The sequence below is a fragment of the Brienomyrus brachyistius genome, chromosome 5 (genome assembly GCF_023856365.1).
Source record: "Brienomyrus brachyistius isolate T26 chromosome 5, BBRACH_0.4, whole genome shotgun sequence".
Lineage (NCBI taxonomy): Eukaryota > Metazoa > Chordata > Actinopteri > Osteoglossiformes > Mormyridae > Brienomyrus > Brienomyrus brachyistius.
Window position 1 is genome coordinate 17,818,260 of NC_064537.1, and position 72,089 is coordinate 17,890,348.

The 72,089-nt window shown below is 39.6% G+C and overlaps 1 protein-coding gene across 1 annotated transcript; it reads left to right on the forward strand.

Moving 5' to 3' along the window:
* Positions 1–31,978: 31,978 nt before the first annotated feature.
* Positions 31,979–48,183, forward strand: LOC125743121 (C1q-related factor-like). Its single transcript, XM_049015798.1, has 2 exons — positions 31,979–32,997; positions 46,542–48,183. Exons 1-2 carry the CDS (start codon positions 32,401–32,403, stop codon positions 46,719–46,721), a joined length of 777 nt encoding a protein of 258 aa, XP_048871755.1. The 5' UTR covers positions 31,979–32,400; the 3' UTR covers positions 46,722–48,183.
* Positions 48,184–72,089: the final 23,906 nt, after the last annotated feature.

Below are 72,089 nucleotides of genomic sequence, written 5' to 3' on the forward strand. Positions count from 1 at the left end.
CCATTGCTTCCGGTATAGGCTCCGGACCCCCCGCGACCCAGTAGGATAAGTGGTTTGGAAAATGGATGGATGGATCAAAGCCTCAACATTTCCCTTCTTTTTATTACTTGATCAGATGTCAGCCTTGCAAAACTAACTGATAAGAATGATTTTTCTGCATGGAGGGTATGATACCCATGTCCCTTTGTCCACAAATTGTCACTTAACTGTCAGTCAGCTGCTGATGTATAATTTCATCTTCACGACCACAACCTGGCAAGTCACTAATTAGAAATATCCCTGAAATTGTATATTAAACTCCAGTGAATGCAAAAAATTCTTATATCAGTTTCATACATTACAAAAAGCAGGCCAATAACTAAATCATTTGAGAAATAGACTTAATACAAATTAATCCACTGAAAATGGAATGGGTGCAAAGAAATGTACTGTTAACTAAAATCAGGATAATTGATCATTTCAGTAAATGATGAGTTTTTGTCTGCCAGCATAATGTAGCAGCACATCTGTCTAAACGAAAGTGAATGAATGTCTGTAGGAACTTTGTATTTTAGTTTTCTGTCACGACTCCGATAGAGGATACTGGTTAAAAACATTAGCCTTCAGAAACAAGGTTTGTGACAGAACCTTAACCCATCAAGGAAGATTTTTTTCCCTGAGACCAACAGTCTCAACACTACTGGAAACAGGGAAGCAAGGGCACTTGGGCCACTCACTGGATGGACGGACTCCAAGATAAGATAAATAGGAAGGCAGACTAAAAGGGACAAGACCACAAAATCCCAAGACACTCAAAAAAAGCCATGCACAGCACACCAGCAGCACAGCACACAATCAGTGAAACGCTGGCTACTTGGGATCACGAATCCCTAACACAGAAATCGGCTAACCTGAAGGCCAAAGCAAAATGCTGGTCAACAAGGACCATGAGCCACAAGCCACCCAATCCATCAAGCCAGTACCTGCTGGCTACTGACAGACAGAGAGCAATCAGAACTACACATGCAGGAAATTCAGAAGACAGGACACCACCAAATTCCATAAACTAAACCTCAAGACAAGGAAGCAGCTGAACCCTATGATCAGAGAGAAATAATGATGATCTAGCAGTGAGAAGGTTGGGCTCTAATTGAACCCAGCCAATATCTGATTGATAAACCGGGGACAGATGTGACAAATGTGCAATTCCGTGATTGATAAATCAGGGGCAGGTGTCACAGTTTTCTAGTCTTATGCTGTAAATTCCTTCATACAACCCTAATAATAATTTAGTTTTTCTTTCTTGATATTTTGGTTTGTGATTCTGCAAATTAGGGGCGGCATGGTGGTGCAGTGTTTAGCACTGTTGCCTCACACCTCTGGGACCCGGGTTCGAGTCTCCGCCTCAAGTGTGGAATTTGCATTTTCTCCCCATGTCGTCATGGGGTTTCCTCTGGGTACTCCGGTTTCCCCCCACAGTCCAAAAACATGCTGAGGCTAATTGGAGTTGCTAAATTGCCCGTAGGTGTGCATGTGTGAGTGAATGGTGTGTGAGTGTGCCCTGTAATGGGCTGGCCCCCCATCCTGGGTTCTTCCCTGCCTTGTGCCCATTGCTTCCGGGATAGGCTCCGGACCCCCCGCGACCCAGTAGGATAAGCGGTTTGGAAAATGGATGGATGTCCTTGTAGCTGCTAAACTTTTACCTAGTTTAACCACAATATCCATAATATATAAATGAATGTTTTAATGTGTTTTTCTTTAACCCTTCGTGTTATGTCAACGAAGCGAGCCAGTTTGTACTGGATTCACAAAGATGGATGGACTGGCTTCTTTGTTGTGGACACACTATAAACCACAATAATACTTTGCATTGGCTTTTTTATAAAAATCTGTGCAGTTCTCAAAATGTTAATTACAATGTTAAGACAAAGTGTCATACAGCTGTCTCAGACAAAACCGGCAACTGGGAGAGAAGCAGCTGGAGTGGATTTAATGCATGGGGGGGCTTCCTCAGCCTGCAGAGCCATACAGCCCCCGACCAGCTCAGCTCCCAACTGCCGCTCTCTAGCAGTTTTTTTCATTGACTTTAATTTAGGTTCACAAATGACTTCCCACGTCTTCATTCATGCACATTTTGCTACATCCCATTAGTAGACAGCCCCATCCAATGAAAACACAAATCCATCTCCTTGGTGATGATTAATTCTCCTGCACTGAAATTACAGAACACTTATTAATTGCTCATGAAGAATTCAATAGGGAGCCATTTATAACAGCCAATGAGATTTTAAACATAGCTTTAATAAAAACAAACTTTCCTTCCGGCAGAGTGACTGAAAATATTCCGAATGACACAGTATTAATGTGTTTAACTAGCCTTTAAACTAGGACTTGACAGTGCTATCAGAAACCATTTCCGATACAAGCTTCACAGTCCTCTTCAGTACCTTATAATTAATTACAATCTTAATAGACTAATAGATTGAGATATCAAACTAAATGTAACTGTTGCTTACCTTGCTCTTAATAAGAATCCTTTCCACTCAGTATAATTTGTATTTTAACTCAATATTCAGTGCATCGGTTCCATGAACTAATACTATTTAACATGTCTGAATACCATATAATTTAGAGATGTCAGTAAGCATAACTGCAAGACTCTGGAGGAAGTATAAGAGAACTACTTCAACACAGGAAAGACATGCAGACTCCACATAAAGAGTGAAATTCAAAGTAGCACCCAACTGTATTTCTCCTAATGGTGAGCAAAATATGTAGAAAAAGATGGTTATTTGCCTACTGATATACAGGTGCATATGATGTAGTATGACATTGTATTCAAATTAATTCATTTTCAATACCTGTTTATCTAATAAAATTAAGTAATATGTATTAAAACAATAAAAATAACAGATAGAAAAAGCACTTCAGAAAATAGAATTGAAAGTGAAGAAAATTTTTTACAATGTAACTAATGCAGAAACATAAATTGTTACTTTTGCATTAACTGCCGGAGTGCAAAAACATTATTCTTGCGTAACTGTATCTTCCATCGAAGAATTCTTCTGTAGTCATTCCATTTAATAAATTGTACATTACTGGCGCCTAAAGTCCAAACCTACCCATTAAAAGTGCTTTTAAAATGTTCTGGGTGGCATCTCCATTTGGACACTGTTCTCTGAGTCCTTGAAGCCGGTCCTGTTCAGTGACCTCACGTAAGTGACCTCTTCAGCTATCACTGAGCTGTCCAGCATTTGCTCCTGACCAGATGTTGAGTTGGTCACCACCTGTCATTTTTAACTTTATCCTCCCAAACATACAACCTTTTCTACTCAGTGTCCATCCAAATCATCTTTGTTTTGAAAGTGAAAATGTAAAATGATGTTCAGTTCATACTTGTATAGTTTACCGTTATTCATTTTATTATAAATTCTTCATTGCTGAACTGCAAGTAATATTTAATTTTCTTCTTGTAAATGTCAAGCCCCTTATCAAGCCAAGTCAAATCAAGTGATCTTTATTGTCATACCATCCATATACAGGTACTGTATGTAGTGACATGAAATAATGTTTATACGCAATATGCAATGTGTATGTAACAATAAATAGGGTAGCATAACGGGGTGTAATAATTATGGTGGAGCTGAATAAGATAAATAAATAATAGAAATGACCAGTGCCAGTCCGGGGGGTGGGGGCAGGGGGTGATGGTGGTGAGTAACCACGGAAACGGGTAGGGGGTAAGGTGGGCAGCAGTGTCCTGATGACCTCTGGGAAGTAGCTGTTGCTGAGCCTGGCGGAACTGGCTTTGGAGGCTTCTGTACCTTTTGCCAGACTGGAGCAGGACAAAAAGTCCATGGGTAGAGTGGGAGGGGGCTTCGATGATGGCAGAGGCTGTGTGGATTCAGTGTTTGTGTGAAATGTCCTCGATGCACAGGAAAAGGGGTCCTGATGATTTTTTGACTCGTCCAGCTCTAGTGCGAAGTGAAATTAAGCAGGTCCAGCATACCTGTGCCCTACTCACCCGCTGAGTTATGGCCATGACTTCTCTAAATCATTTAGTGTGAACAGTAAAAACTTCATAACTAATATTGCAGTACATGGTGGGATTCTGTGAGACTTTCTGATAGTAAATCATTGTGGTGGGCAGGGGGGTTGGAAATAGGGGGGTGGTGTCCCCTCCAATATCGCCCGCCCTTCACTAAAATAAATAAATAACTGAGAGTGTCTTGCTTATCATTTATGTTATTCAGGCCAATTCGCCATGAATGCAGAGTGTGAGGAGGAGACCTGCACCTAACAGACTGTAGGCCTGTTTCACACAAATTTATTTTATCAGAAGTATCTCTTTATGTTTTTTTTCATGAAACTGTATCCTTAGAGTTGGTCAGTGTTAATCTTATTTTAAATTATGAAATCTTTATTACTCTAGAATTATTTAAGAATCTTTCTCACATTCCATTCTTTCTCAAGCCATCTTCTTGAGTGGCACTATACACCAATTAGAAGATCAAGTACCAAACTAGAAGTAAGCATCCTTCCAAAGTCTGCTTGTCTCGGATGTTCTCTTGAAAAGCAAAGGTAAGGCCATTAGATCTGGGTGCCAGTTAAGCTGCACCCATAAATATGTATTGTGCTTTCTAAGCTGCCTTCTGGTAGAAGGTAGAATATAAGATAGAGGAGATACCTGTTGGCTTGTATAGTTTTTTTGTTACAATTCTACAATCATTTGATGATGTAATGATAGATAGTCAACATGAATGGAGTTCTGTGTAAGGGGCATGAATTGGCATTGGTTCTCTGTAGACTTCTCTTCCTACTTGTTTTTTCCGATTGTATTTAATGTTCTTATGCGATAGTCTAAATATTACAGCAGTGAAATATAATCTCCACAGAGACATAAATAAAGTGGTGTCTGGAAAATGAAATATCCTTGCAAGAGACTGAGTGATGGTCGTGGTTAATTGGTCTTCCAGGCCTTTTTGGGATTTACCCATTGATATTGCTGATTTATGAATGCCTTGTACCAAGATGGATATGCCTTTGAACTTCAACATTGTTATCACCGTAAAGCTGAAATTACATCCTTTTAAAAGATTGTGGATTTGAATAAAGTTTTCAACAGCTAATGTCGTGACAGCACTCTATACAGAGCAAGAACCTGCAATTCTGCTCCATTCAGTAGCAACATCACTAGTCCATTATCTTGGGAGTTTATGCAGATGTGTCCTCAGATCAATAGAGGCAGTCCCAAACAGGTGGCTGGGTGATGCGCAAGGTGTTGCCATATTTGAATAGCCACAGGAGTGAGATAGCTACTCTGCCTCCTGCCGTAACTCATACACATACAGCGAAAGTGATGTCAACTTGTTTTGAAAGACTGAGTGCTGTTAGGGAAGGCAAAAGACTCAATTTGTGCTAGTTTATGCTTGGAACTAAAAGTTGTGGTAGTGTTGCCATGCTAACGGACAGCCCATACCGATAGCCATGACATCATGACATTAGGTGCACAAGCAGAACAAAAAATTCTAAAGACACCAGAAAACCAGGGAAGCATGATTCACAGCCACATGCTCAACACATTCAACCATGTAGCAGCCCAGAGAATAAGGGAAAACAATAAGGACAGAAAAAAGCAGGAACACATTTTGATGGCTGCAACCCCAGCTGGCCAAACAGGGAAATGACGGGAGGCTGGGACATGTAGTACACCATCCTAACTCATTGGTCTCCACCTTTTCAATCTTAATGATATAATTTGGACCCTTTGATCCCTAATCAAAATACAAGAATGGACAGGGTAATATTTTAATCCACTGTCATCTGCTATTACCACACTACAAAGAGAAAAACACTTCTTGTCATTTCTTAGCATGTTCAATGTAATGTGTTTCTTAGCTTCAGTAAAAAAATTATCGCTAAATATGGACTTCTAACTTGCAGTTTTGTGACATTTACATTTACAGTATTTGGCAGACGCCCTTAGCCAGAGCGACTTACATAAGTGCTTTGAGACTGCGATGAATTTCCGATGCTAGCTCAATAAGGACCCAAGCGCTAATAAAACACTCCCTCTAATTTTACCCAATCAACTGCATATCTAAGTGTTACACTTTTATTACTTTTATGACTTCACACTTTTATTGTCTTTTGTATTTAACGACTCAAATCTTGACCTTATTATACCTTATTTTTTGCTACTACACAGCAAAACTGCTTATGGTGAGAAAAGAGGTTGCTTTGCAGAAACAGGCAGGTATTTAAAGTGATGATATTAAATGTGCCATTTCCCATGCATTAAACCCCAAACTTAAATGGAAATGACAGTATATATTTAAAACCATCAATGGTATATATGCAGTATACTTCTTGTCCCCTTAACCAAAGAGATTAGATTTATTCTGGTGGAGTATTGTAAATCTATAGCTATCTTGAAAAAGAATTGAGCCAATTAATTCAATAAATTCGGCCCTGCGATGGGCTGACCCCCCATCCTGGGTTGTTCCCTGCCTCGTGCCCATAGCTTCCGGGATAGGCTCCGGACTCCCCCGCAATGCAGAAGGATAAACGGTTTGGAAATTGGATGGATGGAATTCAGTAAATTCATTGAGTAATTTACATTCCAAGTATAACAGGCTACACCTAAATTGAAGACGACACCTACAGTAACAATTCAGCAACAGCACCTCACCATTGTGAGTATCAAGAACATCAGAATCATCATGCTCTGTCAAAGTACATGATAATACTTGCGTTTCCAAAAATACTTAATAAAAAGATGGGGCTGGTGATGTCCCAGCCATTGAAGAATGCCTAGCACTGTAAAGTGTACCATTAAGCAACGAAGAGTAGCACTGAAGAGTACACCCATTAAGCACTGAAGAGTAGCGTTGAAGAGTACACCCATTAAGCACTGAAGAGTAGCGTTGAAGAGTACACCCATTAAGCACTGAAGAGTAGCGTTGAAGAGTACACCCATTAAGCACTGAAGAGTAGCGTTGAAGAGTACATCCATTAAGCAACGAAGAGTAGCATTGAAGAGTACACCCATTAAGCACTGAAGAGTAACGTTGAAGAGTACACCCATTAAGAAACGAAGAGTAGCATTGAAGAGTACACCCATTAAGCACTGAAGAGTAGCGTTGAAGAGTACTCCCATTAAGCACTGAAGAGTAGCGTTGAAGAGTACACCCATTAAGCAACGAAGAGTAGCATTGAAGAGTACACCCATTAAGCAACGAAGAATAGCATTGAAGAGTACACCCATTAAGCACTGAAGAGTAGCATGGAAGAGTACACCCATTAAGTACTGAAGAGTATGATTGACAATTATACCAATTAAGCACTAAATAGTAGTAAACATATTAAGTGCACACATTTTCCGATAACTGACCCAAGGACTGAATTGATCCCGGAGCCTAACCCGGGGAGCACAAGGCACCATACATAAAGAATGATACACACTCACTACAGATAACAAGCCAAGCCATTGGACTGCAGTATACACACACAGACAAGAAATTAAAGCAGAATTAGGAGGTGTGATTCCACAACACTACCCACTGAACCAGCTTAAGCCACTGGTATTGTCAGGTAAATAAATTCACATATACAGTATAAGCATATAGTACTTTGTGATGAAGGTGTCCAAGTCATGTCAACAGGCCTGCATCTGAACTTGTCCATGAAGTAAAACATGTGGAGTTCAAACAGTTGTTAATCGTATATGATAATATGATAAACAAGAAGCTTCTCCTGCCTACAGATTCTTGCAGGTTAACAAGTAGACTGGAGTAAGTGGGGTCCGTAGAAATACACCAAAATCATTACTAATGCCTCTGGGTCTAACATAGGTTCTTGTTCTTCTTTGTCCGTATGTACGGTATGTAAGCTGCCTTGAAGGCACAGCATATTCTGTGTATATTACATTTTTACCTAATAAAGATACATAGCACATAGCTTCCTTGTTGCAGTCTGTGTTTGCCACAGTGGAATTGATTTATAGCCTGAGTTACCTCACAATATAAATGAACTGCCAGGAAACAGCATTTGAACTTGGTCCTATCTGTGTAGTAGTTCTCGATAATTTGAATTTCTCACTCAGGACAAATTAAGGAGCTCCAGGTGAGTGCTTCATCAAGCCATACATTCTAATAGCTCTTTCCAAAGGTTGTGGTATTTGTTTTCATTAGTATGAACAATAAAATGCATTCAGAGATATTTTAAGAAGCAAACACCATGAAAACTGTATGAATCAATATTACTGTGGAAGATGCAGCATAATGTAATGTGCTCACAGCCCAGTTAGGAGGAACTGCTACGGGAATTTGAGAATTCCCACCACGACAGATACATGCACATAGATATTTTTTTGTTTTTTAACTCTAATACATATATTATATAATATTTCGTAATTGGTAATTTAGGTCATAAAGTTTAAATGGATAATGAATAATTGGGGCAAGTCATGTGGAAGTCCAGGTGTGGAGAAATTCATATCAATTTATTCATAAAACCAAAAACTAAATTCAGTTCTGATATATGTAGAATAGCCCAGTCAATCTTGGCAAAATGACAGTATATATTTAAAACCATCAATGGTATATATGCAGTATTCTTGTCCCCTTAACCAAAAAGACTAGTTTTATTCTGGTGAAGTATTTGCAAACCATCCGACTGTGCCGAATCATGCTGCAGTCCAGGTGCAGAGCGATTCACATAATATTATTCACAAAATCAAACACTAAATCCAGTACTCATATATGTAGAATAGCCAAATCAAATGGCCTTAACAGGGCAGAACAATACCAAATATCACAATCCATAAATATAGTCAGAGAATCAGGCAAAGTGTTAATAACCATGGGATTTTCAGGCAGGAGAACAAGAAGGAAAATGCTCAGTATGGAGAAAAGAGTTTAGTGAGGCTCCTGGGTTAAAGGTGAGATCCCATGAAGCAGACAGGGGAAGGGTAACTGGTTGTACCTCTGATCTGTGCTGGATTCCGGAACTGGGGGCGGGTTGATTAGTGATAATGACAGTGATTTTCCAAAAATAACAACATTAGTTAAGCAATATAGCAACACTAATACCTGAATGAGCCCACATCTTTTCTTTTTGTCATATTTATATCAGTCCGATGAGCAACAGGCAGTGCCATGTCCGTCAGCCCCTCTAAGTACATGCATCACTGTGTAGCTCGTTAAGCTAACGATGCTCCAGGGAAATGAAATACAGGGACGTTTATAAAATCTCCAGAGTGAAAGCTAGCTTTTTGTGAGAACACTTTTGTAGCAACACAGTTTTATTACATTATTTTGAAATCATCACGAGACCAAGACGACGCCTAACAATTCAGCAACAGCACCTTACCATTGTGAGGCTTCAAACTGGATGTTCTCAGATGGAAGTGGCCACTGAGCTTAGAGTGTCACAGAGTGTCATCGGCAGGTTGTAACAGACATCCAGAGAGTCTGGAAGAGTCACAGAAAGGCATAGAAGTGGACGTCCTTTGGCCACATCCCACACTGATGACCGCTTCATTGTGCACAGTGCCCTGCGGAACAGGATGATGAATGGCACTCAACTCCAGGCACATTTAAGGGAGGTGAGAGGCACCCAAGTGTCACGTCAGACCATTTGAAACCGTTTACATCAGCGTGGTCTGCGTGCTAGATGACCTGCAAGGGTACCTGACCACACCACCAGACACTGGCGTCATCGTCTTGCATGGGCCAGGGAGCATTTAAGCTGCATGAGGGACCAGTGAGCCACAGTGCTGTTCTCTGATGAAGGTCAGTTTACGTTGAGCAGAAATGATAGCTGCCAGTGATGTTGGAGACGTCAAGGAGAGCACTATGCATCAGCCAGTGTTGTCTCCAGACGAGCCTTTGGTGGAGGTAGTGTTACAGTGTGGGCACGTGTGTCTAGCCAATACAGAACTGCCCTACACTTTGTGAATGGTACAGTGACAAGCCCATACTACCTGAATAACATCATTAATCCAATCATTGTGCTCCTCCATGAACAATACAGGCCTAATTTCATCTTCATAGATGACAATGCTCCAGCTCATCGAGGTTGCATCATTAGGGAACGGCTGCTGGAGACTGGGGTACCTCGAATGGAGAGGCCTGCACTTTCTCCAGACCTGAATCCCATAGAAACCTGTGTAGAGGCTCGTAACTCTGCACCCCAGAACCTCAATGACCTGAGGGCCGCCCTTGAAGAGGAGTGGGATGCCTTGCCTCAGAAGACAATAAGCCGACTTGTGAACATTGTCGTTGTCAAGCTGTAATTGATGCTCAAGGACACATGACACGTTATTGAGACATTGACATGTTTTGTTGTGGTATACTCACCACTGATGCTGGCTTTTGTTTCAGTAAATAGTTTGAGATGAGGAAATCACCATTGAATGCTTCTACTTAAATGCCCTACTTTCATAAAGTGTGAACATTCTAGTGTGAACTTTTTACGTTTTCCATAAATTTCACCCGAAATTTCATGTGTGTGTCTGTGTATATGTATGTATGTGTGTATCAGACAAAAGTGTGACTATGTGTTTATGAAAATGCAAAGTGCACATTCAGTGCTTGGAGGGTAGGGGGGTGGGACCTTCCCCAGGCAACATAGGTCACCAACCATGGGACACCAAGCGATGGACCATCACTGGACATGTGTCTGTGTGCACATTAAGACACTATGGGCAGTTCAGAGTTGGCATTTTGCCTTTTCTGCCAAACTCAAACTCCAATGTCTCACAGAATTATTCTCATCCAACAGTCCCTGAGTGCACTGTATAGAACGCCACACCCAATAAAACAGCCCAGTCAACGTGGACATAAAGCTAATGACTGGAGTCCTATGGGCGGAACAGTGGGACTGAGTGTTGTAGTCTCAGGTGATTCTTGGTATATATAGAAGCTAGGAGCAGCTGCGGTGCCTCTGGAGTACAGAAGATGGTGACATGGTGTTAAAATAACCCTAGACAACATGGGTAGAACATTCAAACTCCCACTTCAAGTTTAACTGTATTCCTTTCATCTTTTTATGTAACATTTTCCCCATTACTACCCATGTATATATTTCTGGACAGGTTATAAAACTAGCACGTTTAAACTGAGATTGAGGCATCAAGGCACAGTCCTCTGGCTTACTTAGCTCAGCGTCCTCATTAGAAACAGGCTGTTTCTGTTGCATTCTCAAAGGAGTTAATTATCATTTTTACTGAAGGAGGTTCATAAGTGTGGCAGCTGACTATTTAACCTCTCTATGTAAATATACCTACTGTATGCAAATATAAAGTATATTTAATCTGAACTCCTAAATTACCCATTATGTTTTTGACGGGCAGTATCACCATTTTTCCAAGAATTGCAAGAGAAGATACAAGTGTTGTGTAGAAGACTGACTGATAAACTAAATCAGCATTCCACTCCCCAGCATCCTAATTTAAATAACAGTCAACACATATAAATAGAGGAGTAAAGCAGCACATAAAGCTTTGCAAGCCCTTGGGGGCTTAAGCGTTATCGCTGGTGCTTAAGCGGTACAGGCCCCCAGTGCCTTCTCAGCCGCACGTCAGGCACGTTTGACGTTTTACGACAACTTGTACCTTCCTCATCTTACATGACATGGAGTTCTTGGGGGCATTACAAAGGATGGGAGGGCAGGAGTAGCAACTGATTTGCCCTCAAAGCTGTAGCAGATGCCGGATGGGTAACTGTTGGGCGTCTTGTTGCTTGGGTGCTGTTTGGGGGCAATGCCACATTATCCGCATTTTTTAGTTCAGATATTTTCCCTCTCTGCCAAACAGCACATGTGTTACGTTTGCTTGTTTGTCTTTGTTAACTGTGACGTGCTTGAGTATTTTTCCCGAAAAATACAAGTATTATTCATGCATGCAGAGGTAAGTTGTATCAATAGTACCATACATTATTGAACAGTGGTATTTGGTGTGGCCTTATGGGTAATTGTTTTTCATCCACACTCCTGAGGTTCTAATCCTGTTCTCTGCCCCACTGCATATTTGCCCCATGTCGCATGAGTTCTGCTGCAGCTTTCTTCTGCATTCCAAAGACATGTAGGTGCCATGTGATGCACTGTCATCCTCTCCAGGGTGTGTCCCAGATCGTACCTTATGCTATCTGGGATGAGCTCCAGACCTCCAAGTTTTATGGATGGATGGATGGATGGATGGATGGGAATTACGTAGAATATAAAACTGGATAAATATTTAATGCATCATTATGCTCTTTTTTATACTACAGAAATAAAGTGTCATTCACCATCACTTACAAGCATTTAGTATGTTTGTGAGCCAGAGCACAACTAACTAATATGCCCAGCTAACTAACATGCCCAGCTAACTAACATGCCCAGCTAACTAATATGCCCAGCTAACTAACATGCCCAGCTAACTAACATGCACAGGTAACTAATATGCCCAGCTAACTAACATGCACAGCTAACTAACATGCCCAGCTAACTAACTTGGACGGTCTATCCATGCGTCTGATCCAAGGCATACATATAACATGGGCTGGGATGGACATAAGAAAGATGAAAGCACTTGCATTATTATGCACTAAGCTAAGTTACAGTCTGATGAAATAAGTATCATGAAACATGAGGAACTGGGCATTAAAACAGCCTACATGTGGAGAGAGTCTTTAGGGCTGAGTTCCCTGGTCCACAGCATGGTTTGTAGATTACCATGCTCCAACACCTACTACACCTGCAAATTAGTTGATTAAGATGTGTTTGAACGGGGAAATCTGCAAGCTGTGTTACAGACTGACCTTCCAAGACTAGAATGGAGGAACCAGCTTTACAGGACAGGGCTTGATAGCAAGCTTAAGGTACCAGATCTAGACTCATGTCCCTGGGGACCCAGGACCCAGAAAATGGCCCCCAGCTGCAGGCAGGTCGAGGCACATGGCAGATGGGCACCTTGTGAAAGTTTGCTGAGGAATGTGGTTGACAGCCGCCGTGACCTTTCATTTGTGACCTGCTCCTGAGAATTTCATCCAGAAGTTTCTTTTAGTTGATTACTTTCTATCACTCAGCAACTTTAGAATCTTACATTACAGAAAACATTCCATTGATTTTATTTAGCCAATTTTCCTCAAGAGGTATATTGATATTTTAATATCTCTGAAGGGTTTACAGGAAATAGATGTTGCTAAAGAAGTGATGAAATGCATGTCTTTAATAAGCATGACGAATTTCAGGTGAAACCTTTTACTTAGGAAATCAGAGGTGTTAATTATGTAACTGTGTGTCAATCATTAACACATCAAAAGTGTAAAACTATTAATAGAATCAGTATGGGGAATTTTAGGCTGTGCTGAGGGTTAGGGGCAATTATTATGTTTCTGATAGGACTTTTCAGGTAGATTGGCTCTATCACTTTAAGTTCCCACCAACGAAAAGTTAAAATAGACTATGGAAGTTCAATTCTAAGCAGATAATGGATAGCATACACGTTTAGTCAAGTAAAGAGTGCAGCACTAACTTGCAAGTCGGTCCTAGTAAATACCTTGTTTGTGGGTCTTCGCAACGTGAATACCTACATGAGTGCTTTTCAGTCTGTTCTTCTGCACCCCCTCCCACCCCAATAGAATGTTTTCCTTCCAACCCTACTTTAATGAGGCTTATATGGCCCTTAATAGGCTAACAATGAATGTGGAAGATTGACAGCAGTGTAGGCTGCAATGAAAACAGGGCTGAGACCTACTGTACTACTCTACATTTAGATTAGCTAATGTTTTTTTACGTTATAACATTAAGCAAGAAGTCCATAAATTTTCTGTAAACTGCTTATCCTATTCAGGGTCATTGGAGGTCCAGTGCCTATGGGCAGAAGGCAGGGAACGACCCAGGATGGGGCCATTGCTGGGTACACTCACACAAGGACACCAAGGGGGTAATATGCTAACTCCAATTAAGCTCAGCAAGTTGTTCAACTATGGCACAAAACCCAAATACCCAGGAGAAACCTCACAACATGCAGACTCCACATGCATGGAGTCAAGGTAGAGACTTGAACGCTGGTCCCAGAGGTGTGAGGCAACAGTGTTAAGCACTGTGCTGCCCCATAGAAATTCTCCATCATTATATCATATCATCATTATTGTTATTAGTCACTGGAGAATTTCAGCCAAAGGTGTTTGTTTTTCAGGGTTTTTTTGTTTCTGACTCCGCTTCCTGTACATCACTTCTGCTCAATAAATACATATGCATTTAAATGTTGTCACACTTAAGGGGACCACATTTTAACAATAACACTGCACATTTGTCCATTGAAAGAGTACAGTGGGTGTACTTTCTCCCATTAGGATACTGTATGAATAAATTTTTGATGTCAATTTGGACCTTGTACCAATAACCATCAATCACAAATACTAACTGGCTGATACATGTAAACAAGTAAATACATAATACTTTTTATATACAAATGAGAAGCCTATGTTGTATATGTAAAAAAGCAAAACCATAATACATCACACTTTTGCTGGCTAATGACTAAATGTATTAAAAATTTACAGTGTTTATTAATATTGCATTGTACTTGTTATGTCAGTAAAGTCATTCTATTCTATTCTATTCTATTCTATTCTATTCTGTTCTATTCTGTTCTATTCTATTGTTCTAAATAACCACATCCAGTTAAATGAATTTAAAGAATTAAAGAAAAAGTAAATAATTGTTTGAATAAACCTGCAATTAATTTGATTAGCTGTTAGCTAAAACAGGTTACATTTATGAAATCCTGAATAACATTGCTGAGAATAAATGTATCTACTTGATAGATACTAAGCACTAAATTCGAGACAGCATATACCTGCTTAATTGTCCTGTTTTCAAGCCTTCTGAGGGAGTCTCAAATAACCTTGCTGGTTGCTATGCTACTGACGTAACAGCTGGCTATGGCTAATGAATTAATCATGAACATTCTCATTCCATTTTGCAAAATGATTGCTTGTTTAAAAAGTCCTGAAGCACATGCTCTTGCATGCGAATGTCTGTGATATCTACATTTGCTGGATAATTTCTTGTGTTTATTTTACACCTTATAAGAAAATCCACACTGAACCAAAAGGAAACCTGGGCAGTGATCTCACCGCACGGCCCCTTTTGACGTAAATGTTTGTCCCCAAGTTGTGACTTATAATGTATTACCGGGAAATCAGTTTCAATTGACCCTGACTACCCAGATGGTATTGGACTAATTTTGTGGGTCCATTGCTGTTGAATATAATTTTCAATTAGGAGGTAATGAGAGAGTAAAGTAGAACACCCTTGGGTGGAATGATACTGATAACCAGCAAAATGCTTTAATAATCACAAAGGGACCTGTTATGAGAATTATCTTCTCCTTCCTTAGCACCAGAGCTGAAATATAGCTGGAGGCAGTTGGATTCATTATGGCTCATGATGGGCAGTCAGCATGTCACAGGCAGGTTGAGTAAGCCACACAGTCTCAGCACACAGCAGTCAAGGCTTGATAACTGTGGTGGTTATGCCATGGGTATGCGGGGTTTTTCTACCTAAAATATGAATTCTGTAAATATATATTAATAAATAATATATATAAATGTTTAAATTAGGGGTGGCACGGTGGTGCAGTGGTTAGTCATCTCATACCTCTGGGACCTGGGTTCAGGTTTTTGCCAGGGTTTTGCGTGTGGAGTTTGCATGTTCTCCCCATGTCATGGTGGAGTTTCCTCCCGGTATTTTGGCTTCCCCCCCACAGTCCAAAAACATGTTGAAGCTAATTGGAATTGCCAAATTGTCTGTAGCTGTGCGTGGATGACTGACTAGTGTGTGTGTGTGTGTGTGTGTGTGTGTGTGTGTGTGTGAGTGAGAGAGTGATTGTGCCCTGTAATGGGTTTGTACCTCATACTGGGATGTTCCCTGCCTTGCACCCATAGGCTCTGGACCCTCAGTGACCCTGAACAGAATAATGGTTTCATAAGTGGATGTTTAAATGAAATGTTTTTAGTTTAATCAAATTTGTATTTGATTAGTTATTTTGGTCATTTAAAAATAAAACTCAAGTGAAGCCCTCATGTTTATTAAACTATGGCCAACATCAGCTCCACACAGACAGGATTACGAAAGACACAGAGCAATTTTCAGTCTAATGTTCAGGGGAAAAAAATGGATAAGTACTACATAGCTGGGTGTATATTATCAGACTATTATCAGAGGTTTTTTAGCCATTCATACATACTTATGCATACTTCATAGACAGAAGTACTGTGTAATTTTAGGCATCATCACAATATTGAAACAAAGGGGAACGTTTCCTTTTTTTAATGAGTGAAAAATTAGTTTTACTCTGGGTGTCAAAAAATATTTTTATATTGTAGGATTGCAAATTGCATATATATTACATATATAATATGTCCATAATGATTCCAGAGGAAATATGAAACAGAACCATAACACATTAAAAATCTTGCTTCATAGCACTCTTTCATCAGCTTTGGAATTAGGCAATACAAGTAAAAAATTTATAAAATTAGTGAAGAGACACAAATTATCCGCTGCTTATTCTCTTTAAAGTTGATTAATAATGATTGAATAATAATGATGAAAAATAATTATTTAATTTTTTGGGAAGCTAGGATACCATCCGCATCAATGCAAGCATATGGTTTTCCTCTCGTCTGTAGGACTAGATTCAGAAGCTTGCACACGAGCGCACGCACACACACACGCACACACACATACACGCACGCACGCACACACACACATACACACGCATGCTTGCACGCATGCACACACACACTCTTTCACTCAGTGGTCACTTTATTAGGTACATCTGTTTACGCCTGTGCAGCATGTTTCTACAATCAGAGAATCATGTGGCTGTGATTCAATATATAAAGCAGACAGCACTGGAGTTAACAAACCATTAATTCCCATATATTCCCATTAATTCCCCTAGAAAGTTTCCAACTTGGAATATTTCCAGAATTCCCAAGCTTAACTTTCCATGGAATGGAAAGTTTCTGGAAATTTTCCGCTCCTTTGCAGTCCTGCAGATAGGATCAGGAGGTTCCATTTTTGTTTGAGGAAGCTTTAGAATGAATAAAAACAGGGTCTAAGAGATTTTGAATGTTTTTTAATCAATGGTGCCAAACGTGATACTTTCGGCGTCTCAGCAACAGCTACCATTGGGTCTGAACTTTACAGAGTATGGTGCAGTATCAAAGATCCACTGAGTGGCAGCTCTGAGGGGGAAAACACCTTTAATGAGCAGTTAGAATGTGATGGCCAGATAGACAGACATACCTTATAACATGAATATACAGTACAAACTCTACTTACGAACTTTCAACTTACGAACTTCAAGACATACGAACGACGAGGACTGTAAGTTCAAATTGTGTTCGCTGGGCTCCCGTTTCCCGTCCGCAACATCAAAAAAATTTTCTGCGCCAATTCCAGGTAGTATGACTTCTGGCTGCTACTCCCCCCGTGCAGAGGTAGCGTGCGTACTCCCAGCATCCTAGCTCTTAGTACTTGCGTATACCCTTAAAATGATGTTGAATAACGACTTACGAACATTTAAAGTTACAAATGGCCATTCAGAACGTATCGCATTCATAAATAGAGGAGTGTCTGTATATTGTACATGTGTGTTAAATTCACTGCTATGGCATTATAATCTAAAATAATAACACTGAGGGGCGGCATGGTGGTGCAGTGGTTAGCACTGTTGCCTCACACCTCTTGGACCCGGGTTCGAGTCTCCGCCTGGGTCACGTGTGTGGAGTTTGCATGTTCTCCCCATGTCGTCGTGGGGTTTCCTCCGGGTACTCCGGTTTCCCCCCACAATCCAAAAACATGCTGAGGCTAATTGGAGTTACTAAATTGCCCATAGGTGTGCATGTGTGAGTGAACGGTGTGTGAGTGTGCCCTGTGATGGGCTGGCCCCCCATCCTGGATTGTTTCCTGCCTCGTGCCCATTGCTTCCGGGATAGGCTCCGGACCCCCCGCGACCCAGTAGGATAAGCAGTTTGGAAAATGGATGGATGGATAATAACAGTGAATAATTTTTAAAAATTGAAACACGGTTATATAAAGAAATATTCCTTGGTGGAAACATTGGATTTTCACATTCTGCATTCATTCTGTATTTCATACAATCAAAGAGCTCATCTAATGAAACCAGATAGTACATTATCATAAAAATAATATAATTTTGCCTTTTGAATCCATTATGGACTGCTGAAGACAGTCATAAAAGAAGAGGATTGCCAGAAACCAGGTTACAGTGACTGAGGGTAAATCATAATTACGTCACAGGGTAACATTTGTACTGATGTGATTACAGCAATTCAATAACTTTCCTCTATGCTGCTATCACTAAGTATCCAAGACGTCTTATCCAGGGTGACAGTGACTCTGGAGCCTATCCTAGGAAGATCAGGGCAGAGGACATCTATTGCAGGGCACACACAGACCTACAAACACACTCAGAGAGCATGAGCAATTTCAGGTGCCCGTTTAATTAACCGCATATTTTTTATTAATCACAGGGACAGCATTCAAATTCCACATGCAAAGAGCCAGAACTGGGAATCAAACCCAATCCCACCTCTCCACCCCCCTCTGCAGAATGCAATGGGGAGGTCGCCAACCCGAGTTACCCTTTATTAGACACTGTGAAGAAATTTCCTTCTGAAAGCGACAAGCTCGGTCTGACATTTGGGTTGAGAGTATAGCTCTGATCTTGCCCTGGGGGAAGCTCGTGACCTACACAGATGACTCCATTAATTGGGTCAGTTAGGCGACTGAAATATCCCCATTTCACATGAGCAGAGACTCACATGTGCTTAACCTTATTCTGACCACATCACGTAATGAAAATAGGGCTACTTCTAATAGCAGGAAGAAAGCAGCAACGTTACCAAACCAAACAGGGCGGAAGTATTTCGGATGCAGGGAAACAATTAAGATTGACCCCCAGTTTCTGCATACCAGCATAATTATAGATTAGTCAGAGAACAATGTGTATTACATTGGTACACATTTTATCAAGGGAGCAGCCGGGGCAGAAAATCCATATAAATGTATCTATGGCGTGTCCTCAAAAACCAAGTAGTTTCTTCTGTGCTACTGCTGACTCAAACTCCCACCTCTCTGCTTTGGCTTGACTTTTCGGCGCCATCTCAGCAAAATAAGTGAACAGCATTCACAGGACACTGTCCAACATGGTCATTAATTACCCGGGTGGTTAGGGATAGCGCCTCGTGTGGATAAACCGGAACACGCGAGCCATTAACAGCTGGGTTTGCGCCTCTCTTTGCTGAAGGTTGGTATGCGTGGACGACGCAAAGGGGATGCTTAGCTGTGTGTATTGGGAACCCAAATGGACCTCTCACGCCACTTGTCCCCCCTTAGGGTAAGCCACAGCTTTGCATGCTGGGATGGCACCTTGCTGTTCTATCTGGACATACTGTATGTCAGAGCAAAGTACCAGGAACTAGGCTGGGGATACAGAGTGCTGGAAGTGTACACAGAACTCCTTCCAAGATTAATAGGGTCAGGGGAACTGTTTCGTGTTTTGTCAGTGTCACTCTTTTAATCCCCCTGATTTTCACTAATTCAAAATTATCCTTGTATTTTCCCTCCATAACCCACATCTCTCTTGGTCACCCTTGTAAATAACAAACCACGAACTGAAACTGCTGAATGCAGCAATATGGCATGACATATCTAATGCAGGGATGTGCGGCATGGCCTTTCAAAAACATGCACAAATAAAAGACTCGGAACATCACCCTAGAGCCTCACTTCCACTCTGCGTGCTTGCAGATCCAAGGCAGATTTAGGCCCTGGAGACTATGCACAGCATAACGCGGGAGGCTGAAGATGAATTAGCATTGTTGTTAATATAATCTGGTCTTCGTTACATGGATGTAATAGCTTCTTCTTCAGCCCCTGTAGGAATGAAACCTGCATTTGTTCACAATCACCTCGCATCTCTCGTACCCCCAAGTTTACTTTCCTTTTGAGCCTGAATGAAATAAAGTTCTCTGGTTGGCCTTTACTTTATAGTGAGTTCTATTACATGTCAACGTGGACAGTCGGCACATTTCTCACTCTACTTATAACTCAAATAAACAAAGCCTCTGTGCCTGTCATCAGAAGGTTGCTGGTTTGAGTCCCGCCTCGGCAGAATTACCACATGTCCCTTGGACAAGCCCCATGGGCACCACTGCAGGTGGCGGCCCTTCACTGCAAAGCTTGTGCTCACTTACATATGTGTCTGTGTGCCGTGGATGGCAGGATGGGGCGGGTGAAAAGAGAAAAGGAAAAAATAAAGGTCTCATTGTCACTATTACTAGAGTATAGATACTAAGCATCTTTGGACATTGGACATTTGGACATTCACTCCCATAGCAACATTGTTAGACATTTGATTTTAGAGAAGTATAGAGAGTAAAGCACCAATGAGAGGCTAAAGCATTTGAAAGAGAAACATGATTTGTCAAGTTGAGGGCGCAGCTCCCTGTGCTAGAGGTACCAGGAGGACAGAAGATCCAAATCTGTTCCAAGAGCAGCACTAAAGCCAACCTCCTTCAGCTGCTAGGAAACTTTCAACCTGAAAGTCATTGGATTGATAAAAAAAAAAAAATCTTTCACTTCTCATGCAGGATCATTTTAAACAATACAAAATATATAATATATAAAATATTAGTTCATTTAGATGATGTGGGTATTTATCACATTATGAATAAACGTTAATGTTAATTTGTTGTATTATAACATACAGAACGGTGTGCCATGTGATCACGGTGTGGACTCGTGTCTGGGGAGTCCCCTGCTTTGCACCCTCTGCTTTCTGGAATAGCATCCAGGAAAAACACCACAGTCCTGTACCGGATAAGCGGTTATGCATTATGGGTGGGTAGGATGCAGAACAGACTTTCAGCACCCATCTCAACTTGTCAGGTCAATGAGTGAGTTTGAGTCTGGGAGAAGTGAAAATTATTCTGTACCGTAAAAAAATATTTCCTCATGCCAATTAAAATTTTTAAGTAACTAATTACAATGACTAATTGTAATAATTACATCTAAATTAGAATGAAATGCTGAACTTTTGGACTGACAAAATCAGACTGGCCTGTTGGAGTTACTTGATGTATACCAACTGCCTCTTTGCCTTTAGCGTTGCTTACAGGAGTTATTCCAAAGGAATTCTGAAGAATTACTTTCTTCTTGGTAGTTCAAATCAGGGTTGGGATGAACTGGTATTTTTGAGGGATAGAGGACTATAAGCTGGGAGTGATAACGCCTAGTGCTGGGAAAAGCAAATAAATCTTGCTTTTCCATGCAAAGGCACCTCCCCACTGGTGAACTGAATAGTCCACTGTGAGAACCCCACACCAGACCCCCTTAGGAAGGTGAAAGACTCTTAACCAGCACACCAGAGCGGAGCCCACCAAGATTAAATGCTGTGGCAGTAGGCAGCAGTCACAGTAGGTAGCAGTCACAGTAGGCAGCATTCACAGTGGGCAGCATTCACAGTGGGCAGCAGTCAATGCAGTTTAACATTATGGGGCTTTATAACATAAACACCCTGCAGTGTTAATTTAATTTGTGCCTTTGCTGTGCAAAAATACATTTACATTGTATTGACATTATTTATTTATGTTATAAGAGAGCTGAATCCTGTTTTTCTGTGACTCTACCCCTCAGCATGTCTTTGGACTGTGGGGGGAAACCGGAGTACCCGGAGGAAACCCCACGATGACATGGGGAGAACATGCAAACTCCACACACATGTGACACAGGCGGAGACTCGAACTCGGGTCCCAGAGGTGTGAGGCAACAGTGCAAACCACTGCACCACCATGCCACCCCTTACAGTGCTAACCACTGCACCACCATGCCTCCCCTGTTAGCAATATATTTAAAACTATTAATGAAAGGTAACGAAAGATGATATTTTAAGGAAATAACCATGTTTCAAGGAAATAAAAGTTTTCTTTCAGCATGAGTACTGATTATACTAATTCTTTTCAGTTTACCCAAAATAAACAGGCTAATTGGCTGAATAAGAAGGTTATCATTTACTCAGTTTTTGTCTGTTTCATATAGTCTATAAATGACAGTTACACATGGTGTTGACTGAACTGTGTAATTAATTTTACATCCATTAAATGTTGTTGGATGTATTAGTTGAATTAAGTTGGGCTGATGTGAATTTATTTATCAGTCCCAAAGTAAAGCATTTCCCTATAATTTACATGTGATACTACAATTAGTCATTAAAATGTTGCGCAAACTGAAAAAAGTGCAATTCTAATCAGTTACTTAAGAATTTTTAATTGGTAGGAGGAAATATTTTTTACAGTGTGGGTGCTTGTGCATCCCACCCCCTCACCCATACACAAAACTTAAAGAAAGCTTTGGTACATTTCAGCATCAATCCCCAGAATTAGATAGCCCCACCATTAACAGGGGTATTTATTTTGGACCAATGTCCTCCAATTAACAATTTGCAAAACCTGTCCCACAAAATCTGTAATCACACTTCTGGGACATGTGGGGTTCTGTTTGAAACCATTGGTACTTTTTCTTCTCCATGATCTTCAGAGACCTTATTTTTATTTGGCCCTATCCCAGAAGAAAGATTACTGGTAATTCTGGGAGTTTTAATGAATAACCCACTGTACACAATCCAGACGTGGTAATGGGTCATGAACAGAAGAGTATTGTGATGCTTTGCACATCCAGATTTGCCTCTCATCTCACACACAGTGATACACACACACAGTTAAGTGAGCAAGTTTGGGGATCACAGTGCACAGTCAGTCAGCTTCCAGGACCATTGGAAAAATCGGGATGAAGGTCCTTGCCTAAGCGCCCAATGCTAGCATTACTCTGCTGGCCACAGGATTTGAATCAACAATCTTCCAATCATGAGTCCTACAGCCCTAGCAGCAAATACAAGGCAGCCCTGTTTTTGACAGAATGACAACCAGGACATTATTACAAGATTTCCCCTGAAGAACTGGAGTTTCTTGGGTGTTCACTGTTGAATCAGTCTCCCATCTCTTGGTATTCAAATTCAGGAAGGGTTCATCATCCTATTCTTTCTACTGTTTTTTTCCTACCGCTTGCTGAATATTATTTGCTATGTTGTTAGAGTTATTTAGGTTTTGAAGAAGTACGGTATATGCCCTGTATGCTTTGGCAATCACATGTGTAGTAATATGAAAATGTGCCTATAGCCTTCTTTTGGGAGCCCATTTAAAAAAACCAATTCATTTTAACATAGAAAAGACTCGCACCGTCACTTACGAACTGCGGATAGAAAACATTTTCAAATCATTGTGCGGGTTCACAGTAGAACTTGATTCAGAGCTCTTGACAGAGGTGGAAATTTCAGGCCCAGGAAGTAAAAATCCAGACTAAGATTTTGTTTCAACCAACCAGCTGAGTATAAAGAGTTTCATTCACATTACGTGGAACCTAAATTTTCTGCCACATTTTGAGGCAGTAGCTATAAATACTACAGTTTAGAACAGTCATATAGGTATGAGTTTGCTTGCCTGAGTAGTGGGGCTAATTCTGCAGCACTCCACCAAATGACATCAAATGCACACTATTTTTCTAATAATTGTGTCAGTGAAAGTACGTGGTTTTAATCTGTAATATATGTCGTTATTGAGCTGCATATACTTTCGCAATCAAAAAAAAAACGTTAGTTATATGATCAAGCTAAATGTAAACTTATGAAAATATTAAAAAGACAGCTTTTTAAAAGCATTGCTAAGCATATTTTATTGATGTAAATGCTTACTGCTGCTGTAAGGGTGAACTGGAAAAACAAAATACTGTGATATTCCGTGAAATTACCAAAATCTTATAAAATACCATGATACAAATTTTCGGTCATATCGCCCAGCACTGTCATATACTTTTGAAAACCAGGTTCAGTGAGGGGCTTCATTGATTTACTTAAAAGGCAAAGGATCATTTCACACGCTGCATTAAATTATAATGCCTTGGAAGATATTCAAATTTTCATTCAGTCAGTTTCATTATTTACAGCAAAATTATTAAGCTAACGGGATTTTATCACCTCAGACACCGGACAACATTCAAAGACACAGAATGAAATGAATGACTGAATACAACATTGAAATGGACTCGACTTATATTAATAGTGGCACTTAGTGGAAATGGTCATTAACTTGTTAATATATGCAATGTCCTTCTTTTGTCGCTTTTTGATATTGCTAGTTTTTAAATAATTTAGAGTTTAATCATTGGAGATGATAATAAATCATTAGTATCATGATTTAGGGATGAATATGCCTCTGACAGATATGATAAAGGAAGATCTCAAGAGAACAACTGATCACAGATACATAGATGTTCACCATACAAGGTATGTATAAATATTGTCAGTACAATTTTATCTTAGATGTACTATATGTGTATAGCCTGGGACTTAAGACCAGAAATTCCAAGGTCAGAATGGTTGTGTCAACCTGAAGTTATGTTATCATGAGTTTTATATGTACAGGTCTTACTTGTAAGAATGACTACTGGCATGCAGATAAGATTTCCAGGCTCCGCCAATCACTCGTTCCAGTTTCCTGTATCCTGCGGCATGTTTCCTGTGATTGTCAGTGCTCTGGACTCAGGGACTCTTGGGCTGAGGTATGGATAGGATGACCCAGCTTGAGGTGCTGTCTCTTTGGATCTAGAATTTGTAATAAGGAATCCAGTTTGCACAGGTCTGTGTCATGACAGAATGATGTCACGCTCACGGTTCTCCAGGGTGATTGGCTGTGGAAAGCCCTTCCGTCACACTACCACTCACAAATCAGGGTGCTGATTTTCTTTTCTACATAGCATCTAGATATGCTTCTCAAAAAATAAAATAAAATAAAATGCCTTATAATAAGTGAGCCACAACTGCAAACAAATGGAGATGGGACAATCCAACAGTTGATTAAGAATAAATTAATTTATGCTTTAGTTTCATTAAGGAAAATGCATCACATCTTTTTATTGATGAAGGCAATGCAATATGATTCAGTTTAAAAACTATTGAAATGATGCAACCAAAGAATTAATCATTGTAATTAGCAGTTATTACATTATTAAAGCTGTGTATCAGACTAAAAAGAATATGAATTTAAATAGTTGAAGCCCACATATGGCTCATGTTATGCCCACACTGCCTGAGACTGGAAGTCCCAGTCTCAGTACAAGCTGAGCAGCGCCGTTTGACTATCCTGTGTGTTTCTTTAATTAAATTTAATTAAAACTGGAGGTCCCACCTACTGATCAGTGAGCTTTGCTTGGGGCTTAGAATTCTCACTCCCGGAGAACAAGGCTTTGCAATCGTGTCTTGTTTGTCTTGCGGTTTTGGTTTTGTAACGTACTGTGTTAGTTTCATTCGTGTCTCTTAGTTCTGCATCTTGCTTTTCATTGCCCCCCCCCACCCCCCCCCCCGGCTCCACCAACCCCCCCACATTTCTCCAGCACAACGCATTCTCTAATTCCCCCTACAATGGATGGCAGGTGCCTATTTCCTGTGGTTTTCTATCCGACAGACAAAAAGCCAAACACTGTGGGTGGGATGGTCCTGTCTGGGGTGTTTTGCATCTATTTTTAGCAAACTTGTTGAGCCCGGTTCTGTATGTTTTTGGAAAGATGATCGAGTAAAAGTTCCTGAAAAGCAATATCGACCTGCAAATAACAGATCGCAAACACTTTGTTAAGAGCGTATGAGAGTTCAGTCACGGATGAATTACTGGCGCCCCAAGATCGTCTGCTAGCCTTTATCTATCAACACGAAAACAGTGACAGGACAAACAAATTAGAGGTGTGTAGGACTTTTCTGTGTTTTGATCAGTTTCCTAAAGTTGGTACAGAAAATGGATATGGTTTTGATAGCTGTATTTGAGCGAAAAAAAATTAAAAATAGATGAGGTTTGTGTCACCCTGGGCTGGACACGCTATTGGGAAAGTGAGGAGACTGAGGAAATTCTGCTGTTAAACTAATCACTATCCTGAGATGTCCAGCAAGAAAAGATACTTAATATGTATATAGGAACCAAAAAGCGGAATAAACAAAATATATGCCTTCATTACAGAAAGAAGACAAAATGGAGGCAGACGCTGAGAGCCCACAATACCACAGAGGAAAAAAACAAGAAACTAAAAAGCAAAACCCACAATTTAGCATGTTCCGGAAACGGCAGAATCAGTGAGGGACATGAAAGGACCCCAAATGTAGGTGGGAGAGGAGGGTCCAGAGCTAAGCCACAATGGAGAGGGGAAGGGCAGAGGAGAGGAATCACGGTGCCAGTCCTGGGGGGGGGGGGGGGGGGGTGCAGATGGGAAGTAAGCCAGAGGCCTGTTAGGGGCAGCAGTAGAAATCTGCTTTAGGGCACCTGCCCTGTGCTCACCTGTCATTCAGAGGGATGAAGGAAAATGCACCTCAACAGACGGTGTACAAAAAAAAAAAACATTAAATCAACCCACATTGGGCAGAAAAGGACAGACTATAATTTAGAAGCACGGCGACTGAGGCCTGAGAATCAGACGAAGTTCAAAGAGGTGACTGGGGCCTGCCGACTGCCTACCAGAAAGCCAGAGTGTGCAGTGCATGTATTGTAGGAGCACAATACACATGTCACAACAGTAATTTGTGTATAGTAGTGCCCCCAAATCTGTAGGTGACACATGCCAAGACCTACCGTGGATAGCTGATAGCTGAAATCATGGAAAATAGCGAACCATCTGCAGACTCCATGTATAATGCGATTTTCATGTGCCTATATATGGTGATTGATAAATTAGGCACAGTAAAACATCACATTGTACATTATTATACAGTACTGCACTCTCTCAAAAAACGAAAGAGTTTATGTTTATAATAATAATAATTAGGGATGGGCTGATCCACATTCATTCAGTTCTGATCCGATTCCAATACACACCTGCCGATATCGAAACTGATTCCGATACAGGACTCTTTTTACTTTAATATTTTAATATAGCAGATTAATTTAATAAATTCACAATATAATTGCCAAACAAATGGGAAATTTAATATAATAAATTTATAAACTTTATATTTTTAAATCCAGTACATACAATTTTAAACATCCATGCCAAAAAAAAGCTTTAATTAGACTACTGGTAACATACATAACGTACTGTTCCACCTCATTTGTACATCTTGTTTTAAGCGCTTGAGGAATTTTGCAGTTCAATTTGAATATCTTCCAAGAGAGTATACACAAGTGGCGAATGCTTACAGATAAAATGCTCCACAATTTTTCTCCTAGTAGCACAGCATCACTTACATTTTGGTGCGATAGGAGCCCCACGTGTATCACAAGCTGTAGCGAGTGCACGAAACAGCCCAAGCCAGGGATTCCCAAATCATCCATTACTTTTTTAGTATTACTCGTTTTTTACAAAGATTGGAAATCGATGCGCTACTAGTAGTTGTTCAAAGCATAAAATACTCCCAGATCATTACCCTCTTATCTGATGATCTTACTGCTACCGTACTACGTTCCTCGAACTGCAAAGCGTATGCGCATGACGTCACAGCAAGCGGAAGTCACTGCGCTCACGCCCACTGAGTCACGAGTGGCAAATAGAATGAGCGGCATCGTTAGTTTTCAGTTTTAAAGCCGCAAAAGTACGTCTAAAATGGGGAGGAGCTGTTGTGCGGTTGATTGACAAAATCGATTTAACAAGAAATAGGAGCTATCTTTTTACAGATTGCGGAAAACTAAATAAGTAAGTATCAGATATGGATCGGTGACAAAATATTATGCATCCAATCACAGAGGCAAAGCCTAAATTTGGATGGGTATCCCAAGACCCAGAGGTCAAGCAGACCCTAACATAATGCAATTCACGTTGAATTGCAACGTGGGAAAAGCCATAGTAACCAAATTATATGTAACAGGAAGCAATAATGTTATATTGCTATTAATGGACCTTTAGTAGCAACTTTCTGTCAAATGTAAGCAATGTAGTGCAGCCATACAGTGTAGATCAAGTGTTACTTGTAATGTTACATGCAAATAAGAATTTCAGGGCATAGCAAGGTGGTAAAAAATGGTGAACTGGTAAAGAATCCTAATAAAATATTTTCACTTGGTCATTAAGGGGTATGTGGTGTGTCAGTTGATGGTGAAAGGAAATTAGATCCATTCTGAAATAAATCAACATAGAAACTAGGGATGGAAAATGTGGAGGAGTCTGAATACTTTATGAAGGTTGGTTTGTATACATGGTTGTCTGGATAAACAAATTAGTTTAATTCCACAAATGACAAAGTCTGGTCTATTTTTGAGTTGATTTGAATGAGGAATGAATTTATTTTCTGTTCATTATGCCTCTTTCATGTTGTTTTTTCAGTTAAAAATGTCAGATTCAGAAAGTGTGGAAATATCAGAGTTCAGCTGATGGACTGAAACCTCCAGTATCCTATCGAGCAAACGTAACTGAGACATGGTTTTCTTAATCTATTGAGGTCTGGATACAAAAATGTCATGAATTGACACCTATAATGTGACATTACCTTCATAGGTTCAAAAGTTATGCTATAAAAGAAATGGGATATGTGACCTTTAATTCAGAAGAGCAAAAATTTTGTAAAAAATTTGACATAAACAGGAGAGGGAAGGATGACAAAATAAGCTATCACTGTGTAAAACGTTATCACTTCAATCGAAATGTAAAAACAAAGAACACAGTGTCGCAGCTGGTTTGTGAAAAGTGATATATGTAGTGGAATACTGTTCATAGCTGCATGACCCTGCAAATGAGCAGATAATTGGGAGAGAAGTGGCCAGAGGAGAATTGGTCACCAATACCAAAGAAGTGATTTTACTGCAGTGGAAAAAGTTAATGTTCTATAACTGAAATAACTGCAGTTCTGTGTAAAAAAAATGTAGCTAAAGGGCAGATAAAAATACACACCGCATTTTAATGTGTGTCGCACACATGCATGTTTATTAGGTTTGTCTCCTTGCCGAAAAGCTCTGGATTCTCGCCAACTTCTTCAAGCAGATTGGTGAATATTTACTTCTCTGCCCCTCCTCTGTAATTCATATTGAATGTGGATCCTTCTGCTGTTTTTGTTCTTGCAAAACAAGTTTGTCTTTGGATGGGAGACAACATAATCACCCAAATCTCCCGCAATTCCAAATTTCTTTTTATTTAATTCATTTCTGTATTATTTTTCCCATCTGGATCTTACATGAGACTTGAATCCGAAACTTTGAGGTTATCATATGTCCTAAACCAGCAAGACACCTGCTGGCTCATGCATGTAACTGGTTTGAGAACCTTTACGTGGATTTGCATTCTGAGATGGTGACGTCATTTGTAGCACGTTGATGTTGCGGCTTGAGAGGACTCACCCGTAGTTACACAAGCAGGTGGAGCAGGTCCAGCTGATAAATTGGCACGCTCCTGTAGTTATACCTTCTACAGATACGTTTCAACATTCTTTGGTATAAAGCAAATTCCTCAGCATTCCTCAGTCTGATTGACAGACCAATTACCTTGTCTGTCGTAAGGCTGTTTTTAAGCATGCATTGAATTTCATCACGATTCTTAACTTGCATGCAGAATTCCAAAGGATGCTGCGCTGCAGCCGGGCAGGCAGCTCCTTCTGCATTTTTGGCAGGAGACGTTCTGCCACAGTGAATGTGCTTTCAAAAATAGAGCAAGAGGAGAAGGATCGTACCTGCGCACATAGCCGGGCGTCTCTGATGTGAGAGCCATGTAACACATTTAAGAAATATACCATAGTAATGCATTTATTTGTGAACTATACAATCCTGCATCTTTCCGAAATGATCGTAAGATTTCCAGCTGTTCCCATGACCCTGACTAGGTTTCACCTCTAGAAGATGGATGAATGGATTGGTGGATGTACAGCATGGATGGATGAATTCAGGATTACAAAAGAGAAATATAAATATATTATTTAATAAAGATTTAGCAATTCAGCGGGTGTTATTTCTGCAGCAAAAATAAATAAAACATAACATTTTCTATGAGAAAAGGAAATGCTGCGCAAAGAAAGCATGGATTTCCAAGGACAAGACGCTTAACACACATGCCCTGGTTGGAACCCTCCAGAAATCTAACCTGAATGTTAATTGGCGGGGGAGGGGTCACATTGTCAGGACCCAAGAGCAGGTAGTATCCATGCAGCCTGACTACAAATAATAAATCCAGTACTTTTGTGAACTTACCACGGACTGCACTCTGTGCACTCACTACTGAAAGTGTAGTTCTGTAAAATACATACACTTACACCTACTCCCTGCAATCCAAAGGCATGCAGTTAGGTTCACTGTTGTTTCCAGAATTGTCAGTGATGTGTAATTAACATATACATGCATGTAAGTATGCGTTTCCCCTGCAGTGGGCTGGCATCCCATCCAGGGTGTACCTCCTCCCAGTGCTGCCCCCCACGCAAACCTGTGCCAGGTAAGTAGTCGGAGGATGGATGGAAGGATACATAACACCATTGATTTATTATTTTAAGCAGGCATTTATTGCAATTCATATTTCTGCGTATTCTGGTGGCTGCTACAAATTGCAGACATTCCAATCCATGTTTCCATTTGATGGAATCTGAAAAAAGTGCATGACTTGCGAACAATTGTGCAGCCCTTAAGCTGAACTGTACATGATCACGGGGAGGCTGTGGTCCCTCCCCCAAAACCTAAATCTATAATATATGCATACTGTGTCATCCAATATGACACTTTCTCTAACTTTATCTGCCATGAAATTATAAACCACAGGGAAACTCATTTGTAATTACTGTCAACAGATACGTTACAGGAACACAGGATATGACACTGAAATATTTCACATAATTTCGACTTTCAAGTGTCTGTATAAAAATAATTGGAACAAGTGGTGTCACTTTCAATGATACGTGTATTTTCTGATTTAGTTATCAATATTAGTACTCATTAGGTAAATTAAAATAATGTGGGATCAATTTCTTGTTGAGAATGTGTAGAGGACTCCTGGTTTTGTGTATTAGCCTCATTTAATTCTTAGCAAATTTGAATAGTAAAGGAATACCTGGATAGACACACAGCTAATTGTGACAGCATATTATTGCACAACATCATATCATACAGGATTCAGGAAATTTGCATCCTTTCTACCACAGAGGTTAAGAATAAAACATCTGTCTTCCTTTATCATACAACAGTACTACAGGGAACCTGGATCATTCTTAGTTTTCATGCCTAATCAGCCTTAAGCAAGGTTGATATTATACATTCAAATACAGGCACATTTTCTCATCACAACAACTTGACTTCCTGTACCAAACAGAATTAAAAAACCAAAAACTGATATTATTTAACCGTCTCGTGCCCGTAGCTTCCGGGATAGGCTCTGGACCCCCCGCAACCCAGAAGGATAAGCGGGTTGGACAATGGATGGATGGATGGATATTATTTAATAACTTGCAAAGTGAATGACTGCATAAATAAAGGACTTCAGCAGACTCTGTTCATTAAAATAACAGTAATGCCACAAGTTACAGTGACAGGACACCGATTCTCCACACGCATGGATTTCCAGCTTATAATTCCATTATACCTGCACACAGACGTGTTTGAATGTGTGCTATGTGTTTCCCCCCTACTATTTTAATCCATAATTTATTTTGAGGACAAGAAAACCTGTATCTGTATAGGTGCCCCCATAATAAAGAAAAAACGGTGAAATGGGATGAGACAGAGAAGGTGTAGAGGAGCATTTGGTGCACAGCTGAGCAGTCTGAGGAGGGTCCTCCCTCCCCAGCTCCTCCGTGTCAGACTGGAGGCAGGAGCGCCTCCATCCACTTGCATTTCCATGTGAGCGTGGAGCCAGAGGGAGGGTTCCACAGCCGCTGTATAAAAAGGCAGCCAGAAAATCAATCAGCGCAAAACCGGCTCTGATTCCTCGGCTTGCCTCCTTCCTCCCGTGCTCTCTCTCTCTCTCACTCTCTCTCTCTCTCTGCCCATCCTCCTTCTCTCTCCTCTTTGGTGAGTGCCGCCTCTGGCTCTTGTCCTCCCAGTCTGAGAGTGTGTGCGCCTGTGAGCGGCGAGGGCGCGCAGGCTTGTGAGTGCGCGTGTGTGTTGTGTGTGTGTGTGGGTGTGTGTGTGTTGTGTGTGCACTCCCCTGTGTATATGTTGGTCTCTCTCTCTCCGACCCACCCTCAACGCCTCCCGTGGGATTCTCGTCTCCCTTTCACTGGCGAGCGGCACCCCCTACACAGCAGTCACCATTTCCGCCCCCGGGAGAACCACGCTGGCAGCACAGCCCCATCCCCGACTCAGCATCGGGAGGAAGACCCTGGTGGCAGCCGCCGTTGGGGTCATGCTGGTCCTGGTGCTGGTCGTCCTCATCCCCGTGCTGGTGAGCTCCGTTGGCAATGACGCCAGCCACTATGAGATGCTGGGCACCTGCCGCATGGTGTGCGACCCCTATCTCAACAAGGGCACCACCACCAGTGCGAGCATCCGGGGTGAGGCCGAGGCTCTGAGCGACCATAGCGCCGTCCACCCGCCGTCCACTCTGCTGCACGGCCCGCAAGGGAAGCCAGGCAGGCCAGGGAAGCCTGGACCACCAGGGCCTCCAGGAGAGCCTGGCCCTCCAGGACCGGTGGGTCCACCTGGGGACAGGGGGGATACTGGGAGGACTGGGACCCTAGGTCTGGGGGGTAATGGAGTTATCAGCACGGCCATGTATACCACAGCCCCCCGGGTGGCTTTTTATGCCGGGCTCAAGAACCCCCACGAGGGCTATGAGATCCTCAAGTTTGACGACGTGGTCACCAACCTGGGCAACAATTACGACGGCACCTCAGGCAAGTTCATCTGCAACATCCCAGGCTCTTACTTCTTCATCTACCACGTGCTCATGAGAGGCGGTGATGGCACCAGCATGTGGGCAGATCTCTGCAAGAATGGCCAGGTGGGTGGCTCTGTGCTCGTTATTGCCTGTCTGTCTGTGCCTGGCACTTTCCTCGACAGGCCAGATGCACATGTGGTCGGGGCTTCTCTGTTTACTTAGCTTGCATGAAACTGCACTGCAACAAATGAAGCTGCAAAGCTACGCTATGCCATCAGTGTCCCCTCACACATATGAACAGCTATGGAGGCTGCATTATGAAAACTCTAGAGCTTGAAGCGGAACCTTAAGCAAGTGTAAAAACAGACAAACTCAGACTGTAATATGCCAAGTAGTATGAATTGGCCAAAGTGGAGTATGTTCTCTGTGTGTAATAGTTTAATTTTTGAGGCAGGACTGCTTAAAGCACTCAGTTATTAAACAGGCAGCACAATGGAAGAACCAATTGGCAGTGTTCAATAATTTAGAAAAGAATTAGTTTGACTAAACCTGTTGCTTCCCAGTGTGTGGATCCCCAACTGGGCTGTAAACTTCTGCGCCACCAAGCAGTGGTAGCATTTTACTTTGTCATCAGCCACGGAGGGTGTTCTCCGGGGTAAAATTAATGTAAACCATTTAAAGTTACTGTCAATAGTACACTTGCCTACTACTTATTTCAGACCATGACAACAACTGTCCAGACTATTTACTCATCATTTTCCGCACTGACATCACTCTTAGCTCTGCAAAATGAGAATGTGAAAGCAATTTAAAGGTGTCAAAATCTGCAGGAGCAAAACCACAGCGTAGAAGTGAAATAATACTTCTCTTCATTCACGCGAAGTCGTAATTTATAACTGCCTTGTATGGCAAGCCATTTCACAAATGTCGTCGCTTATACAGGTAGGCTGTAGTTAATAAAATATCTTACGTATGCCGTCATTTAGTATAACTCATTGCAGAGTCCGATAAAAGCAATCAGTAACTTAATGGGCTGAAATATGTATGCAGAAATTCCTATGCATCATTCTGATGAGCGCGGTTTATTATCAAGCGTTAAAGTTAATACCCGTCAAAACCACTTTATTGCGAGTAGGTGCATTAAGCAGGGTAGTTGTGTTAAGAAAAGCGACTTTGTACTGATTTTTGCGATTAGTTAGCCTTTGTAGAGCTATTTGTATTTGTTTAGCATATCTGGATGATTTCATCGCTGTGACAGCTGTCAAAGAATGGTCAAATAGTATACCTCATGGAGACGCGTTAATATGTTATCATTAGCTGTTCGTGTTCTTCAGATATTATTGTCATAGAAAATTGTTAAAACATGTCGCGAGAGGCAGCTGCCGTAAGACTTTGCATTTTGTAATTAAACTTATAAAATGTAATCTGTTTACCTAAAAATTATGGATACATATTTCGTTGACGCAACGAAAACGACGTTTCCCTAATCGCTGTACTTTTCATCCTGCTGGTGCTTACATTTAATATGCTGTCTAACTATTTTTTTTTATCGTTATAAGTTTAACTTTACTTTATGCTTTAATATCAACAAATCAATTATTTTATTTATTATTTTTTTGTATTAATGCGACAGCTATGTCTATCTTCATTGTTGTTTGTCATCGGATTTAATTGTGAATAGAGATATATTTATATGTAATATATATTAAGAAATGCTATATAGGATTCATTGTCATTATCATTATTATTAATAACAATAATAATAATTATTATTATTATTGTTATTATCATCATTATTATTATTATTGTTTATTTCGGAAAATTATGCACACAAACGCATTGATAGTAAGAAAATTACGTAACATCCACGTAGCAATACCGTGCATCACTGACATGTTGTAATTTATGGAATTTTTGGCCATATGAAAGTACTGTTTATAAAATAAGATGCGTGAAAATTATAAACTGCGCAAGACAAGGGTCACTATTTAAGCATAATGACCTCTAGTTTTGCTGTCTGTGTTTCTGTGTCCAAGCAGAAGTATTAGCGGGTGTGTTTTGGAAAGATGAATGGGATAATAAGTTGGAGAATTGTAAATTATATTTTGATATTGCGCCCGGGAAATCAATGGCACCAAAAGCCTTATTTAGCTACAATTAAATAGATTATTTATGTAATAAATAGTCTCGCTGAATAGGACACCCAGATCTGCTGTATAACTTCTCTTACCATTGAAATTGTTCCGACATTTCACATTTTTCTCTCACGACTTTCTCTAAGCAACATGCCTTGCACATTATGTGTGCAACGGGGTCTTTTACATATTAAACGTCTTAGTGAGTTATAGATAAAACTAAGCTTGCTGCTTTTCAAACACCTATCGCACGTTTTATTGTGCCTTCATAGCAGTTACATACCTATTCACTGCATCAGTGATTTCAAAGTGTAACTGTTTCCTTTATTAAAACCCAATAAGACCTTAGCAAGGTGGACCACGAACACTTGATAGTGTACAGAGTGACTGTCGTGTCCCACGTGCCGGACGGGGTATGTCAGTTAGTTGTAAGTGTACTAGGTTTGCTTATTTGTTAATAACGAATAGTTTGGAAATCAAATTGCAATGTAGGAGACATGAATGTGGACAATGGGTACAGTTCCAATGTTTGATCATATTTGCAGCCTTTCCTTGGTAAGGGCTTTTGTTAACCCATTTCGTTTTTTGCGTATATGCAAGAGCAAATGCATAATGCTATTTGCTGAAATAGAAATTGCAGTCCACTGACTTCTTACTCTAACGTAATATTTATTTGTTGATGTCCATTTGATGACGTCACTCTCCCTTTGTACATGTGGAGCACAGGCTGACTGATTATTAAACCTCCTTCATTGTTCCGTCGTTCAGACTGGTGGATTTTCCAATTTGCCTGTTTTTATCCTGAGTGACAACAGAATAGAAAAGTAAATGAACTGCACTGTACTTCAAAGAAGTTAGATTAAATGTCTCTTTTAAACTTAATTAAAAACCTTGAACTGCATCCAAAATATGTTTGCATTCTTTTTTTTCTGCTCCCATTTTGAAAGATTATTATCCATCTGAAAACCTTTTCAGACTTAATTAAAACCAATCAGTTCACTGCTACATCTCCAGGGAACCGAGGTGAATAATTATGCTATCTTCATCTCTAATAAGGTCGGCCGCACTCCCCATTCGTAAGACACACACGCTTCTCTCGTGGCAATTATCACTCTCCCTCTCCAATGTCTCCCCTTCTCTCTCCTTCACTCTTCATATTTTCAGACCCCAAATGTCAATTGCATGTTTGTTTGCCAGAGAGCAATTAATGAAGCCATCTGAAAGCTTTGGCAGATCTAAAATTCACAGAATTATAAAACTTTGCAAAGGAAGAGATAATATTAATACAGGCAGAGGCATGAACAGAAAACTGCAGTTGTGGTGTTACGGTATCTCTATGAAAAAATGTTTGACCTAAATATACATAGTAAATGCGAGTCCAGGAGACCGGATATAAGGTATTGTGCTTTTTCTTTGATCCTCCTGTGAAAACATACGCCAGACGTCAACAGACTCTCAGGTGACTCTATAATTGAAAACTCTCATATGATATTTAGTGTGGTGTTGTGTTCAGACAGAAATGCACACTGTTTTCCTTGAAGTGTCATATAATTGGCATTCACTAAGCCACGTAACTGGAACACTGGGAGCCACTGAAAGTGCACATACCGCAGAACCAATAAAATTCTCTCACTTCAATCAGGTTGGAGATGGGTAGTAGGTATAATCCATTTTCAGTAGACAGGTGTATGTGGTCCACCCTCCTGTGTACAAACTGAGAGTGATATACGTGGCATAAATTAAAACTGAACATGTTTGTCTCATGGAGTAGGAATGGAAACAGTGTCTGCTTCTACCTATGACACTTTCTAATTGATTGATTGATTGATTGACTGATTGGTTCAATGCATGAAGTGGTCGCAGTTCAAAGAAATTCCTTGTACTAATGAAAACAATATAGAGTGCACTTAAATATAATCATTCTGATTTAATGGCATTCAGTTGGCTTCTAAACTCTCCGATTTAGAAAGGCCTCAATATAAACAGCATTAAACATCATCAGCTATATTTTCCGCTGCTAAAAACAACTGCAAAATGAGGTAAAGGGGCTTATACCCAAAGCTTATACCCAAAACCAACATCATTTATAGACCTTTGAAGTTTCCGGTTGATGGTGATGAAAGATTGTGCTTTTCCCGTGGTTCTGGAGTCAGAGCTTTCCTTCATATTAAAGAGAGCTACCTGCACTGCAGTGGACAGTGTCAGAGAAACGACATCCAATGGGGTGATGCTTGGAGGATACAGAACTGCAGCTAAATTAATTGGCCAAAACAAAAACATTACCATCAAGTGCCTTCAGAAAATTCTATCAGGTTCAACATGTTTAGCCAGCAGCAAATACAACTGCAGGGCTGATGTAGATGTGGTAGGTTCACTTTAACATTTTTGTTCAGTTTAACCCCATCAGAATGTATTTCACTCCTGTCTAGCATATCTTTGCATTGCAGGAAGGTCTTTTATCTCTGGTGCTGTACACTGCGTGTGCCATTGAGAGAAAGACATTTACAAAGTCTGTACTTTAGCAGCTGACCTCAGTTCCTTGTGGAGGTCGTTTGCAGTGAGTATAAGTTGGAGTAACTAGGGTCATTCATGATTAAGGAAATTCTGCTTAAAGTCTTATTAGGGTGAACTTTAAAAGAGAACCACTTGAATCAGTACACTCCAAGAGGTTTTTTAGCACTGTGAAAGATCATTTGTGAAGATGTGATTAACCTGGAAAAAAACGATAGTTCAGTATTTCTTTTTCATACAAAAAGTGAAAATATACATCATATAGCAGATATGGATGTCTTTATTACAATATATGGTCTCCTTGGTCAGATATGCAATAGATTAATTTAATCTTACCCATTGAAAATCATTAAAAATTATTTCATTCTTATTTATTCTTTAAATATTACTGAAAGGATGTATCACAAATAAGCATTTAACTGTTTGTGTTAAATACTTGTTTTTGACACTTTAGAAAAGATTTGCTTATTTAATACGTTGTTGCATGTGTGAATCCCAATGTGCTATTTGAATATCCTATACAAACAACTTTTTTTCAAATATACAAAGAAACCAAATAATACCAAGGGAGGAAACTGAAGGGCCATATTTCAACTATGGGTATTTTGCACTGAACACTGAAATTTTATACTGAATTAGTCAAACTAGGATTAAAGATAAGAGAAGGTTGCCCTGAAAACATTGAGCATTAGTTTAATTAAAACAGCCAACATTGTCTGACTAACTAAGATGTACGTCAATCATTTTTTTTTTATTTTTTTGCATGGCAGTGTTATCTAGAGGCTTGGGAAGAAAGATAAAAGTAATAAACCTTGGCCTTTTGTTTAAGGTGCCTCGAGTCATAGAACCACACATTGTTTTCATGAGTGTCGTTAAAGTTGTGTGTGCTTTTGTTATCACAAATCATTAGATTTAACCCAAACATAATATAACAGGCTTTATGGTAGTCCGTTCGTAAGTACAAGCTGTCCATATGTCGCACGTTCTTAACTCAGGGACTGCCTGTATAACAGGCTTTATGGCAGTCCGTTCGTAAGTACAAGCTGTCCATGTGTTGTAGGTTCTTAACCTGGGGACGGCATGTATAATAATCTATTATTCTACAAACTATCCAAACTAATAAAACACGAGTTGTTTGTTAGCTTTCCTAGGCTAACAGGTTCCTTTTTGAACATACACAGCAAATAAACCAAACAGTTAAGTTAGTACTGAATGACCACTTTGACATATTCAGTGTTTGGCTGGATCATGGACCCAGTATTTCATGCTACTGTAATTACCTCTTTTTGTTGAACCTTAGACCTCTAAATAGGTTCAAATCAGAAAGCTGAGAAGTCTCTTTTAAATTTGCCTTTATTAAAAATATTTTCATTGCTGGTGCAGCCACCACAAGTAAGCATTTGTACAATGTTTGCAATATATATAAATATATATTAATTAAAATAATAGTTACAATGACTATTATTTGTAGTGACATGATGCGCAGAATCTTCTGGGCAAAATTCAGTGTGGAGGAGTCCAACGAAAGTGGAAGAAAAAGCTCCCTCTTCATTCCCAGAGAGTGAACTGTTTAAAAAAAACAGAATGACAGAAGGTACCAAGGGCTCTGATGTGAGCAGCGTCGAAAGGTCTACTCCACAAAGCACACACACTCTTCTGTGTCCTCCATTACCAGTCAGTTCATCCATCCAACAGAGAAGCTTTATGTAATTGCTGCTGCTTCAGCCTTGTGAATCATGTGTTGCTAATCATCTCAAGGTCGCGACTTGTCATCCGCCGCGTTGAGCTGCCATTGTAGACTAACTTTTCTGTCAATTTGCTTGCCTTCCTGAAAGTTACAGTGGTAGAGGTTGGACTCTCACTGTCGTAACTGGCAAGTGCAGTGAAGCAGAGCACTGAGAGTAGAGCCTAGCGATCATATCTGACCCTTTTTGTTTCAAGAAGTGCTGCTCATTTCAATGCAAAAAAAACTTTCGCAAAATCTAGGGTATCCTTAAAGACCGTTGACACCAGACGTATGTGAAATGTTCATAATAAGATGAGTCTGCAGACCTTGTGTGGAAATTCTTCTGCTGTAGGTGTACAGAGAGGAGGAATCAAGGAGAGCAATATCCGGCCACTCGAGAGAATGATTAAGTATGGTACTACTTTGGAACTCTGAATCACTCCATATCAGTAAAGTTCCTGGAATCAGTTGTTGTGTCAAGATAACTAGGTATGCAGCACAAAGCTGACTGGCTCAGGGGAATCTTGATTAAATCGTTTTCAGACTTAATGAAAGGGCATGTATTAACAGACATGCGATCTAAGCAGGGGGCCGTCTCTCAGACAGAGCTGTGAGGAGTAACACTGAGTTATCATCAGTTCCCATTAACCACCCAATAGACTGAGCTATCATAATCAGAGCTATGTAAAGAAAACAGTTTCCATCAAATAATTCAGCTACTTTAATTCTGCACTCATCTTTAATTTGGAAAAGTATAACATCACTATTATTTGAATAACTCTAATTCTGGAATTGAACTTTACATTGATAACATTTCTATTCAACTTTTGAACGAAATCAGGTTGGAATTATAATCTTTAATTATTAGCTAGACTAACCCTCTGGTTTATAACATTTAAAATTGCAGCCTATAAATTATATTGTATGAATGGGCCTTAATTAATTGAATGATATACTGTAAAGTTTTTTGATAAGCAAGAAAATGAATAATTTTTGCTTTTAGATTTACAAGTGCATAAGAAAGTAAAAACTATAAACCTTTTGTACATTGAATTTCAGAAAATGCATTAATGTATCCTTTAGGACAACTGTGATATGACTTTGTGTACTTAGGGGTCTAAGTCAGATCTATATTTATCCTAGGCTCTTAATCTTAGAATATCATTCTTTGTTTTCATATCCTTGTGATACATTCTAGATTTAATCAGAATTGTAAACAAGAGCATCATGCTTCTAACCATGATTGCTGTCAACACAATCATCTCACATTAATCTTGACTGTCTGTGTCAATAGTCTAAATAAGACTAAATAAGGAAAAATAAAGGTTGCCAATTACTGAAATTCCCATAATTCCTCTATATTACTTGTTACTTTTGGCAAAATTAAAATTGCAATCATATATTTGTGCGTCATTGTGCTTCAATAAAGATTTTTAGACTCATACCTGAAGTCATTATAGGGTACTGGAAGACGTGGGACATCCCAATTCTAACTAGAGGCAGGATTCACAGTAAACCTGCAGTAGATCTCTGTTGTACATAGGTAGATGAAGGACCATTAGTAACTTTCATCATCAATACGTATAAAAACATTTCCTCTGGTCTACTGTAAAAGAGGCACATACTGTAGACATCGCTGTCGCTGTTTTCTGATGTCTGCATAGAGCAGTTAGGTTCTTTCCAGTATCTGCCTCAGAATCTGAGCAAACGCTTCCCCCATCTCAACAGCTCCTCACTGTTAGCCTCACATGGCTCCTTTCACTGGTCGGTACAGGCGCGCAAATAAACGGCAGTGAAAGAGGTGGAAAAGGTTTAATGTAGAGGTTGAAATCTGTCGAATCTTCCATATTCCCAGTGGTGGTGAGGACACACAAATATGTTATGAAATAAAAGTAATTAAAGCTGATTCTTAGTTAGTGAACTTGAAAAAATTAATTAATGTCTATACTCCTCAAGTTAGAACGCAAGTCACTCGACAATTTATGTGGTTTTTAAACGTTCAACATTGGCGTGCCATAGCAAGAAAAATTATACGGATTTAAAATAATCATATTATTTAATTTTGATATAGCATCAATAGATAATCATTTATCAGAATATTGATTTTGTTTTCACTATGAATGTGACGGCACTGTGATGTTCAAGGGGGCTTTTGCAAATCGGGCTAAAATGTTACATTGCTGAGGTCTCACCATCACTAGGGCCTCAGTAAATCACTCCAACATTTCATTTTTTCCTCACAAGCATACAACACATTTGATTATAAAGTCAAACACTTTAAATCAATCAATAAATTAATCAGTGCCTTTTTACTGCAATTATGTAGTATTTCCTCTGGATAATAAATTAAATTTGAAGGGGGGCAAAGTCTGCAAACACAAGACTTTAATTTACAGTCTTATAAATATGAAAAAACTTAGAAAACATAAAAAGTTCCTGGCTATCTGAAGTAGGTCAATGATTTTTTTTTTTTTGCATTCATTCTGGTGACCATGCAGGTTGGATGTACCTTGGAGATACAGTTGTTCTGTCCCCACTGCCCTTGTTGCTGTGTTTGATTTGCTGGCACTGGAAATATCCAGTGTCACCCAGCTGTACCAAGGGCTAATTCTGCTCTGTTTTGCTTCCAAGACTTGCATTGACTTGCATTGATCTCGGCCTACCTTCATTCTCTTCAATATTCTGACTGGCTGAACCAATCTTTTAAAATATCGATCTGATCTTTTTTAAATGGATAGGGGAAAGACTGTTGGTGTTTGTGTATCTATGTCTGCAAGGCATTTACACACAGGATCATAGGGAAATGAGGTAGCATTTTTCTGCATGCCTTGCTTTTGCATTGCTTTTGATGGTGCCTGCTTACGAAATACATACTGTAGAAGTTGCAAAGCTTTTGTGATTAAGACTTCTGTGTTCCAAGTAGGGCCATTAAGCCGGTCAGTAAAACACAGACAGAAAATTGGGTTAGTCGTAACACTCAGTGAGTCCCTCACGGCTCGAAAACTCCTCTAATGCACAGTGATTTGCGAACACATTTCGCATAAATGGTTACACAACAAACAAAGAGAAGGGAAAAAAAAGCTGTTATTAAAAAATGCCTTTGGTGCTACTGCCTGTTACCATGTGCCATCCATAAACCAACAAGAACCCTACAGCAGCACCTTTTACGTCTCCTCTGTTCCGCATAGTTTGCTAACAGCAGGAGTCACTCTAAAGCATAAGCAAATATTTGCCTCCCAGCTGACAGCCGATTCAATTAAGATGTCAAGAGTCCTCTCGCGTTTGAATGCCTTGTAATTTAATACTTGTCCCAACTGCATGCTGGACCTTTCACTGGCAGTTCCTTGCTATGCCAGCCTGTATTGTCAAAATAATCTGTAAATGACAGAGATCTCCTTTGTAGAGAAGTATATAGCTGGGAATAGTACTGAATAACTAATAAATGTCACTGTACCAGTTTCTCACCCAGGGCAGGCAGGCCAGAACTGAAGATCATAACCATTTGTTGTGGAGGATAGCTACCTGTTTTGTATATAGATACACAGCCTGCAGAAAATATGTCACAGTATGGCATCTTGTTTTTTCACATTTTGTCTTAAACTCTGAAGAAACAGGAACAATTTATCCATACAGTGAATCAAATGAGGCGACACACTTAGGATGCAAAAAACTATTTATTCAACATTTGTTCTTCCAAATATCTCATTTGTCAAAGTAATGGCCACGCAGGATGTTACATGAGTGATTGGCCTTTGGTAGCTGCTACACTTGTGAGTATGTGGGCAAGTTTTGTTGTATGAGCTCGCATGACCTCTAGATTCTTAGCAGTATTGATAATTCCTCCATGCAAGATTGCTTGACCTCCTGTAAATTATACAGCATTTTCAGTGGGATTAAAGCTCAGTCATACCAGAATTCAGATGTTATTGCTCTTAAACTGTTCTTTTCAAGTGTTGAATTTTGCTATCGTCCCAAACCGTCCCCCCCCCCCCAAGGTATACACAGCATTTATGTTACTGAGAGTCCATTTCTGTACCTTAAATTAGACTAAAAGGTACATTTACCTACATCTAGGGTACATTTGGCAGACCATTGAGGGTACAGCCCTAGTTACAAGTAATTGTATGTTCAAAGGTGCAAATTGGTACTTTTTTTCTAACTGTGTGTTGGAACACAAATCTACCTCCTAAAAGGGTGAGGAGATTGTTGATTTCGCATTTCAGCCAGTGAGCTCAGTAGCCCTTTAAGTGCTATAACTGAGCGTCATGGTCACTTCACTGACAACTCACCTTCTCATCCAGGTTGGCAGGACAGCCTGAATTTAGAAATACTATATTTTGCCTTCTGCCTTCTCAAACTTTTTGCATTCAAACTGCTGAAGTTCCTTAGCCCTCATAAAGACATGATCTGACATGCTGATCTTCCTTTAGAATGAATGTGGACTCATTTATATTTCATTCCCTATGATAACCCAATATGCCTTGTCTAATTTAGGGAGTCATCAGTCAAAAGTTTTTTTTTTTATTATTTTAAAACCTTTTTTCTTTGAAATAAATGTTTAAAGCATCTCGAATTCTGTTCTCTTTCTGTTTGAAATCATTACTTATTCCGCCTTAGTTTAAAATATTTTTAAAGAACAACTGGAAATATGTGTACGGATAACAATATAAGTTTCTGAGGAGTGTATCAGAATCAAACAATGGTTTTATCCATTTGTCTAATCTATCTGTACTTCGATTTTTCATTTAACTGTGGATCTAGTACAGAGACCTGGGAGTGGCAGAGAGCCCATTCCAACATCCCAGGGCACATCAAGCATATTCTCCTCATCAGCGCAGGGCAAACTGAACTGACTGAAGCTCATACTGTCTGCTGACTTTCTTTTTTTTAATATCAAAACTTACCAACTGAAAACCCACCTATTTTGGCCTGATTTGTTACGGATTACAGGGTTAACCCAGATGTTTTTGTTAAGCCAGCATTTCTTATTTTAAGATAAGCCCTGTAATAGATAGCAATATATTCACTGGCAATATGATTCATCCTCACATTTTAGATTTGGCTTATTTCCCTGTATTACTGTCAGTATCCTTCAGTTGGACTGAAAATAATGAAGAACATGATGTCCTACAGCAGTATTAAAGGCCAGCATGATTTACTTATTTGTCTGTTATGTGTTATGTCGCATCAGAATTATACAATATCAAGGAGGAAACAAATTGTGTCTCAGGGTATTTCCAGGAAAATAATATCAGGAACAAAGTCTGGCGTGCAGATGTCATTGGAACTGTATTCTTGAAAAATGTCAAAATACATGTTTATGCCCCATTGAATGGTAGTCAGATATGTCAACCACACAGAGGCACCATCTTCTGTTATGTTAGTACCTTGAAAAATCACACACAGACAAGCTTAGGATTTACTGTTGACTGTGACATACAATTCTGTTTTTAACACAAGCAATAACAACACTTCTACCCTCAATGCTCAGGAATTAAACACTTGTGGACTTGATTTTTGTGACTTAGTTATTGATTTATTTCATTTCTTATATAGCAAAATTGATATCAACATGGCTGATACAATGTTACCTGACTAAAGCTGCATTTAAATATGTAATATATAAAAATTACTGGACAATTAATAAAGGGAGCGGCATTTAAAATGCTTTATGATATTTATGTGTTACAGTAACCATTTCAGTGTTGAGTTACTGTGCTGGAGAGAGCTTGCAACTACAAAAAGGTGAACTCTAATTTAATAGTGAAATGTTAGGTTGATAGCTGTAATCCTAGTAATATTTAACTATTTATGATGTATTGTATAGGTCAGTCATCTCACATTTTGTACCATATCTGGTGTGAATATTCCTTTTGTTGCCCTCTGTAACAATACTTGTTACTAGGGATAGGCCGATCCACGTTTTTTTCAGTTCGATTTCGATACACAACTACCGATACTGATTCCAATACAAGAGTTCTTAATTATTGCTTTAAGATTTTAATATAATAAATGTGTGTGTATATATCATACATATTTATACTGTATATGTTATTAATGTATATTTTTTTAATCTAGTAAATACAAATAACAAAATCTGCGCCTTTCTTTTAATACAGAACTTAAGAACGACGTAGCGTTAAGAAGGCTTTGGGAAACTCATTCAGCTTCACTTCATACTTCCCTGCGACAGCAACCCATCACGTATCACAAGTAGTAGCGTGTGCGCAAAACAGCCCAAGCTAGCGAGTCCCAAATATCCATGGCTTTTTCATATTATTTGTGTTTGACAAAGACTGCAAATCGCCGTGCTACCAGTTGTTGATAAAAGCATAAAATACTTCCAGAGAGTCACCCTCTTACCTGATGTTCTTACTGCGACGTTGCTCGAACTGTAAAGCGTATGCGCGTGACGTCACAGCAAGCGGAAGTCACTGCGCTCACGCCCACTGAGTCACGAGGAGGCAAATAGAATGAGCGGCACCGTTATCGTTCAAGCTTTAAAGCCGCAAAAGTACATCTTAAATTGGCAGGAGCTGTTGTGAGGTTGATTGACAAAATCGATTTAACAAGAAATAGGAGGTATCTGATCCAATAGGCATGGACCGGTGCTGATGCCGAACTGATCACTGCATCTCTACTTATTACATTTTTATTTGAAGAAAGTAACTTCTGCAAAAAACATATCATATATTATATAAACATATTGCAAAGTTTCTTTTATCGACATGTATCATTTTATCAGCAGTTGTAGTGTAAGTGGACTGAACCTCATTAGTACAATTACAATAAAGTGGGAGTGCAGTCATCTGTATGTTTGACATGGAAAGGTATTGATATCAAGTAGAAAAATGTGTCTGTTATGACCTCAGTTAGTGACTTGCCTGAATCAGAAGTGCAGCCAGTGCTCACTCTCCGACAATAAAGAAAGCAGTTGGTGTTAGCAGGAGGTTATTGAAGTAGCTTACCCTCCAGACTGGGAGGGTTTTTCTGGTTATTGCAAATAAATTGAATGCAGTTTGACACGCATTGGTGCATAAATTTGAAATTTAGATAATTTAATTAAATTGATTCGAAAGTGCCAACATTTGCAAACAAATCTAACAAATTTGTAGACTGTCATAACAATGCACATTATGGATTCTCATCATCATCATTATTTTCTTTCTGTCAAAGGAAAAAGCACAAACAAAACAACGGTCTATCGTAATAATATTACATCTTAAATCTACAATCACAGAAAATTGTAACAATGAAAACATAGTGTTCTAAATTACTCTCTTGGTTTTCTGCAGGTTAGAGCGAGTGCTATTGCGCAGGATGCAGACCAGAACTACGACTACGCAAGCAACAGTGTCATTCTGCACTTGGACGCTGGAGATGAAGTGTACATCAAGCTGGATGGGGGCAAGGCGCACGGCGGAAACAACAACAAATACAGCACTTTCTCTGGGTTTATCATCTATGCCGACTGAAAAGGGAGCTAGACAGGGACCAAGACAGAGCATTTTCACATTTATTCTCTTCCTCTGACCCTCGTTCCCTCTTCCACACTCAATCTCTTTCTTTCTCCCTGTATATATAATATATATATATATATATATATATATATATAAAAAATCTTAGTCTCTCTAAAAATGGACTCCGTTTTGTTGTAGAAAGCTCTGGTTGTTATTCATTGTCTTTTATAACATTCTGCCAACTGAAAATATCCTGGTCTTAATTTTCTAAGAACTTCGCTAGATATGCAAAAGTCTCTTTCCAGACTGGAAATGGTGTTGGCCACTTGGCCCACTTGTAACTGACTTAATCGCTATATTCTTCCTTTGCATATTGGTATTTTGCTTGTACAAATATGTAAAATGAGAATGTGCAAAAAAAAGAATAATTCCGATATTGTGTGTACCCTTTCCTTAGACATATGTGAAAATAAGAAGGCACAGGCATGCTTTGTGGCTGAGGCATAAAATCGAGGTCGGGACATCGGTTAATTTAAGAATCACACTTATTTGCTTTGAAAATCTGAGTTGAACTACAGGTTTAAATGGCTATTTTCATTTTTGCATTGAATATGCTGCCTTTTGACGGTCGCATATTCTCATTGGTCTTGCGTGTAATATTTCATAATATGTCACAGGGATTTTGCTGGACATAAAGGGCCTAACCCCCCCCCCCCCCCCCAAATCTCCCCTTTTTGTTTGTCGACATTAAATCTCATATATATTTGGGGTCACTAATCGACCCAGTTTTCAACATGGTCCCTTCTATACGTATTGAGTAAATTATGGACTAATCTATCAGTTTTATGATAAAGTCCACATGAACCAGCTTTTCCTTAATAATCTTTAACATTGGAAGTGTTGTGATAATGCACATAATAAGGCTAGCCTTCTATTCAACAATGGGATACACACACATGCATATATATATATATATATATATATATATATATATATATATATATATTGTGTGTGTGTGCTTGTGTGTGTAAGTGAGAGGCTTTCATGAATGAAGCCACAGCCTGATATTGACACTCAGAAGTGTTGCTACCTGCTGTCCAGGATAAGTGACTCATAATGGGATATCAACATTTAAGTTGCTGCTGCTTAACTGACATAAACCACTGTGCTGTGAGGCCGGTTGGACCTTCAGTGAGAATCACTGATCACATGATTTGTGAAAGGTCACGTGATCTCGGTGCGATGCCAACACCTGCGTGCATTCACTCCCATGTGCAAGCACAAGCATATCTGTTATTTTTCTGATAACAAACTCACATTTCATAATAATTTCACCGGCTAATAATAATGCTCTGGAGGTAGCTGCCTCTGTCACTGCAGAATGAGATGAAAACTGGTTGTAAATAAAATATGTTTTGTCTTTCTAATTTGATTTAATTTTTTTTGCAATTGTTCAATAAATTTGAATAATAAACAATTTTTGGATTTGTTTTGCATAATAATTAGTTATATTGTTGAAGCTAATTGAGCAAATAGTAATATACATTATAATCAAAGTATTTAAATAATTAAAAAAATAATTGTTGGCATCCATATTAATATATGATCCATACAAATATTTTAAATACAATTAAATAAAAAGAGAAACAACACGTGGCGATCAGAGACTATTTGTGTATTTTCTATCGTAAAGTAAAATATTGCACATGATTCAGGTATTTTAAAATAAAATCAAAGAAGACAAATTGTAAATGAAAATTCAGTCGATATAACTAATCAACGTAAACTTTCTGCAGTAATGCTGCACTTCCTTTTTCATCATCTTGCATATGTTTTTTATGAGAAACAGACATCTAAGGTCTTGTGTTTTTAGTGATGGTTAGGGAATGAATTGTGCAATAAAAAACAGCAAGTGTTTCATTCAACACAGACACTGATTAGTCTCTTTTATCAGATGAAATAAGTAATGATTAAATATTTATTTTTAATCACCAACTTTTCTTAACCTACACAATTTTATGTCAGGATCTATACATTTATAGTAGCTGTCCAATAACCACGAGAGAAAATATAGGTTAAATTAAAAACACTGAAATCATGCATTTTTGTTACAGCAGGATATTACCTCTCGTTGCCAGTTTGATTTATTTGTTTGCTGTTATTTATTATTTAACCGGTTATGTTAACCAGTATGTTCATTTCTTCAGCAGCTTTCAGTCAAGCTGTCCTATATATTCTTAATTCAGAGGAAATTCTTTGTTCAGGCACAAGACGAGCATTTCCATAGAAGAAGCTTTACAGCATAGATGGATGTCGTGTCACTCTTGTTCTCATCAGTGCAGCAATCCAGGAGATCCTTATCCTACAGATTAGCATCCTCACTGATGCATGGCAAATCAATTTTTATTACAAGCAAAGCATCACAGCCATTGTGGATCGTAAAAGGGACTCCTAAAATATTTAACAGCTCAAGTTCTTTGGCATCAAAGAGTCTGTTACAAATCATTGATTTGACTCTAAACAGATTAGTCCAAACCATCTTTCAGGCAAAAAGGTGAGGTTTGGGAAACAACCAAATGGGTTTGTAACAGCACCATGTTTACAGATGACGCCCTGACTATGAATATTTAAATAAATCTCTCTTTTAACCTGGAATTAAAACTAACAGAGCAAACATAATAACTATTTGTTCTGCACTGAAAATGAAATGATTTTTCTAGATTAAGTGTTAAAAAATCTGATAAATGTTTCATCATTGATCATGTATTATGTTAGATTTGGACATTTTAGGGCATAGTGTGGAGGGTATTGGCATACTGTATCACATCAGGGGAGATAATTGCAATTAGGGTTATAGTTTGGCAAAATTAAAAGTAGCTGTCAGCATTGCAATAATGACCACGCATCCTGAGAGATGTCTTGTAACTTTTTTGCTTCCAACTGATCTTTTGTGAGAGAAATAGAGAAAGACAGAGAGGGACAGAGAGAGAGAGAGAGAAACAGAGAGAGAGAGAGAGAGAGAGAGAGAGAGAGAGAGAGAGAGAGAGAGAGATAGATCCTCTATGCTCCATGATGTTCAGATGCATTGTGCAACAAGGACAAGTACATGGCATTTTGACAGCTAATATCCTCGAAAAGGACAGCTGAACAGACAGCATGAAAGGAAAGGTTAGCGATAGGGAATCTTATAAATATTGTATTGTTGTTGTTAACAAAATGACCTATTATCCCTTCACTGCACCTGTCTTGGACTCATCAATCATAACTGACATGACAAACATAAATGCTGAAATGATGCAAAGGTGGGTCTAATCCAAACTGAAATCGGCTTTCACTTACGAGCCAATAGAGTGCATTTATTGAGCTCCTTGAAGAACTTTGCAGTATAGTAATTTCCATATCTATCTGTCTATCTATCTATCTATCTATCTATCTATCTATCTATCTATCTATCTATCTATCTATCTATCTATCTATCTATCTTGTTGCATAATCATGAGTTTAAAATACATGCTTATGTATTTTGAATCTCTTAAAACATTTGAAATTGCACAGCAGATAGCAAGAAATCCCTTTTTGCTGGTGATTCAGCGTTGATGCTGGTAAAAGAAACAATCCAACTAATTAAAAAAAATGTCGTCAAGGGTAACTGTGCATTTCACCATGTGCCTGGTGACTCCTGCAGTGATAATTTTCACCCCAAGGCCGCCTTATGTTTTGTCAACATGTCTTGGTTATGCTCCACTTGTGTCATATTAATAACGGTATGATTTGGAATATATGAATGCTGGATAGAATATCTACCAGCAGAAGAATTTTGTTTTTTTGTTTTTGAATGACAGTAATGTATGATGAGCTCCCCGAATCTGTTATTGTCATAGCAACATAACATGCTGGTCAAAGACAGGGATAAATTACAAAGATTATCATTCTATATCATAACATCACGAAAAGGCATTACATCATGCAAGGGTTACATTTTTCCAGGTAATAATGGCTAATTCATTCAGACAGAGAAATGACAAACTCAGCAGCCGGAAAATTTGTGTTGGAATTATGCTTCGGCAAAAGCATATTACAGACAAACATCTTTGACCTTAACATGAATTATTCTTCTTGTGAATAATCGAAAAATTAGACCTGACCATTAAGTTCAATATCTGTGTTGTTTGGTCTAATATCATTTGGCTCCATTTTCTGTAACCACTTATCCACTGCAGGGTCATTGCAGGCCTGGAGGCTGTATCAGGAAGCACAAGATCCCAATCTATCAAAGAGAGAATCATTCCGAGAAAGAAATTCACATGGATTGCATGGCTTTGGCCGTTAGCAGTACCTGAAAGAAACCCACACGGATAGAGAGAAGCAAACTCCACACAGACGCAGCTGGGGGTCGAAACCTGATCTCTACAGAACCCCACAGAGGTCATAATTATAAACAATTAGATGCTGTGCCAACCTGAATATACATTTTATGTTATTACAGTATATTTTTGGATTGATATGACAAGAATGGTTAAAAGAATTTTCCAAGCGCTACTCCCATCTCACTCACTGTAGTTCCTGTAAATATCTTTCACTGAAACAACACTATTGGGGACATGTGACTCGCACAAAAATCCGCGGTAAAAGAGTATTGGCCACCACAGTTTGTATTACTTAACAGGAATTCTTTAGTTTCTCTCATACCATGGGCACAAGCTCTGTGGCTGCTTGGGATATGAAAGTTGTGCTCAATGGATCATTAAAAAAATGTGTCTCGCTGTTTAAGTGAAGATTCAAAATGGAAACAGTGACACTGTTGTTTTTTTTTTAATTATTATTTCTCACAGAGGCATTAAGTTGTCCAGAAAATGCATGCGATGAGGCTGTAATTGGTCTTACACTAACGGAGGGGCCACTTCCCTGATTTCCCGATGCCTATTTATATAATTCCTCAAAAAGTGAAGGTAGAGTGTTTTAATACACGAGTCACTGTGGGTGTTTGGGACAAATGTAGCTGAGTGCACTCCGAGCTGCTCACAAACACTTGGAATGTGATTGACAGCATTTTCTGATAAACAATACCAGAAAGCGCGGCTTCATCTCGTCACAGTACTGAATCTGGCCGCTGTTACCACCCACACAGCAATAACTTCTTCAGTTCAATTTCTTTTTCTGCAGTGCCCCATTGACTTTGTGTGCAAACAGAGATTAACATCAGATGTGGAAAAATATAGTAACAGACTTATGTGGTTGTATTTTAATGATCTAAAGTGCACTGTCTAAAGCGCACGGACTGAAATACATGGTGCAAGTTCATTTAGGACGTGGCCAACCCATTTATGCTAGTTTAGCAACTAGAAAAATAGCATTGTCGGGAGCATAAATCCAAAAGGGTCGTACTCAGTCTCGTAAATAGTCATGAGTGTGTTTGGGGAGTAACATGCTATATTACTAATCAGAATGCTGTCTCCCATTCCCTTTAAGAGCCAGGTGCACTTGCTCCTTGGCAGATTGCTATTATAACACTGCATTTGCCAAGCAGTAGAAACGAACGTTTCTCTGCAGAGCATCTGCTCTTGTATGAAGTGAAAGTGTGCAAGCAGACCAACTACAGCAAGGGAAATCAACAATAATGATTATCAACAATAATAATAATCATAATAATCATAAATAAGGTAGGCACCCTGTATCACCAGGGGACACGGTTCAGGACCTACCATGGATAATCATAACTGCAAGCCCTCTGCAGACTCCACATATCACATGATTTCTTAAATGCCATAATTTCTAAAATTATATATGGCAAAGTTTAACTGGTAAACGATGCACAGAAAGACAATGCCAACATTAAATACAGTAATGATGAAGTTCATTCTACTTTATTATACAGTATTATACTCATTAGAATGAAAGGGATTCTGACATTTGAGACAAATATAGCAATGATAATATCACGTATCAAGGGATGTCGGAGCAGTGAAAATCGTGCTTTTTATACCCCTTCGAAGGATGAAGGAGCAATGCACAAACACAGGCTCCTGTTACACGTTTGACAATGTAAAATACGGTATCGTGTACCTGTACATATCTTAGCCTGTAAATATCTTAGCCTATCGTGGGCAGGCCTATTCATCAGCTTACAGCCTGTACTCTCTTGGTGCGTGGTTTGTGGTTCGTGGTTTGTTATGAACCTTAAGTAAACATTCCTTAAGCTTTTTTTTCAGACTGCAGTAAACCACGGATTACTGTAATCGTGGACGCGGGGATACCACTGTAATAATTAGGCAACTTTATCCGTCATTACGGTGTTTAGCTAATTCCGATGAATATTATAACTAACCATTATGGCATATATTTCTTTTTTTTCATGTATACAATAATGATCTTTAACATTGTTATCTTTTTAGTTTTAATTTTTTGCATGTTTGTGCACTGCTACACGTCACTGTTTCAAGCAGTGTCCGCATGCTCTGCATGCACCTATGTGGGCTCATGTTGCTATCTTGATCACAAACCCTTTATATAACAGTGAAATACTGCACCATTGACTTTAGACCAGGTTTTTGTTGGTCAATAGAGGCTTTCAGCTCCCTCAGAATAGCAATACAGCAGCACTGCACCTGATCCCACGTAATTTTAAGACCAGCACACCCATGAGCGCTGAGGCTGATGCAAATTCATTTGTTATTTAAATGACGTGCGGGGAAATGATACCTGTACACGCTCATGCTAGCAGAGACATTTGCATTGTGCCTGGTGTAAGATAGGGCCCTCAGTGTACAAAACAATTAGTGATAGAAACAGTATTATACATAAAATGTATTATGTTTTTTCTTTTTAATTAAGTATGATAACAGAACATAGAGCTGAATGAAGGCTGAACCTCTGCAACTGACAAAATATGGTACATAATACATACTATTTATAATGTGCAGGAATTACACTCAAGAAAAAGAACCATTTAAAGAATAAAGGGTTAGTGCATTGAATATCTAATGGGTGATGTACTAGGGTATGTCCTGCCATGCTTAGCCTCTTACACTTAGAGTATGTGGGGAAATATTTTATGCATGTGAATTTCTATAGAGTAAAGTTCTAGAATCTTAATATTTCAGGGCACAGAACTCTGTGGTATGACTGTTGCAGCTATTAAACTATGTATGAGATAGAGAAGAAAAGGGATTGAGCTTAAGCCATTGGTAGCTTTTTACATGCATGTCAGGCCATGGGCTGATCTGAGAATGACAATGCATAACTCTCACACTCCATCTTTGACTAAAATCAATGCCAAGATTTTCTTTCTTTTCGAATTAAAAACGGCTTTCATGGTCAAAACTTGACAGCTCCCTACACGTGTACTTTTATCTCTCTACAGCTTTGACTCATTGGATGCAGAAGGAAAGTCCAACAAGAGCTGCACATTTGCATACTGGAGGTTTTAGGGATACTGAGAATAAGAAGGGATAGTGCAGGTGGGAAAAGGATGAGGAATTCTGTGGCTGGAAAGTTGAAACGCAAGCGCAAGAAAGCCTAGTTTAAAGATAATTCTGAGGCACAGCATTATTCAATGGCAGCCGGTCCTGGAAAGATTATAAATATCCAGAAGTTATTCACATAAATAACGTCAAATTTTAAGGTACAGAGTCTAACTGCAGAGAGCAGATTCTGCTGTAATGACACAAGGTACGACGAGGTTGTGATAGCTAACAGAACTACACGACGTGGGGATGGACAGGGAAGGGCGACTCTAATGAGCTCCCTATTTAAGGACTCATGAGGGGGTGAGCAGAAACGAGATGAAGGCAGCAACAATTCTAAAGCCATAAACAACACAAAGAAACATACACTCAGGTGGGGGAGATGTAAAGAATCAGGTGCAGACTACTGTAGCTCTCAGGGTGTCATCGAGGATGGGATATGAGTTACAGGGTGGAACATGCAGGTCAATTTATAACTGCCAGAATCAACCATCAAAACTCAGAATGTAATATTTTACTGGCAAATTCAATGATTTCTGAATATATATTTTAAAGTAAATTATTTCAACCAACCACAATTTATTAAAGACAAATATGTATTATTGATGTTAATTAGATCATTTAATAAAATGAATGAATGAATGAATGAATGAAATGGTTTATTTGCCATTTGCACAAGTATGACCACAGGTACATTTAAAATCTGTCATTTAAAATGATTAATCAAGTTAAAACAGTAGGTTGTTCTGTAGACTGCTGAACCGCCCAGTGTGACATTTTCACTGAATTTTCGGACCAATGCAGTCTGAACAAGGTGGTGTCAGTTCTGTCTTGTCGAGCCATCCTGCAAAGCCGCCGCACCCACTGTGCCATCCATCGGATGGTGTTGCTGCTCTGGCAGGGGCCTGTCTGGATGAGTGCCTGCGCCGTCATTAATTTCACACGGCTCGCCAAAAGCACAGCTACCACAGAGGGGAGCAGCATCCATTCGGAAAGATGCCCGATAGGAGCCGACGCTTGTGATGCGTGGAAAACCATGACAAAAAAAAAGAAAAAGATCCTAGGGAGGGGGGAACATTTATTTAAAGTGCAGTCAAATGTGCGTAAGCGGGACCAGACTGTCCCCTTCATTCTTCTACAGATTGCAGCTGGGGGAAAGTTGAAGACTTGAACTTCCTAAACCGTGTAGTAGGGCTATGAAAAGCACCATCTGGAAATGACAGATTCGCGCCCATTCCTGTCCCACTTCTATTAAGCTTGAAGTGGTGGAAGTCCTTCATCGTTTACCATTTAATTTCAGTTGGGCTCCATTAGAGCTGAATCATGAACTGGACCCTCTTTGTCGATCACATGGCAGCTCATGTTGTGATTTGAACAACACTACTAGAAACACAGCAATCTCTAAACGCCATTCACAGGAACAGAACGACGCCTTGTTTATTTTAGTAAACATATATGAAAATTGTCCTGGTTGTCATGACAGCAGGTAAAAACTGATTGATTAGATAACTCATTAGTTAATATTTGGTGAAACCCTTTTGTTTGACATAGAATATCAGATGATCTTTTTTGGTTATTATAATTCTATGTCCATAGCATTACAATGTACCAAATTTCTCTAAAGTATGAACAAAGCATGATTCAAATCAATAAATATATGGACAAACTGAGGCAAGAACCCTAATGGAGACCGGAACCGCACGTAGAGCTAGAGAGAGATAGAAAAGTTTGTGTACATCCCACTCACAAAATATCATATCACTTGACTAATATATATTACATTCATTTTAACCTAACAAACCATTACATTTATTTATATATTTTTTTAATTTAATGTATATTCTACGCATCTCTCAACACTAGATCCCAAAAATAGCAGCCTACTTACAGTATAAAAATGTATTTTATATGCATTTTTTTAAACTTTAAACCTTCTCAGTCAACATGCTAACAGGGCAGTAGGATGTAGAGATGACCAGGCTTGCCAGGATGACAAACAGCCACCTTTATATAGTTCACTTAATTCCAGCATTGCCCTCACCTTGCAACTCCTAACTAGTTACAACTGTGTACTGCAGGAGAGATTAAAGGAGGTCATTCCTTTTCCACGACCTTTGACTGTGCTGATCTTTGTAAGCTGCCTCTTAGTCTTTATGGGACTAGGACTGACAGAATCACGTTTTTTTTTGGTTGCTTAGCTTAAAGACCTTTAGCTACATGACAGGATGCTGACTGTTCGGAGGCAACAGCCATAAAGCTTGAATTTTATTTATTTATTTTTGAACACTTTTTATTTTCTCATTTTATACCCATTTTCTCTTCTTTCTGGAACATTTGCTTCTCTGACCCTAACAGCTATAACTGAGAAATCATTTACATCCATCCATCCATTTTCCAAACCGCTTATCCTACTGGGTCGCAGGGGGAAATCATTTACATATAGGTCTGAAATAAATAATGCATATAAATGTTTAACAATATTATTTATTGGAATTAAATAATCACATGATTATGCTCCGATCAGATTTTTTAATGTTTTCAAGCACTTCATGGAAGGATTTTTTACAATTCTGCAATCTCCTTCATCAAGATATTCATCATGATTCTTTTCTCTAGGTCCTGTTGCATGGCCTCATTTCCTTACTCGACAATAAACAGTGTGGACAGAGTCTGCTCTTGGCAGCTTCAGGGGAGGGACTGCATGACCGGACAGAGTCCTAACTTGCGGTGACAGTAGGAGAAACTGACTGACTGCTGACTCAAATTTCACTTCTGCAGGAATATATCCATTTTCTGCTTCTTTATCAGAATAATGAAATGGCTCTGGATCTGATGCTGTACCTTTCAGCATAATCCAAAACCTTCTTGGAAGGTTCAGAACATAATCAAAGTTTCTATTGCCATTACATAAAACTCCGCATACAGGAGAATAATTTGTTCCCAAGTAAGTGAAATATGTAACGAAAAATGTTCTAGTCCATGTTTAGTTGATTGGTCTGCAGTATATGGGATGAGATAGACTGACAGCTCTGCACCCTTTCAACCTGCAGTACATAAAAACATAAAGTAGATCGATATAAGTGAAGTTGAACTTTTTGTATTTTTTACTTAAATTTTTTTTTATTGATACTTTTATTTATCATTTTTACAAGCGCAAGTACATAGGAATTATTCTTTTTCTTTTGTTGACTGTGGTTTTTAATTTCCTATGACATACATATAGAGGTCAGAGCAAAGACTGGGGTCAAAATGCATCCCTAGTCATTTTTTGCTACCCCTGGAGTAGTTTTCAGGGTCGTTCAAAATTTCAATGATGATTGCACTACGAACCAAGGGATTCAAACCTGTGGGCTTTGGACACAGGCACAGAATTCTTTAACCACCAAGCCCTGAAGAATTTTTGTGAGCAAGTGTAAATGTTTTTTTTTTCATTTGTTTGTTTGAATTGCCTTTGCACTAGCAGATATAACACTGCATAATGCTGTAGGATATGTTTGGTTTGTAACTGGGAAGCATGCTGTGTGCTCTCTGGAATCTTCTGTGGTGCTGTGAAGTGGGTAATTTGTCTTACGCGGGAGATAACTCGATTGTTTGCTTGACTCATCAGGTTGCGCAGCACAGAGGATGTAGGGATTTAAAAAAACAAAGCTAATTTTGATGCGTAGTGACAGGGAAACAGATCTCATCCAGAGTCTGTCAGGTTAGGTCTGCGTGTCTTCATTTTCAGTTCATTTGAAGTTCACTTGCACGTTGAAAAGATGACCTTTCTCAAATGCTTTGAAAGAGTCTTTAAAAGCCTCAGAAATATTACTATCCAGCTGAGAGTGTCGCTTTATGTGCTTGAAAAAATATTTTTGTTGAGCTACTGAGGTACTTTTTAGACTTGGGACTGTTAACTGAAAATGAAATAAGAATGTGAACGTTCTCAGGAGCTGAGGAGACCTAAGCCTGTTTGTCTTCCAGGATTTAAAGATTTTTCCTGTTCTTGCATTTTTGATTGTTCTGCTGTTTTTCTCTAACTCTGGAAATGTCAGGCAAAGACGCATGTACAGTACTTCTACAGCTAAGAAACACTCTGACCTACCTGAAATCCCGAGGGAAGGATTTTTGTAAGTGCTTATACTACACTAAATGATTAGCGATAAAGAGGTGTTGACCAGCTGGAGCTCAAATCCACAGGCCCTTGACAGCCATGCCTTTCCATACCCTCCCCACACTGACTCTCCCTTATCTCACTACTAGTAAGGGTGATAGTAAGACATGATAACATTGTTATCTTAGCATTGTGGATTATTGATTACAACTGTATTGGCCTTCGTGCTGCGGTACACATGCTTGGAACATGATGACTCAATTGTCACAAAACCTGTTTCTCTGTTTTGATGTATATTGGTGTTTTAGTTAACAAACAGTGCATACAATATACAATTCCTATTACATGTTGTTTTTAACAAAAGCTTTGGGACGGACGTATGTCCACCTCCCCTAGGCTAACTAAACCTAGTTACAGTAGGGACTGTAATAAACCCTACATGCCACTTAAGTCTTCCATTGGTACTGTATATATAACTTAAAATTCAAGACAAAACTGGGATCCGAAATTATCCCAGAAATTTTAGTTTCCTTGTTGGGAAGCTGCATGTTTCTTCTTTATTTGTAGTACAGATGTATTTTGGTTTATTTTATTTTTGTTTTGTTTTTTTCATATCTTCTAATAAAGTTATTATTGATTGAGTGTTTATGAATAGTAGGGCCACGGTTTATCAATATTTATTGATTGGGGAGAAAATTTTCTTTCCCAACTGTAAAACTCATTAGATGATTTGAAGTTGAGTTATAGCATTGTAAACTGGAAGGTCTGTGACCCTCTGCTGATAAGGCGTGGGAAGACGGATGGACAGAAATTCCATTGTCAAAGTCTGGTAGTACTGAGAAGCAATGAGAGTTATAAATGAGGTGGATGAATGAAGCAGTTAAGTTATGAGATCTGGGCTGTGTAAAATCCTTAATGATTTCCCAGGGATCTGTAGATGTTATCCAGCAGTGACAAGCCAAATGCTGCCTTTAGTCAGCTGCCTCCCTACAGTGTGTAACAACAACAAAAATAATGACGTCATCTTAGCACAGGCTGTACCAGTGCTGTGCAAACCCTGCTTTCCAGGCAGTAAAGAATAAAAAAACAATCCGGCTTATGGACACATTTCTCCTCATCGCTTCCATCTGCACCCACTACCTCAGCACTGCTCCCCACTCCATGTGCTTGAATCAGCTGAACACGGTTTTCATGACATTTTCTTTTTTATTCGTGTCACAAGCAGCTGATGGGAAATGTTGTGTTCGTTGCTGGAGAAACTGGCAAAGTTAGACCCATTTCCCATGGCCTTACAGTCAGAAAAGCATTTATTTATTTAAATGGCAACATTCCCCCACCATGTTATCCCCCTTGGCTGTGAGCAAACTAGTTCCTCTCACTAGTCCTCTAGGTTTCTCTTCACCTTCCCCACCTCCTGCTCCCTCCTGTCGCGGCCAGCTGTGCTCCTCTCCAACCCCCCTTCCTGTTTTGGCCGTGGGACTTGGTAAGTGCCCGTGTCCTTTAAATATGTCAGGTCCCCTGTCAAAAGCACTCTGCCTCTGCATTGTGCCAGCCAACACCGACAGGCTGCAGGCGGTCAGTGCTGCCCCCCGACATGGTCGCGCAAGAGTTTCTTCTCGATGTGTTTTGGCATCAGGGCTGGACAGAATACGTCAACACAACACCTTACAATGCCCCCCCATGTCTCATAATAAAATTATACAATTAATTCATCCCTGTTATGCTATATGGACGTTTTGTGCAATTTAAGCTGGAAGTCTGATTTATTTTTTCTTTCCATTCAGAGTGGCTGTGCAGTCTTATTGACTTTTTTTTTTAATTCACTAGCAGAGCTGAGTAAACCGCTTTGATATAGCACGGCTTTACTGTATTCATAAGCTCTTCTGTGGTGTGATAAATACATAAAGTGATTTAGTGCTGCTGCATGCAATTTTGTATTCCTTTATGGACTGAATGCATAGCCAAAATCCTCAGTTTTTGGATTTCTAAACTCAGAAATGTATTACACTCATTAGAACTTCATGAGGTCTTGGACTTTTCCGGCTGAAATTTTATAAGCCAAAATCCTCCAGTGAAATGTATAAAATAAGAGTTGATTCTGTTGAAAAGTGCTTGGTAAGAAAATGATTTTAATGATCTATTATAAATTTCTTGGCAGTCCCAAGTCTCTGTAATTGTAGAGATCACAAATCATAAAAAATATAAATATTTTGATATTAGTGTGCCAGTAGCAGACTGGTGATTTGGGGGGGGGGGGTGGTTTACCTGGTTATACCTGCACCATGGTGATTATGTTCTTTACGATGTAGTAGCCATTTTTCTCCTACTGAGCCCTTAAGTGTTTTACATTTAAAAACTAACACCAAGGCGCCTGTACCTACATTGCAGCTATTACCATCAAAAAACAAACATTCTTTTATCAGAGTAAACTCACCCGCAAACACATACATCCGTTAGTTCCACAATATGCCACATATCAGTCCATCCATTTCTTGCACCCGCTTGTCCTATTTGGAGGGGGGGGGGGGTGTACAGATTATCCTGGAGGCTACAGGTGCAAGCCAGGACCCTATATACGGTCCCAGAGGTGTGAGGCAGCAGAACTAACCACGCGGCCCCAGTATCCCCCATCTACGACTCATAATTCAGGGGCTGCATTGTAAACCGTGAAGGGCACCCAGCATATAAACAAGACAGGTTCTATAACTTTGCAAAAACGACACTTTTCCAGACATTTGGAAGGTACAATAGCAGTTTAATATGACGAATAAGCAGGAAATTATGACTTTCAAGCAATACAGATGATACAAAAAGCAACGAGATGTTAAAACTGTTATGCAAATGTAATGTAAACGTAAGTGTGGTAATGAAATGTAATGGAACAATCTGGTTGGAGAAGCGTTCGACTTCATTGATGGCCTGATGAAACACTGCTGATCAGGTCCATATCTCCGGCCTCTCATGTGTGTTCAGGTCCCCACTCTGCCCCCCAAAGCCCTCACACTTACTTTTTCACCACAGATTATTAAGGAGCCTCTCCTCATTTTCAAGCCAAGCTGCAACATACTTAATAATAAACAGAAAGCTACTTTAGAGGCTTATTTTCAATCTCTTCCCTTCTATTGCAGCTTTTGGTTACATAATACAGTATAATGATTATCATTAACATTATCATAATCATTGACAAATACAAAAAGCAAATTGCTTTAAGAAATATATTGATAATTAATGTAAAACAAGTGTGACCTTAACTTGTATTTAAATTATTGTAACTTTCCTTAATTTTCAGAAAACAAATTATGAATATTTCAGGATGATCTTTTTCCTCGTGGTAATAAAGAGAGATGACTGCTTTTCCAAGACACTTGTCAGCTGTGCTCTCTACCCACTCAACAAGTGAAAAGGGGGGCAGTAACAGTGAGAATTTCCAAAACATTCAGACTCATACCTGTCGCCATCCCCTCAGTCCTGGAACAGGCAGAAATACAATGTAACTACATCTGCTAGTAAAACGCAAAAAAAGACAAATAATGAGATATTGGACTTCATGCATAGACCAGTGGGTCATTTTCTATATCGCATCTTATGTAACCCGACACTTTTGGTTTGTTGACAACGACACAAATAATTGGCAGTTTTGCTTCACAAGCAGGAAGCTGGGTGAAGCAAGCGGAGTTTCTGGGTGAAGATTTTCTGGGTGAAGCCTGTATTCAGTGCTCAGTACCAGTCAAAAGTCCGGACACGCCTACTTAAGATCATTTGTGTTTCGTGAACAAGATAACAATCCTTAGCACACTTCAAGGTTATGTATTATCTTGTGAACAAGGAAAAAGTGAGAGAACCCAATAGAGTTGGATTGCGATAAGATTGGACTGCAGAGTATAGTAGCCAACTTGTACCCAGAACTTGTGGAAACTCCTTCAGGACAGCATTCTAGATGGCTACGTCTGGAAACTGGTTGAAAGAATGCTGCCATCAAAGCAGAAGGGTGTTATTCAGAAGAGTTTAAAATTTGAGATGTCGAACACTTTTCTTGGTCGTTGCAATATTTTATATGTATTTTGTCATTACCTCAAAATTCAACTATAAGTTGAATAACATTCACGATATAGACAAATATATTGGGACACACCTCTTAATCATTGAATTCAGGTCTTTCATCTATACCCACTGCCACAGGTGTATAAAATCAAGCACCTAGCCATGCAGTCAGGGTGACAAACATTTGTGGTCATTCTGAAGAGCTCAGTGAATTCAAGCCTGCTACTGTCATATGAAGTCACTTTTGCAATGTTATAATAATAATGTAATAAGTTATATTTCTTCCCTGCGAATATTTCATAGTCAACTGTAAGTGGTATTAATGCAAAATGGAAGTATTTAGGAACAGAAAGTCAGCTACAAAGTGAAAGGCTACATAAAGTAACAGGGGGGGGTCACCGAGTGCTGAGGTGCATGCTCTGTTGACTCAGTAACTGCAAAGTTCCAAACTTCCTCTGGCATTAACCCCAGCATGAAAACTGAGCGCCAGGAGCTTCATGGAATGGGCTTCCATGGCCGAGCAGCTGCATGCAAGCCTCACATCACCCAGTGCAATGCCAAGTGTCGGATGGAGTGGTATAAAGCACGTTGCCACTGGACTCTGGGGCCGTGGAAATGTGTTCTGTGCAGTGACGAATCATGCTTCTCTCTCTGGCAGTCTGATGGATGAGTCTGGGTTTGGCGGATGCCTGGAGAACATTACCTGCCTGACTGCATTGTGCCAACTGTAAAGTTTGGTGGAGGAGGGATAATGGTATGGAGTTGTTTTTCAGGGTTTGGGCTCGGCCACTTAGTTCCAGTGAAGGGAACTTTTAGTGCTTCAGCATACCAAGACATTTTGGACAATTCTATGCTTCTAACTTTGTAGGAACAGTTTGAGGAAGGCCCTTTTCTGTTCCAGCATGACTGTGCCCCAGTGTACAAAGCAAGGTCCATAAAGACATGGTTGGGTGAGTCTGATGTGGAAGAACTTGACTTGGCCACACAGAACCTTGATCTCAACCACATCAAACACCTTTGGGGTGAACTATGACGGAGATTGCAAGCCAGGCCTTCACGTCCAACATCAGTGCCTGACCTCACAAATGCTCTTCTACATGATTGTGCAAAAATTCCAAATAGTGTATGCTGTGTTACCGGGATATACATACAGTAAAACTAAATAAGTTGTAATTGTTTGAACATGCCATGGAAGACATGTAAAGATTAGCTGGATAGAGACCCAATAAAACCTTAAGATCAAACTACGTTCCCCCATTGGTCTCAAGAAAAAAAAAATATTCTCACAGACTGATTAGTGGCCTGAAGTTAGCCTAACATGTCTTTTAATTGTAGCTTTCTATTTTCAAACAGCAAACTCAAACATAAATTGTAATTTTATAATACAGTCAATTATGTTTCTATGAATAATGAAAGGTGCTTGTTTGCTTAGTCGTGGCTTTGTAAAATTAAATCTCTTGCTCTAAACATTTCCTGCTATCCGGAACGTACTGATAAAAGAGTAGCAAGCCAGACATGTCTGTCACTGCAAGGGAAATGTGTACAGGAGAAATTAAACACTCATCTGACATTAAAGCACATGTTATTTGGTTATCAAGAAAGCAAGATTGTCTGCCTTTTATCTTTATGTTCCTTTCCCTGTTATAACCAGTGATGTGAAAAATTAACTGCATCTGGTGATGTTACTCCCTCTGCCCCATTTTTAGATACCGTCACCGCCACACATGTTACCCCCGTCGAGTGTGGCTGTTTGTTTAACCACCCTGCGACAGCCCAATCGAAATGCCGCATGGAGGCACACACGGCGCCTTCTCACTGGAAAGATGTTTCCCTCGGAAAAATATGCCTGATTACACTCAGGGATTTCCTAACACTAATGGGAGTCACAGGAAAGAGACACCAGCCATGTAATTCACAGACAGACAGACAGATAGATAGACAGACAGACAGACAGACAAATAGACAAACAGACAGACAAATAGACAGACAGACAAATAGACAGACAGACAGACAGACAGATAGACAGACAGACAAATAGACAGACAGACAAATAGACACAGACAGATAGACAGACAGATAGACAGACAGACAGACAGACAGACAAATAGACAGACAGACAGACAGATAGAGTAGTATATGGTTTCAGCCATACCTCATGTATTGTTGAATATGCATGACTCTTGGTGTGATTCATTCCGTCCCTTGTGTAGTTTTCATATTTTCCCCATACTTATTGTATTGTTCTTCTCAGAGTTCTTCACCTTCCTTCCATGGTCCAAAGTGGATCAGTGTCTGTGTGTTTGTGTGTGTGTGTGTGTGTGTGTGTGTGTGTGTGTGTGTGTGTGTGTGTGTGTGTGTGTGTGCCGGTGTGTGTGCCCTGTCTCCAGCCCTCCGCAGCCGTATGAGTGTCCTGGGATGGGTCCTAGGCTTGCTATGTCCTAGAACTGTATGAGCAGTACCGGGAAAATTCTTGAATGAGAGAGTATAGATCTTATTATTATCATAAACAACAAGAAAATATGTTTCACAATGAGTAACTCATAAGTGGGTATTAAAATAATAGAATAACATTCCCAGAAATTGTGACGATCTATAAAGAAATGGCGGCAGATCCCTAAAAATATAAGTGAAGTATATAAAAGTGCCGAAACTATGACATCATTTAAAATGCTCATAATAAGGTAAGGAAAAATAGACAGTCTTGGGCTGGTGTGTCGGCTCATTGGGAAGTACTGCTGCCTTGCACCATATAAGCTGGGGGTCTCACCTTCTCACTATCCCAGACTCCCCAGTACCCTTAGCAGGATGAGCCTTGATGCTCACCAGCCATCTTAGGACCTGACATTAAGAAAGCTGTGTTCTGCAAGTAACAAGGGAGCTTGACCTAGAATCTGTTAATCAGATTACGGGGAGCACTTCAGTGGCTGCGTTTGAGGCATATCGCTGTCCCAGGTACAGCAACCTGCCGTGACGATAGTGCCGCTGTATGGACTGTCCCCTGCCCCTCTAGCAGAACCACAGCTGTGCAACATAAAAAGCATTTAATTTCTCGCAACCTTTGGAGATTAAACTGTTACAGCCACGGGGGCTGTTCCTCTTCCTTCTATAACGGAATGATCAACACTTTGCATAAAATGCTATTGTACTTCTGGGTTATCAGACAGATGGAAAATACTTATTGTCGACAACATTCCAGATGCTGAAGGATTATTATGCTAAACTGCTTACTTGTTCTCGCCAGCCTTTCACAAACATCTACCTGTAAACAAAGCGTGTGTACAATGGACAGGCCGTGGCTGTGTTTTCATCTATAGGCAGTTTGTTCTTCATTTGCCCATAAGCCTTATGCAAATACAACCAGATGGATGCTTTGGGCCAGAATTACACAGGGGAACCCATTTCCATCCTCCATCTGCAATTCTAGGGACATTTAGCATAGAAGATCCCACACTAAGCTCCAAATATCACCTGCCGTCTGCTTGCTCTTTTCCTTAATATCAAATCGCATGAGGTTGAGTATTTAAGTGCCATTTTGTTATTCATCCCAGATAATATTTCTGAAAATTAAGAAAAATGTTATATGTAGGACAAAGGAAACAGCATAACCTAGGGTATAATTTTTTAAAATGTCTACAAAAATGCAGAAATTAAACAAACATATTCCATAAATGAATGTGTGCATTGATTTTTCAAAACGCCTCGACAACCTAGCGAACTGCTCAGAATCACCTGTGTCACACACTGAGAGCACAAAGGTAGGTTTCACCAGAAAGGGAATGCCACTTCCACACACTTCTCGTCACTAAGGGCGATTAAGGGTCCCCACTTACCTGGAAATAATGTCTTTTGCTTAAGAAAAGAAACCAAAATCATAAGAGAATGTTGAGCAAATCTAGCCAGGACATACGAAAAAAGACCATGACTGGGATAAGAATGACCAAAAACCATGATGTTTAGAGACGCTTAAATTGTTAATAACACACATGAACTTTGCTTTTGTGATGCAGCTTTTGAGCTGCGTTTAAGTGTACGGGAGGAAATAGCTTCGTATTTAAGCTAAGCGGCAGTAATAACGAGTTACGGAGTTAAGAAGCGAGGTTTCCGAGGTGGTCATTTTCCATAACTGGAAAGTTATGACCACGACCCAAAGAATGTCAAAAAGAGTGAATATTCCAAATATAAACTAATTGCTTGCAGCTGAACTGCATGTATAAATATATATTGTGGGTGAGTGGTCTGCGAGGGACTGCATTCAGACAGAAACCGAAGCGACAGTAGTCTCCCATGCGCTCATTTTGCCCATATGCAGTATGTACTGAAGATGTGACTTCATATCTATATTGACGGTTCTTATTTTATTTCAACTGAACTGACCCCTGGATAAAATGATTTGATGCCAAGCCCCTAAATTTCTCATCCTGTCCTTGTATGTGGTTGAGGTACGTCTTATCTATGTCTACAGTCATATAGCTCCAGGAAGGTGTAAACATCTGTGATATTTCTTCTATGCAATTCTGAAAGTTATTTTTTCCCATTTTTCCTTGAATTATTGTCAATAGCCTAGTAGTGTATACAATTTTAAGTATATAAACTGAAACATACATCTGTTAATAAGTATAACTATGCTGCCGCATGCCTCTGTATTGACATAAGAATTTCTAGGACAACATTTGGCTTTTGATGATTACAAATGGCTTTCTCAGTAATTGAACGGGCTCCCTTCCAGGGTGTCGTCGGCTATATGATCAGTGCTTGCTGAGCTGCTGGTCTGCTGTGACCTTACACTAGATGTGTGGTAAAAGAAGATTGACTGGATCAATGGATGGATGGGTGGATAGTTACAAACGCTGATGTTTCGACACAAAGTTTTGTCAGAGCTGGATTCAAGCCCTATCACATGATAACAACTGCAATATGTGAACTGCAGAAGGACAAAACCCATAATCTCTTTTAGTCACTCTGTTAGTACAAACTGACATAGTCCTGACAAATGATGCAACCCTACTTGCTTTTGCCGCTTGACAGAGATATATCACATTTCAGACCAGAATTCCAGCCCATATCAGGGATCACAAAGTACAAATTAGAGACATGATTCGGCCTAACTGTGTCTCTTCAGCCTGTGAGAGGAAAGACACACAACATAAGGTCAATATGTAACCTTCACAGATAAATCCAGAGCCAGACTCAAACTCGACAAGCTGCGGGTATGAGGTCACATTGCTGCCCAGTGACCCCAGGTGAGGAGTCTGTCTTCCATACGTGTTCCATAGGCAGAATGACACTTTAGTGTGAAGCAGTGTGGTCTCACCACCTTTCGAAATTTGATTGGAGCAATAGTGCCAACTACTGAACAGGCCTTACATGGATGAATGCAGTATATACATTTTTGGTAAATGGTTTATAAAGTACTCACAGAAAGTCTTGGGATTCTTGCTTAATTTTGTAAAAATGTTGCAAATTGATTGGTTTTATAACAAAAGTCCATTGTCAAGCGATGTTTAACATATCTGACCTTATCTTCAGCACAGACATAATAATATATATTTTTGACTGACTCATTGAATTTTGTTCTTGCAATTTTGCTATTAATTGCAATTGTAATCATTGTCTCCCAAAGGGATACTAAACAAATGTTTGGTGTTTTATGTTATTGCAAAGGTGATATTACATAAAACGTACAGTATTAGACTGCTCTTCGATTAACTTCTTAACTCAGAACAGCTCTTTTAGAAGTATAATTTGGGTTCCAATTTAGTACTGCTTGAAAAGCTACTGGTGGTTTCTAATGCAACACACACACACACACACACACACACATACATATATAAGTATATGTTATATTGAACTGGCATAGTAAACAAATGAATAATAATATTTGTTATGAGATCAATAAATTTGCAATATTTTTACTGAATTAAGCAACCATCCCAAGACTTTTTATGCAAATTTAACAGGCAATGGAGAGCAGATTCAAAGGAACATATGGAAAATTACATTTGTACTCCTAACCAAATGGTTCTCCTGCCAAAGAACCCGTGGCAGGCATAAAGAATGATATGTGGTCCAACTAAGCTGCAGGGCTTCCTTCAAAAACATCAGATTTGACAGTGACTGGGACCAGCAGCATCACCGACATTGATTAAACAGAACATCTAGGCCCTTGTCTTCATTGTCCTGTCAAATTCCTGATCATCAAAGACATAATGAGATGGAAATTAGATGAACCCTTAGGTACCCAAATGGTCTTTATGTCTCATTTAAGATACAGAGGGTCTAATGTCTCCATTTTGCCACTTTAAAATGTAAGGCCAGTCCTTCACATAGAAAATGAATAGGTATCCTTTACTATATCTTGATAGAATGTTAATTTAATAACAATGAATTTTAAGCACATTCACTTATCATTACATGAATACTGTTTGTTGGATAAGTTGCATCCAAGTGACAGATTATGTCAACTGTATATATGTTCAGCCTTCATGTCACATTTCCGCTATGATCCTTAAACTGGTGCTCAAGACAAGTATAGAAATAATGAACTTGAAGCATATTTTAATTTGAATAAATTTAACTGGAAAATTATTGAGACCTTCCTAAAGCAGCTTGTCAGATTACTCAGAAATTGTTGGTAATCAGCGCTCTCTCTGTCTCACTCTCTCTCTTCCTCTTCCTCACATATTTTTCAAACTCACGAGTGAGTTGAGAAATGGAAATCATGGCTTTCGAGAGAGTTGTTAAGAGCTTTTACCCCCCAATAGACTCACCCTCCCAAAAAAGTAATATCACAGCAGATGGCTTCTATTCTGAGTGACACACCATGCTTGAGTTACCTTCGTCACTTTTTCTCTTCCCAGTAGAAAAAAGAAAATGCTGAAAAAAAGTGCTGTTACAAAATGTTGTTCTACCAAGCTACGGAATATTATTGTTCTATTATTGTTGTTGTCGTTGTTAACAATAATAATAATAATTATTATTATTATTATAGTAAGGGGGGGCGGCATGGTGGTGCGGTGGTTAGCACTGTTGCCTCACACCTCTGGGACCCAGGTTCGAGTCTCCGCCTGGGTCACATGTGTGTGGAGTTTGCATGTTCTCCCCATGTCGCTGTGGGGTTTTCTCCGGGTACTCCGGTTTCCCCCCACAGTCCAAAAACATGCTGAGGCTTATTGGAGTTGCTAAATCGCCCATTGGTGTGCATGTGTGAGTGACTGGTGTGTGAGTGTGCCCTGCGATGGGCTGACCCCCCATCCTGGGTTGTTCCCTGCCTCGTGCCCATTGCTTCCAGGATAGGCTCCGGACCCCCCACGACCCAGTAGGAGAAGCGGTTTGGAAAATGGATGGATGGACTATTATAGTAATAATAATAAGAAGAAAAAAAGAAGAATAACAAATACTTGTTTATTATTTGTGCCAGTTGTGATTTGTAATTGGAAAAAAGGAACATAATTTTGCAGCTAATTAATAAAAAAAATTCCATTGGTCATGTGAAATAATACTTTTCACCATTTGTGCGTGTATGAGTACAGGTATATTGGAAAAATTTCAGTTTTCTTCTGGAGTCACCCATTCATTCAGTACCCCGAAGCTTTATGGGGGTTAGGGTTAGGGTTAGGGTTAGGGTTAGGGTTAGGGTCTTGCTGACAGGCCCACCTCTGATGCCACTATTCAGCCAGCCACAGGATTCAGACCAGTGACCATTCAATCAGAGACACAGAGGTGTAACCCGCAGAGTGATAAGCCCCCCCACAGAGGGTCTGCAGTGAGGGTGGGATCAGAACCCAGGTGCAAAGAGCACAGATTAGCAGTACCTCTCTATAACCACAGCCATCTTACCATACAAGGATTAGTCTATAATCGGTTATGTTGGTCATAGATAACTAGACACAGGCCAATCCACATTTTTTCAGTTCTGATCTGGGAATCCGGAGTGTGTCCCAGAAGCTATGGGTGCTAGACAGGGAGTAACTCAGGACAGGGCACCAACACACAGGCAATTCACCTTAGTATGGAGGACACTGCACCATTAAACGGGGAGAACATCCAAACTTCATGCATGTACTGTAGAGTGAGCGTTTCCAGAGGTGTGAAGCGACCATGCTGACCCACCCCTGAGTTCAGACCAGTGCTAATCTTGACTGTGATACTTTGTCAGATTTCCTTTGACAATGGGGGCCGACTCTGTCAGCAGTGGTTGACCTCACTGATTATTGCATGAACCAACCAGTGAGTCTATCTGAAGAAACATTTAATCCAAAGTAATACTGCTAGCTGTTGCAAGATGGCTGGATGGATGGATGGATGGATGGATGGATGGCTGGCTGGAGATGTAAAATCATGAAACTGAAAGACAGTCACCTCCTCTTGACAGTGTTACAGAGAAGAGAAAATTATTATTCAACTGGTAGAAATATGTCTTTTTAACGTTTAAATAAGACAGTTTTAACTCCAAATAATAAAAAGTTCAGGAGACTATTCATGATGTACTGGATTCACTGAGGAATAAAAAGTTTCGTTTTAATGACAATATCTTTGATCTTCTGATATTGAACTAAAAATACACTTCTGCTTTCAGCCTTAAATGTGACAAATGTTGATTCTTACATATTAAATATTTATTCACATATTTGAATTACCCAGCTAGTTCACTTGTCAGGCTAAAACAGGTTAGGGAACCAGATGGTTAATTAGTCAAGAAGGGGAGAAATGTTTTCGGTTTGCTCTTGGAACGGCCACCCAGATAGGGCGTATTAAGATATTTTTGGACCCTGAAATGGTAGGTTTTGATAACTCAGTCAAGCAATGCAAAAAGAAAATCATTTAATTAGCACAAGAATCTAGAGGTTCTATTTAGATACCAGTAGAAAAAATGGCAATAAAATGCCTAAATGTTAATTTTCAGCATACCTCTTTTTAGAGTATTTTATATAGACCAATCAGCCATAAGACCACCTACCTAATATTGTTTCGGTTTCCCTCGTGCCGCCTCAGGGGCACCTCAGCCGTCTGTCCTGTCAGGGCAGGGACTCCACAAGACCTCTGAAGGTTTCCTGTGGTATCTGACACCAAGATTTTAGCAGTAGATCATTTAAGTCCTGTAAGTTGTAAGGTGGGGCCTCCATGGATTGAACTTGTTAGCCCAGTACATCCCCTGATTGGACTGTGGAATTTGGAGGCCAAGTCAGCACCATTCTCATGTTCCTCAAACTATTCCTGAAGAATCTTTGCAGTGTGGCAGGGTGCCATCGGCGAATACCATTGCCATGAAGGGGTGAACTTGGTCGGCAGCAATGTTTACGTAGGTGGTACATGTGAAAGTAACACCTACATTAATACCAGGACACAAGGTTTCCCAGCAGAACATCACCCAGAGCCTCATACGGCCTCTGCCGGCTTGTCTTCTTCCCATAATGCATCCTGGTGTTGTCTCTTCCCCAAGTAAATGAGGCACATAAGCACATGGTTATCCGCATTATTTAACAGAAAACTATTCTGATGCTCACATGCCCGTTGCGCTTTCGGTGGTGGACAGGGGGTCGCAACCCCATACGGAGCAACCTGTGATGCATTGTGTGTTCTAACACCTTTCTCTCACAGCCGGTATTAACAGCAATTTGTGTTTCAGTAGCTCTCCTGTGGGACCAGACAAGACAGGCTGGCTTTCATTCCCGGCACACATCAGTGAGCCTTGGGTGCCCATGACCCCACTGCCGGTTGGACTTCCTTTAACTACTTTTAGTGGGTACTAACCTCTGCACACCAGGAACACCCCACTATACCCACCAT

Bases quoted from the DNA above. Each gene is read 5' to 3' on its own strand.
- LOC125743121 (XM_049015798.1), top strand. From the start codon at position 32,401: ATGCTGGTCCTGGTGCTGGTCGTCCTCATCCCCGTGCTGGTGAGCTCC. The intron at 32,998-46,541 runs GTGGGTGGCTCT...GGTTTTCTGCAG, and splicing joins ATCTCTGCAAGAATGGCCAG to GTTAGAGCGAGTGCTATTGC.